Below are 72,089 nucleotides of genomic sequence, written 5' to 3' on the forward strand. Positions count from 1 at the left end.
AAATTTTCCAACTTGCATACTTGTGTAAAATACCAAGATTACATCTTCCAATATGAAGATTAATCAAATTTTACTCACAAGTAATTGAACTTAATGGATTTTAATCAACCAAAACATGAAAAAAAAATCCAAACTTTGTTCAACATGGAATTTAGGGTTAGGGTTCCAATCATTTAAACCTTTAAAGATTAGAACTTTAACATTATTTGGGAACTTAAAATATAAAATCACAACAAGTTTTCACACCTTATTGCAATTTATTTGCAAAATTGTGAAAAACAAGTTTATGTGATAACTTGGTATATCAACTTAAGCACTAATAAACACTCCATTATTATGCTTAAGGATATTTTAAAACCAGTAGATTAGTGATTCAAATGTGCATTTAATCTAACCTTGTAATGCTTGCATTAATCAAGGCTTAAAAAGAATAAAAAATTTTGTTGAAAAACGAAAAACCCCAGAAAAATTGGGTTTTTGGTTCGAATTTGGCTTCTGGACAATCCTGAAAGAGTTGAAACAGTTCCAGAATGTCAATTCCACCCAAAAATCACTATTTTTGAGCCAAAATCTGGGTTCGACAGCCAAATCGAAAATAAAATCGAGTTTTAAAAATTAATTAAAACGAGCATCTAATCTAATTAGATGAACATGAACCAGAAATTAAATACTTTTAAACACCTTAATTAAACAGTAATTGCAAAAATTAAAAGGAGCGTGGCTCCGATACCGCTGTAGGGTTTCGTAGTGACCTGACACTACGCGGAAGGAAACCCACCAAGACCCGCCCCTTAATTAAAGCAATTAAACAAGCATAATAAACTTAATCAAACAAGATTAAGGACAAGAATTATACCTTTGACGCGTGCTTCGCTCCCAAGGAGCTCTTACTTCAAAATCCCGAAAAGACGAGATCTCCGACGGATCGTACCCTCGACCCAACCCGAGCGTCCTAAGTCTTGAAGGTTAGTCAAGACCCGGACAAAATAACTATGAGTTTTACAAATCAAAGGTTTACTCTTTTCTTAGAGTTTCCTTTTTAATTCCACTCAAGGTTGTATCAAATCCCAATACCAAGCTTGGTATTTATTGGGAAATGATCCCTTGATTTCCAATCTCCCATCAATGTGGGAGAGTTGGTAAAATGATAATTATTTAATTCCAAAATTAAATAATTAATCAATTCAATCACAAATTGACACATGGCACAATTATAGAGAAAGCCAAGTGAGGACCAAGGCTTGGGGGGACCAATGCCTTGATCCCCAAGGCCATGTATTGGTCCCCACACACCATGCCCAAAACCAGGTCAAGGTGTGCTAGCTGGCTGCCAGCTATCGTGCTAGCTGGCTGCCAGCTATCGTGCCAGCTGGGGCTGCTAGCTAGCGTTGCCTTGCTGCCCAGCACCCAGCCAGCCAGCCAGTGCACGCTGCTGCTGGGCTGTGCTGGTGCTACGTGCTGGCGCTGGGCGCTGCTATCACCTAGTGCTGGCACTGGCCCCAGCAGCCACGCACATCTCTCGCGCGCCATTGCTAGCACAGCCAGCATGCGTGCTGCTAGCGAGCCACGCATGCTGGCCCTTCCCTCGCATCATCCACGCAACACGCATCATGCACCACGCAACGCTCGCACCAGCCAGTGCCTAGCACTGTTGTGCTTGGTGCGAGGCATGCACACACGCACACGCACATGCATGTGTGGTGCTGCTGCCTAACAACCCAGCCACCCCATTGCACGCACACACGCACCAGCCCACACGCATCAGTGCGGCTGCAGTGCGAGGCTGCGAGGCACGCACGCACACACACGCATGCCCCTGGCTTAGCGATGGTGCTTGTGCGTGGTGCCATGCCTTACGATGGTGCCTAGCAAGGGTTGCGTGCTCCGATAGACTACCATATGCACCTAGGCACCATGCTAGCGCGCTGCTAGCTGCGATGGGCTGCCTGGTGCTTGTGGCACTTGCGATGGCTTGCCATGCGCACCCAGGCACCCAGGCTAGCACGCTGCTAGCTGCGATGGGCTGCCTGGGGCTTGTGGTGCCCTGCGATAGGCTGCCATGCACATGCCTAGGCTGCGATGGTGCACCTAGGCTGCGATGGTGCGCCTAGCCATGGTAGGTGCATGCTAGCTCGAACTAGCCTAGCATCCACATGGCTAGGCAGTGTGACGCTAGGGCTACGTTCGTACTTGTCGCTTTGTGATTTTGCGACGCTCGGTCTCGACGCCCTAGGCTCGATTTTCGACGTCTGTATTCGTAAAATTATGTCGACTCATTAAATCCTTTCGGATTAATTCGTCTTCTCGGATCGGTGATTCGATTGGGTTCGACCCGAAGGGTTCAGTTAAGATCAAGCTGTAATATCAATTGTACCTCGATATTGCTGATCAGAATCGGCCTCCACCTAGGCATTCCGATCACGTGACCTTACTGAAGAATTAGCTCTGTAATAATTCTGAACCCTCTATCGGAAGAATACACTTGTTGGAAGGACACCATTCCTTTCAGGGGGGACTTCTACTTATAGAGGAAAATCCCTCGGAAGGTGAACCGTCATCTCCACAAAAAAAAAAAAAAAAAGTAGAGGCGAATCGTCGCCTTCTCAGATGGTAACACCTGTCACAGGTGAAACGTGGCAAGCCACGTCACACCTGTGAGGGGTAAATGTTTAGGGTAAAATACCCTGGTCCACGTGGCCAATTGCATGCTGACATGTGTCACCCTCAAAGAGGTTATGAAAGAACCAATTCTCTTATGACACGGGGCAGTCCAAGTCATGAAAGGGGAGCTGATCCTCAAACCCTATAAATAAGGAAAGATCCCCATTTGTTGCACATTGAGAAATATCCACACAAATCAGAGCAATGTTAATTGCAGATATTCTCTCTCGGAACCCGAGAGAAACTCTTTACATTCCGCACTTTTAACTCCGTCCGTACACATACTAATTTGATCATCGGAGGCGGAACTCCACCCAACCGGAGTTTTCGTGGTTTTGCAGGTACAGACGGTCAGCATCCATTCTTGGAATTGTAACTCTCCCGAGGGACTCCAAAAACCCCGAAACATAATGTTTCTGGTTTATGGTGGCGAAAATGAGTTGGTTGTTAAGGGCTATACGGATGCTAGTTTCCAAACAGACAGAGATGACTTCAAATCCCAATTTGGATACATTTTCTGTCTGAATGGAGGAGCGGTGAGCTGGAAGAGTTCGAAGTAAAGCACTGTCGCAGACCCTACGACAGAATTTGAGTATTTGGCTGCAGTAGAAGCAGCTAAGGGGGTTGTTTGGATCAAGAAGTTTCTCATTGAGCTAGACATTGTACATAGTGATTAAGAAGGAATTGAGTTGTTTTATGACAACAATGGCGCCATTGCACAATCAAAGGAGCTAAGGTCACATTACAAATCCAAACATGTTGAGAAGAAGTATTACCTCATTCGAGAGATCGTTGGCAAGCGGGATGTCAAGATTTGAAAAGTTCATACGGATGAGAATATCGTTGATTCGCTTACTATACACCTTTTGCAGCCCAAGCATGAGACTCACTCTAGGGCTTCTGGATTAAAGCAAGTTATGTAATTTAAGTTGTATTTTGTTTTGAGAAAACTTATTACATATGTAATACATTAACTTGCAGAATTATGTTTAACCAGAAATTTTCATTTTTCTTATTTAATTGTGGTTTGATAATAATAAAATGTCTAATATAATTATGAATTGACGGGATCATCAAATACGTGATTTGGTGAATGAAACCCCACGGGTGAACTAAATTCATATATTATTTAAGTTCCTAGTTCGAAATCATTAAATTGGACATAAATGATTTCAATGAATGGATTGGCATGTAAAATTGATTGGATAGCGCAGTTTCATGAGCTATAGGGGCATAGAGATGCTTGGTCAATCACATGGATATGCATGAATGATGCGTGATCGATCTATTGACCTACTTTGAAGTTCAAGTATAGAGCTTCCGGATATATTAGTGGATTCCTTTGACATGAGTGGAACACTGATTTCACTCAATGATTGATTTAACTGTGGTACATCAAAACGTTATTCCGTAAAAAGGGACTATAAAAGGTGTTTCCTGGTTACTTCAAAAGTTGAGTGGGAGCTTTGGTTGCCACAAGATTGAATTGAGTCTACCTATTTAATTAGGAATGTGTCATGGCCTCTTGAAGAGGGAAAATTGAGAAAATGCATGGTCGTGCTCAAATGGATTACATAGTAATCATTTGTTTTTGCAATTCTAACTCAGATTTCAAGAAATGATTTGTAGATTAATAAGATCTCGACATGTGATGCAATCATATTATCAAATCGACACATATTGACTTAAGGAATTTGAATATTGTGCATTTGTCTTAGACAAATGGGAGATTAAAGGATTTATGTCTTCGTCAAGTGCAATTACTAGGTATATAATGGATCAAGTTATGGAGATAATTAAGTTCGTTCTTTTGGATCGTCGTTATATCATAACTAGAGGTACTAACGATCTTAGGGCTAGTAAAATAGTCTAAAGCCCAATAGAACGGATCCTATAAGATCACACAAAGGGCCTAGATTGAGCATAAGAGAAAGAGGCCCATGATGGGCCTATTCCCTCTAGGTGGCCGGCCACATAGAAGAGTGTGGAGGGTTTGGGCTTTGCTCCTAGTCTAATTATAATAGGATTATAAATAGACTAGGTGCCTAGGTTTTTCCTAAGACAGTTTTACTGTTAATCGAAAACCCGAGTTAGCAAACATGAGACCGAACCCCTCAAAACTCTCTCTCACGACTCTCTCTCTCTCTCTCTCTCTCTCTCTCTCTCTCTCTCTCCTTGCGTCGGTTGGTGCACGGGGGTGGTGGTGGACCGTGGTGGTTTCGGTTGTCCACAAAGGTGGTGATCGTTGTGTTTCCCTTTCACTCGACCAATCTAGTATTGGTGGACGGCTCATTCAAATCCTGTGGACTAAATAGAGGAGCAACGCTTGGGGCTCTATTCTCTCCCTAATTGTCAATCAATTTGCTACGTGAAAATCACGCTTCAAATGTATAATTATTTGATTCTTATGTTTTATGCATGTGATCGTGTTTTAGGTGCGTGTGAATATAATTCATGAAATTCCGCTTAGTATACCTAAATCCCTGTATATACAACATTATAAAGGACCTTTACCCATCTAATGATGATTACCAAAAGGAGGTTTTTCCATCACCAATTTCAATTCTTATTCCCAAAGCTAAAAGTTCTCAACCTTTGAGAATATCTTTCCGAATTTATGAGTGAGAAAAGCTTTCAAATTACAGTTGAAAAAAAAAGGCTGGTCTATGCAAGTACTTCTCATTAAACATTAATGCTACACCCAAAATAAAAATGTACCCTTTAATATGTACCCTGCAAACAAGATTGAAATTACCTTGTAATTGATCAAATCGAATTGATAACATATCCAGTTATCCGCTTCTATAAAAGGATCTTCGAGCATATATTAAATACATCTAAAAATTTATAAACAAAATTTCTTTACACCTGTGCATATATCGGACTGCAAATAGATAAATCAGATATGTATTACAGCAGCCCCAAAAATTTAACACTTTCCTAAGAAGGGCTTCCTTGTATTTCAGCACTAAAACTAACGCTAACTCATCTTTGGGAGGAGGATGAACTATGAATGATGCTGAGCAGGATCAGATAACAGTCCATACGTCATTGGGCGACACAGGTGCAAAGAGAAAAAAATCAAAATGTGACTGAGATACATGTTTATATACAAGGAAACAAAAGGCCCGTCCTCAGTATTTTCAACTTGAAATTCAATTGCACATCAAGGAGTCCCTCAATCCTTTGCACAAAAGCCAGATTATCTGGACCAAAAAATTCTGCCTAACCTGAACAATAGAGAAGAAATTTATTATTATAAAATATACAACAGCAAAATGAAAACATGTTAACTATTTGAGCTACGCCAACACTTACAGCCGTTGCCAATTAGCTATACTACAATGCTCATCTTGGTCGCCAATAGCCAGGAGCTGAAACAAGAGTCCTTTAATCACCCAACATAGGAAACAAAGAAATAGCAAAATCAAAGCAGGACCAAACACTAAAGTAAAAAATGAAGACAAGGCACAAACCTCTTGCAGCCACTGGAATGCTACCATCACAAGGCGGTCCACCAGACATGTGATTTCCATGGTGCATTGGACGAGGAGGAAATCCCCACCCATGGTTAGGTGGTCTCATCGGTTCACATGGACCTGAAAATGTTGGACACAAGTTAACAATCTGAAAATGCATAAAACCCAAATACATTATATTATAGTGCCTTCAAAACACCAATGAATCGTGGAATATTGAATTTCAAGGTATCATATAACTTGGCTGTCTTACTGGGATATGGAGGTCTTGAATATCCCCAGCTGTCTGTCAACTCATGTCTCGGCTGCCTAACATCGTGGTCTCCATAAAATTGGCCACCATCTACACTCTGAGCAAAGCGAGACCGGTCATAGTAGGGTGGGGGTGCAACCTCCCTTTGTGGCCGGACTTGTTGATCTGGCAGAAGGTAAGAAAATTGATTGGATGAGGATGGATATGGTGGCCTGACATTATAAGCTTTTCCGTACAAATTCCCATCCATCGGTTGAAGATTATTCCCTGGTGCTACATGATTATGCATTACAGGACAGGAATTGTAAGAGCAGCTAGTTGATGTAGGCATCTGCATTGGATGGTGCATTCCGGAAACTGGAGGTCGTGCTGACATTGCTTCTTGCATATTCTGCAACCAAAGAGATACAAGCATAAATTAAAAATCAATAATCAATAACCAATAACACTAATACATCCATAGAGAAACTTGAAATAAGAGAATAAAATAGATCACTCCTGAGGGTAGGTCGCTGAAGGATCCTAAATCTCAGAACCTCATAACCCCAAGCACAAATCAACAAAATACTGTATTGTAAGGGTCTGGGTAACATGCACTCTCATCCCCACTCCCAACAAAATACACACAATAAACAAACAATGAAATATAACTTTTAAGGAAAAAAAAACCTCATACAAGAATAACGAAAAAAAAAAATTTCAAAGATAATTTTAAGTGGTGAGGGGCTGTACACAACCAACCCACCATCAGGTAATAAAAGGAGCACAAAAGGGAGGGGGGTAAAATAAAACATCTTAAATTGAATATATAGTTTCAAACATACATTTCTACCAACATGAAGCTGTGAATCAACATCCATGTGAGGCACATTAGAGACATTAGGAGCCAGTGGAGGAGGTGGTGGTGGCGGGGGTGGCGGCAGAGGTGGGAGTGGGGGTGGGGATGAAGGTAAAGGAGGTGCTCGAGGAGGAACATCATGAGGTAATGGAGGGACAAACGAGGTAAATTGCTCTTTACAATTGTGTGCATCAAGAGAAATATCAGTAGCAGTAGAAGTAGAAGTAGCAGCAGAAGCAGTTGGATCCATTTTGATATCACTTGAGGGTGCCACATCCTCCATTTCAAGCTCGCCATCAACATCCTCCAAAATATGTCTGTGCTTCACGGTTGCAGCCGCAGGAGTCTTTTCCTGCGGCTCTTGATCTTTAAAATCATGCTCAGGAGTAACAGCCTCAAAACTTCCTCCATCAGAATCACTCCCATCATCTTCTTCCTTAAGCATACGGGGCATGCAAAATCCAGGAAGCTGAAAACTTGAATTGCTGAAAAAATTGGGAAAAAAACCATTGAAATATCGTTACCATTTCCAACACATTGCAGATAAAATATAAATTAAACACCACACTATAGTGGACATAAACACTACAATTTTATCACTAGCGACGTTAACCAAAGTTCTCAAGGGACCAATGCTGCTAGAGTTCAAGATTTGTCCAGACAACTAGTCCAATGGTGTAATATTCTGTTAGAGATCATGCCATATATTATCACTAGCGACGTTAACCAAAGTATTCCCCTTTTTAACCTTATACAAAATTAAACTTGAATCATATCAAACAACCTAAAATTTTTCAAAACCCAAAAATTTTCTCCGTTCTCTCTTCAAACCTAGCCACCATAGTAAAACGTAGGGGCTGTCATCGATTTTTATCGATGGTAAGCCCCAAATTCTTCTTTAATTTAACGTTTTTAGCTAATAAAGATCACCAACAGTATGGTGATTATAGTCCGTCCCTCCATGTAGGGTTTAGTCGGTTCCCTAATGGTGGAATGTTTAGTATTGTTTGTTTGTTTGTTTTTCGTGTGTGCAGGGATACAAATTTGGAAGATTCGTCTTGCAAATTTGTGAAATCGCGGGTCTGTTAGTATAGGGGTGCAGATTTAAAAGATTCGTCTTGCAAATTTGCAGATCTTGATGACGACCAATCAAGTTTTATCACTTTTGCAACTATACATCAATGGAGCTCCGTCAATAACGATGCAAAGCCATCTAAAATTATCCAGGAGCAATTCAGAAGCGATGCCATTAGTTTATAGGTGTTTAATTCTTGTATTGAAAATTTAGATCTCTTAAGGGATGATTGTAAATGCCGAATGACTATTATTATTTAATGAAATCACCCCTCCCTATTCCATTAAAACAAAAAAAAAAATCCCTTTTTCTTCCTTTCATCATATATTATCGTATATTTAACAAATTAAGAAAACATTCCCCTAAAAAAAGAAATATATATATATATATATATATATATATATATATATATATATATATATGAGGATCAACATGGATTCTATCATCAATGAACCGAAGTGACCACATTAAAAAGAATCATCATAAAAATAAAAAAATAAAAAATAAAAAAAACTTTAAATTACCCTTCAACCATAATCTGGTTCCATTTGGTGCCTCTACAATACCCAAAGGAATCCGTGCACTTTTAATAGATTGAGGGCATGCTTGGATTGGGGTAGATATTTTACTAGGGTAATAAAAGTCAAACTAAGCAAAATAAAAGAAAATAGGGAAGGAGGAGATAGTGATGGTATGATTGTAAGGAAAATTATGTAGTGATGGTGTGGTATGAGATGAAGAAAGAGAACTAATACCCTTATTTTGGGGGTAATAGTTACACTAGGGGGAGGGTGGGTAACTATTACCCTCATTATGAGGGTAATAATTCCTCCATCTCTCTCTTTTCCTCATGGCACAATTACTTTATTTCATTTGTAAACATCATGCCTCCTATTACACCTCCTCTAATTACTTATGTTTTTTCAAGTTTAACTTTTATTACCCCCTTAATATATTACCCCCAATCCAAGCAAGGCCTGAAAGTTAGTCTAGTATAGCACTCTGACACTTAGTTAGGATATCAATATAGAAGGGAAAGGAAGTAAAGAGACGAAGGGGAGGGGGAGGTTGATGATAAAGCAAAAAGGAATTAACTCTCCTGCGCTTCTTCCCTCTGCAGCTAAAGGATCCAAACTAAATGCAATACCACTATTTACCAAAATTGTCAAAGGACCAACTCAGCTAAATTTCAATATTTGGCCAGATAACTAGCCAATTAAGTAAAATTCCATTAAAAAAAAATCGTGCCATCAGTCCCCTTTCTTCTTTCATCAAGAAAACAAAATCGCAAGTTTAACAAATTAAAGGCAACCTGTTATAAATCAACAATTCAATATGAGGGGAGAGCATATTAGGTAATGCAATATAATTCAGTCAGTAGTGTCTTGAGAGAAATAAGTTAGTTGGAGTAATACTAGATATAGGGCAATATTTTAATACTGAATGAATGTTTTGATTTAGCTTAATTAAGATAAATTGGAAGAGAATCCACCTATAGCATGTGAATTATCATTTACTTGGCTGCAGTTTCCAAATTATAATCAATCAAACTCCTCCTCCTTGCTTTATTCTTGCATTTAATATTTAGTTAGTAGCACAACAAACCATCTTGGGATCAGCTTATTCAATATTAGGAACCACCACCATCATTGTTTCTATCAACTGGTTTCATTTTGTGCTATAATCCAGATGAAGCCATATATCTAAGAGAAAACTACCTCCCTTACTCACAGAAAGGGTTAATTGAACAAAACTAGATCCTGTGAGCATCTTTCACATTGTAATCCAATGCAGGATCTGCTTAGAAAAGGCATTTAGCAGTTTGGGCCTTTCAGCATAAAGACAAAAGCTATTAATATGTTTTTAGTTGTAATATACTTTTGAAAGCAGCAGTTTGCATTAGACCCTATAAAATATACGTCTACTAAGATTTATAATCATATTCGTTATAATAATCAAAATCATTAGATATCATAACACAACAATCCTAAAAAAGCTTTACAAGGACAATGGAGGCTCTCTCTCTCTCTCTCTCTCTCTCTCTCTTCTCTCTTCCCTCCCTATTGTCCACATTACTTTCTTTAGTTTCAACCGTATTCATTATCTTCCACACTCTATCCATTACAGCTCTTTTCCCTAAGTTAGAATAAAGTTAAACTTCATATGTTTCTCAATACATGCAGCATATTGACTTCCACAAAAGTCAATGCACAAATATTACCATTAATAAAATGCATCCATAAAAGTTTTAAATTTTAATAGTATACATTGAAGCTAATAAAACGACATTTAAGATAATTGCATTATTTTTTCATATACTAGGAAAATTGTTGTTAAGCCAATATATGACTAATGCAAAGAGTCAAAATATGGCACATTTTGAGAAATAAAGTTAGTAGAGGTTATAGCCTTGTAAGCTATTAATAGTCGACGGAAAGAGGAAATAATCAGCAATAAAATTTTGTTAAATCTCATCTCCTCTTCTCCAATATGGAAGAACTCACATTAGACATGAAGAGAGAAAACACTACACTCAAAGACACTCCCTTAATATAAATGGTGAAATGAGAGATGTAGAGGTAACTTGATGCATAGGCGCAACCGCACAAGGCACTTTCATTATGTTGACTCACCTAATCCTTTTGGTAAATTATTATTATTTATTTTTTTCTCAACCTGTGTGTTGTGGTATAAAGTTTCAGTGAAAGAGCACAAAAGTCAAGGAAAAATTCTATGAAAAAAAAATAAATAAAAGCCCAATACTTCTGTAACTTAAGAAAAAGGCCCACACTAAGCAATTCAAATAGTTGAAAAGAGGGGGGTCTACTAACTAGAAAAAAAATAGAAAAGATGAGATGTTGAAATGATACTCACATAAATGCTAAGAGAAAGCAATGATAACAGAAAGAAGCAGCAAGAAATGATGAAGAGACAGGAAAAAAGGGGGGGGGGGAGAAAGAAGGGAGATAGAAGAATTTATAGATAGATCAAGAGAGAGTTGACCTTGAAAAGATTTTTTGGTGACAACCACGGAAGGCTGCAAGTATAGTCCACAATCTTTGCATATCAATCAAGCACCAATTGTGAACTTTCACCCAAACTTTTAAATTTACAGCTTTGACAAGATTGGGGCATTTAAATTCATGGATCAATTTGAAGAAATTTCATCCAATTAATGAGGAATTTAGTCAAATTTGAATTGTAGAACCTTGTTAGGTTTTAATTGACAGAAAATATAAACTCATCAAGTTTCAAAATGTTATTATCTTTCGCATTACTACAAAATGTGGCCAATAAATGGGTCCCACAACTCCAGCCGTAGATAGTTGCACCTAAAGCGTAAATACAAAATGAGGCATTTTCTTAAAGCCCATATGCACCCCCTCGCTAAGTTGTGCCTTGAAAGCACTTTTTGAACCTAATACCACTAAGACGCAACTTTTAAGCAAAACCAATCTAGATGTTCTGGACTTCAAGCTTTGCAAAAATACAATATTTTATGCTATTTCTTGAAGAGTAGTTTTCAAAGGAGGTGAGAAGCAAGAAGGGATTGAGGAAATTAAAATATAAAAAAAAAATTAAAAAAAAAATACACACATAAATACAACTGAAGCAAGCACCTCACACTTGAGGTGATAAAGCCAACATCTCATTGCATTGAAACTAATATATGTAACAATTAGATAAGAAAATTATCCACAACTTCATCAGAGTTCTTAATTTCAACACACAAATCACAAAAAAGGAAGAAGAAGAAGAAGAAAAGAGGGGGGGGGGGGGTGCTTGTGAATTACGTAAAAATATTTGACTCCAACATGCATGCAAGTCATCCAATATTTACAATATATTTCCTCCGTTTCCTAATATTTGCAAACAAACATCTCAGCAGGCATTTTGAGAATGATTTAATTTTGTACATTAACCTTCTCGGGTCTTAAAAGCAACGGGTTTAATTTTGTCCATTAAACTTCTCCAATCTCTTTGTTAAAATGTGTGAAATAGAATTGGGTTGCAAGTTCTATGAGACTAAAGGAGTATAAAGAGGTTGGGTGCAATTCTTTAAATACATAAGAAAATAAACAAATGCTTGCCATATGAGATACTTCAAGTTTGACACTTTTACAAATCCTTTAGCACCGACTGAAAGGTACATTTGTGGCAATTGAGGAACAGAAACTTAAAATTTGGAAGAGTTGATGGAATTTAAGGCTCTCATGTAAAAGTGGCTTAAAACCACAAGGAAGCATTAATCTAGGAGAGGAAGCCTCCCAAGACAACCAACCAACCAACGACCAAATCTGTTTATTTCAACCAAGTACTGCTATTGATACTAATTTTAAGAAAAGAAATATATAAAGTTATGTGAAAATGTGCAATACCTGAAGACTCGCTACTATGCCAAGTCATACAAGGCCTTGAGGATGTAAAAGTCTATGTATGCTTTTGCAAGCATTTAAGCCACCTCTAGCTATTATCTAGGAGATTATTTTATCCCTCTTAATGTTTCAACAGTCTCAGAAGCGATTGTAGCACCTCCATAATTTATACTTTCTCCCTAAACTATTCCTGGAGTTTCAATACTGGTAAAACGCACATCTGGAACATTTATGTGCAACATAGCCTGTAAACAGCAATCAAGTGGTGACCCAATTTTGTACTACCTAAAATTATAGTCCCACTGAATATTGGGATTCTTCAAGTCCTTTAGGTATAACTTAGATCATAATAAATTCCAATATAGATACATTCCTTTTATGGGTGTTACAAGTATTGTTGAAACATCCATAAAAGGAATATATTGCATCTTTTCAAAAACTGTAAATGGAAGTTGTACAAGCTCATCGAACAATGCAAACACAATTTAAACAGGTTTTTGGCAACTCATACTTATCTAGAGAAAAATGGACTGCGAAATGGAGAACTTATTCGACTAAGAAAATGTACAAGCCACACTAGGTTTATCATATGTAGAGATGTGGAAAGAGACTAGAATGTTACCTCCCATACTCGTCTACCAGCATGCCTTCCATGTCTCGTAAAGGATCATCAAATGATCTCTCTGTCCTTGACATGCGACGAGAATAACCGCCAGTAGAAGAGGAACAATTAAGTGAGTCAAGTTCCCGTATATGTTGACAGATAATGGATTCTGGGAGGATCCTTCTTTCTAGCCAAAGCCGTAATACCTGAAACAGAGGATAGATATTAACATAATCCAAATTGACAAAAACTTATGATAGTATTACAATTACAGATAACCAGATCTGAACTCAATGTAAATTGGGTAAAAAAATTATTGTTGTTACACTTGCCTTCAAGCATTGCCTACGATTTTCTCTCCCAGCTTGACCAGGCGGAGCAGCAGCTGATAACATGCGTGCAAGGTTTTCCTTGACAGCAGATATATATGTACCACCAACTTCACCTGGACATAAAAATTTTAATTCACAAAGCAAAAAAAAGCCCACAACAAGGCATTCAAGCAATCATGCTACATTTAATCATGGCAACATCAAAAGTATTTGCATGACAGTTGCAATGATAAATACATACCTTTCAAACCTCGAGAGCATTGGGCAATAGAATCCACAAGGAAGAATAGATCTACTCGCCGGTACAAGCTGGACTCCTTCTCCAAATAGAGAGCAAGAAGATCTACCACCTAAACCCAAACTCTTAGTCAACACTATAATATACAATTATTTTGTTCTCAAAAATAGTGCCGTAAATTTATAGATATTAACCAAATATTAGAAAGACTCCAACTCTTTATACATGTATAAATTAACTGACTGAATCTTTGAGACGGCATAGCTACCACTAAACCCTTCATGACATTGTTACAGCACAGCCAACATTTTTGATGCTCGGCTATTGAGCTAAATGTGGGACCAGATATCAACAGAAACAGAATGTAAAAGTACTGAGTTTATTATACATTATATCAAATGAAAGCAACCTTCTATCATATACCTGTGCCTCTGTAGCTTGGACTTTCGGTTTGAAAATTACAGTATATTTTCTAGACAATTATATACATGTAAAACCCAGAAATAAAAAAGAAAAGAAAGACCAAGAAAACTTCAACCACATTAAGTTGGCCCACTGGTGAAAACAGCGAGTGATAATCATATAGAACCAAATTACCATATGCAGCTAACAAGTTCACAATAATCATTAAATAAAATATTCGGAGAGTTGATCATACCTCAACAGCACTACCAAATTTTACACAATCAACTGCTATTCGAGTTGCCCGGCCTATGCTTTCTTTAGTTCTAGTCAATGACCCAAGTGTCAATTCAAGTGAAGCAAGAGCGGCTTTTACTTCTGCTAGATTGGTTCTTTCCCCTGACTTAACCTGAAGACACATATCAGCATCTAAAACTTTACTTTCAGCAGCATCTGCGGCTAGCTTGCCAAGAGGTAACTTGGCATCAATGGCTTCACCCTCCCTACGCAGAGAATGATAACTGTTATCTGAGGCAGCTATAAGGTTGTTTGAATGAGAAACATGCTTCTGCTTTTCTACTTCAGCAGGAAGGGCAATTGTAGTTTTACTATCATCATCTAAATCATTTGACAGAACACCAGATACTGCATCATGACATATTTGTTGCGAAGCATTAAATGGTGGTGATGAAGAGGCATCCATTCTTACATCTGCTGTACTTTCACCTTTGTTCACAGTTTCACATCTGAGATCACAAGCCAAAATAGCATACAATTAATGAGATAAACCAGCCCCAAAGATGAAAAACTTCAAGAAAGTGAAATGAGCACAAAATGAAGAAAAAGTGACCAGCAAACCAACTTACAAACTAACAGCTTCAGTCAATTTGGTCATTACAACCTTCAAATTTTCATTTGTTGCAAAATTTCCAGCCTTTCCATTACAGAGACCTACAGTAGTACCATTACTGCATCCAACATTTGTAACTTTATCTTCCCCTAATTCAGAGTTTATGTCCTTTCCAGATTGCATCTTATCCGCAGGCTTGTAACATTCTGTCCCACTTTCAACCATTTCTTCTTCCCCTGCCTTGCTTAACACCTCCAAGTGAGGCTGAGTTAGTACAGTAGTCAGTGATTCTGACAGCCCTGACTCAGGAACACTGCTTAAAAAGGGTTGTGAAGCCTGATCTGGGAGGATATTGTCAGGCACAATAGTGATCTCTGTCCCCCTGAGATCTTTATTTTCTACACAAACAGTCACTTCCTCAGAATTATCTTTGGATTCAGCCTTTTCAGTGTCCAAAATCCTGTCAGGTGAATCCAACATAGACACATCTTGAAATGACTTAGTTATTACTTCATAATTGGTTGGTTCAGAAATGTTAGAGAGTCCAGCACAATCATCATGGAAAGCATTATTACAGTTCAAGGAATCATGATGTGATTCCAGATCATTGTCTCCTTCGTTACTCAAATGCATATCAGAGTTGGTCTCAGCCAGAGGGAAATGAGACACTTCGGTTTCTACTTTTGTTGACAAAGATACCAATACTGGTGTTTGACTCTCTTCAGCAGCATTAGCTGACATGGCTTCTAAGGCCCGATGAAGGCGCTTAGATGGAGGTAAAGCAGCTTCGCCATCAAAAACACAGCCAAATGGGTGATTTATCTTAGTCTTCAAAGGCTGAGGCTTATCTTCAGGAATGTGGATACAATTATTCACCGGTGAAAATGCTACCGACTCATTTACAACACAGGAGTCAATTTCCTTTTGAGTCTGTGGCTTATCCTCTGCAACCTCTACAACATTATCCACAGGTGATGACACAATTAGTTCATTCACAGTTAACAGATCCTTAGGCGGACTGATATTATCAACGCTCATGGAAGTACTTGTAGGCGGATGGATATCTTCACAGTTCAAGGAAGTACTTGTAGGCTGATGGCTATCGTCACAGTTCAAGGAAGTGCTTGCCAACTTACAAGCACTAACTGGAACAAACCCTAAGGATTTTTCTTCACCCTTCACAAGAAAATCAAGCTGCTGATGCTCTTCAGCTGGCATTTTTCCCATTCGAACTCTAGCACGCTTTACTAGTGGTAAGTGTTCATCACTTTCATCCTTGTGATGATTTTCAATCAATTTTCCACACAAGGATGGCAATGCCATAGTATCTTTTAGGACCTGTAACTCATTACTAACTTCATGATCAGATCTTGAAGTAAATTCTATAACATCATTTTGAATTCGTTTTCTTCCTGGGTTCCTTTTTTTTCTCACAACAACAGTCTTTGCATGAAAATCAAGCCTTCTGCTCAATTCAAGACCTCTTTCAAAACCTTCACTGAAAAAATCTAATTGTTCACGTTTATGGTCAGATTCAATTGCACTACCATCATTATTACTAAGGTTCTCAGAGTCAGCCATAGCAATTTCAGATCCATTATCTTCAACGGTTCCATTGGAATTACAAATGGGTGAATCCTCAACACTGGGAACATTCAGATCAGGTGATCTTTTACTCCTCTTGGCTCTTCTCAATGGACCATCTAAAAACCCATTTAAACCAACATCATCCAAAAGATTGCTATCACAACATTTCAACTCACCATTCTGTAAACCACGCGAATGAAATCTCAGTGAACTTCTGGACCTTTGAACAGACACTTTCTTTTTATTAGCAGACCGTTGAGGCTGACTGCTTCTAGACTTTTTTCTCAAAGTATAGGTATTAGGCATGGAAAAGTTGGGTCCAGCAGCGTTATTATCCTGTTCTTCTGATAGCACAGTTTGCTGCGTAGATTCTACTTCTGTAAGCGCTCCAACATCTTCCAAAGCAGTACCTGGTTCATCTTTTGGTCTACAAGAATTAGGTGATTTCACGGTGGAATTATGTGTTGCATCAGGAACTCTTGCATTAGATGCATTAAGATCATCAGTTACAGCATTTTCAGCAGAAGCACCGCCAGAGCTCAGCCGATCATTCTGATTATTTTCCTTCAACTTCTCATAACAATCAACAATCTCCTGCACAGCTCGAACAAAATCAGCACCTCTTCCCTGGCGCTTTCCCAGAAGAAATTCTTTCTTCTCTTCTGTGAATTCTTCCACATCAGCAGGGTTGCAGAAGGCTCTGCATTTAAGGAAACATCACCACAATTACAATCCTACAATGTATTCTATACAAAATCAAACGAAATTAAAAGCAGCTGTTCAAACATGGAACTCATCAAAACAAGGTCAATACAAAGAGCATAGAACTTGCCCTCATGTCAAGACCAGTGTTATGTAACACTCCAGTCCCCCTTCCCTCCCCGTGAATTGCATAGTGAGAACATGCATACTGGTAGTCTGGTATGGTAAAACATTGGACTAATGTAACATAATTAGGTAGTAAATTGCAATCTGCATACCCGTTATGTGTAATAAAGTGGACCACAACTTGTCATGACATACAAAAAGGCTGGAAACAACACTTGGACCAACTAAAAACTTTGGGCACACATATTTGTTCCCCAATAAAATTATCACTTCTACAAGCTTCCATCTCTCATTTTGTGTTTAATATCTTTCTATTTTAAACTAAAGCCATCCAGCAATCCAAAAATGTATGCACAGGTTTGACGCTTACAAAAAAGATACCCAGATCAAAAAAATTGATATTTAGCCTTAAAGTAGAAAGGTTCAGAAAAGTGAAAATTAGTTATCCGCTGATATCAACTATTTTTTCCACAGCTCAACATGTAACATCGTAATACTCAAAACTATAGAGTATATAAAAGATAAACAAATGAAAGACGAATGTAAATGTAGATAGTATGTCAGATTTAGAAACATTTCAAAAAGGAATAACTAGCTTGGAGGATGTATACCGCTTATTGTAAATGAAACAAAGAAAAGACTAAAAAGAAGGCTCTCAAGAATAGCTTGTAATCACCAAATAATGCTACAATTGTACAAGTTTAACTATTAAACAGCATATGAAAGAAGGACAAATATATTCCATAAAGGGTTTTAGTGCCTTTTTAACAATTTCAATGATGAATAAGTTGATCAACATCCTTGATACTCTCATGCAAAGATTTTAAGAAAAAACACGGCTTCAATATTTAAAATAAAAACCACCTTTGTTGTGAATAAAATCAAAACTGAAAAATAATAAAAAAAAATAATGAATATATCGATGCCCACCTCTCTAACCACATACAAGCTTAAATTAAGCTCCTTGCTTTGGGCATCTATAATCCTACCTGACAACCTTAAATTTCTGGAAAAATTCATGCAAGATCAATCAGCTTGAATAAAATATTTCTGTTGTCACTATCATTCCTAGTTGTATGCCATCATGCCATTAATTATATTTTACAATGTCAGCCTTTCCTTCGAGCATCAGAGATACCAGCTTAGTATCCTTTCATTAATCTCACTTTTACTTATCTTCTAAAACAAAGGAGTAATTTCAATCGAAGGCCAGATAACTATTATGCCAACTTAGTTTGCAATTTTTCAAACACACAAATTGGATTATCATCACAAGTAGAAAGAAGATTGCAGAGACAAATCATCATAGGTGCAACCAGAGAGACAATTTGCCAACTACGCAGCAATCGTGTTGGGGGGCTGTTCTACAAGAGGGTAAAAAGAGTACACATAATAATATGCATCACATGAATTCACTTCTTAGCTAAAAATGTGATTTTGTGGTTGTCAAACTTCATAGATTTTGGATGTGTTTAAAACCTTATAAAGTGGATCTTGTTAGGTTTATCTGATCAGTATCTTAAAAAAAATCAATATTTAATAATTTTAACCAAAAAGCATAAACGTAGATATATATGATCAAAGGTGCAAAGGTGTACATTGGATACTGTTAGAAAGACAATATTACAGCATTCATTTGGACAACAGGGCTCTTCAAAGCTAAAAAGTTTTGTTTGGACCATATATGGGTAATTTTATTACTTTAATCATAATTTGATGATACGATACAAGGGAGGTAGCCTGTTTAAAGCCTCTCCATATAAAGAGGTTACATCCTGTGAGCAAGTTTCATATTTATTCTGGCATAATAATTCTAGAAGCGCCTCTCAATGAAGAGAAACACATATGTCTAGCACGAGTGATGGAGAATTAGTACATGATGTGATACAATTATTTAACTCATCATAAATAGTAACAAGTTCAAATATGGGTTAATATATTACGATAGGTTAAAATAGAATAAGTTAGATAGGAGTTAATAAGTTCAAATTTAGGGAAAACAAGTTTTACTAAGGGTTTCTAAGGGCTACTAAGTTCAATTTACAATTAAAAATAAGTTTAGGTAAGTACAAATTAGTTTCAATATGTAAAAATTAAGTAAATAAAACACACCCTAACATGCCTAAAATACCTTATCAAACAAGGCTAACAAAAAATTCTCTTTGGACAATTTAAAGGTAAAGTAACATATATATACTATTATGAAACTCAAGTTAAAATGAATTTTCCACATGTTCAAGAATTGCTCTAATCACTTTTGAGCATCCTAGGCATCAAAATAAAAGCAACTTATAAAGGAGTCCTAGTTCGTATATGAGGAGCTTAGAAAAGAAGGGTGGAAGTCACGTGGTTTCTAAAATCATAGAAGGAAGTGGGCCCTCAACTAAAAGGGAAAAAAAATAAAAATAAAATAAAAAAATAAAATAAACCTCTTGAATCTAGACATCTAGTGCCGAAAACCGTCAAGGATTGCTGCACCCATCAATTCCTCCAATTATTTAACAACCCGTATATAAGGAATTTCAAATATTTAGGATTTTTTATTTGGGGTTAAATTAATAAATTTTCATTCAATTAATATGGGGCTTTTGCTCTAATTATCAATTTAACCACCAGATAAGATTCAATTTGGGAAAAAAAAAAAAAAAAAAAAAAAAATTGGTCTTTATAAAATTTATAGATTCATATCTCATTATTCCACGCTATAAAACATAAAGCGACTTAAGGCATTGCATTATGCGCCTTGGATGAGGCGCACGCTTTCAACAGGTGCTTGCGCCTAAATTGGTTAAAGCCCTTACAGTTTTATTAGCCTTGCACCTAGATGCGCCTTTTTAAAACTAAGATTGGATGTTCATAAGTCACTAAGACATTTTGCAAAACATATGAACTTTCATATCCCATGAAAGATAAGAGCAACCCACAAACTTTGTATTTGCATACAAGGATGTTGATGAAACGACGACAATTCAAATCACATGTTCTACATATGTGCAATTATACCAAATAGTTGGACTTTACACAAATTTGTTAGGATAAGATCTTTGCTCTAAAAATTTTAAACATGATTTGGGCTTCACAAAATCGTTGCACAGCTAATATGAGATCTAATGACACGTAAGCATTGTAACACATACTCACTCTATCCTAAATTACTCTCAACAATTTGATTATTTGCATTGTTCACACCTCATTTTGACCAATTTATTTTGCTAGTATAGGAGAGAAAATGACAGCATGTAAGATGTTGGGTATATTAATGTATACTTCATTAAGCATTTATAATTTTTACTAATACACAATAAAAGATATTAGTGGTCAAAGTTGTGCATTGGCTAGTGTGTCCAATCAAAATATTGCAAGTACATAGAACAAATAAAAAAAATAAAAAAGGATATCTTAGTTAACCTAATTTCAATTAGGCAATATAAATATGTCATGATTTAGTTTGAAGACTTTCATGTGATTTTAGAGTTCAAACAAGACTATCTAAGTCAAAATTGAATTGTTAAAGAAGGCAACTTACACATATAGGTGTATAACCAACAAAAATTCAAACATTTAAGTATGCAAACGATTGCCAAAAGTATAGTTTAACAACACATGCCTTATAAATCTTAGCACACAACATGCACTACCATGGAGAGCAAGTGACTAGTTATGTTTAATCAATCTTTATTTTATTTTATTTCATTATTAATTTTTTCATATGATCCTAAGAATTAAAGGCTCATTAAAAACTTAAAGAAAAAAAATTAAAATATCACTACAATGCAGTCTATGTCTTCCTTTAGGCTAGCTTGGAATCATAAGAACCTTTATATGATGTCCAAATTATTAGCCTCTAGCTTTAAATGTGCTTTCTCTATAAGCATTTGTGATTCTTCTTTCTAGTCCTTGCTTCAAGCTAAGAAAATGAGCCTAACTCTTTCTACTTGCTTTAAGCTATTTCTTATTTCTTATAATATAAATATATAACTCACACATTTCACAAAAACCCTAAACACATCACCTGTAAAGTGTTAGTTGCATGATATTTATGAATCAAAAACCCTTCATTAAATCCCATCATGCATCAACTAACAACCAAACAAACAAGCTCCAATCATGGTGGTGAGTTCCTTAATAGACAAGTGAAAAACCCTTAAAATTCATCAAAAAAAATACATTCAAGATACTAAGCGTCAATAATACAAATATACCAAAACACCAAAGCATTATAGTCTAACAAATTCAAATTAACATTCCAAACATTTAAATATCAAACAAATACTCACATTTGCTTTGTTCCAAAGAAGTAAACAAGAACTTTCTTCCAATCACATGAATAACCCCATTTCTCTGGCTCACTTACCTAGCACCAAAGGGTAAGATCCAAGTGTTAGTGATCAATAAGTCACACTACCAAAATTATACAGCCCAAGGCAACTTAAATAAACAAGAAAAATGAGGCAAACGGGGATCTATTATGAAAATAATGAGTACAGCATGCCAAAGCTCAAAATTTTAACACTATGCAAGCATTGATTCCATAGTTCATCATTAAAAGGAAATCTTTTTTTTGAAGCTTCCAAGCTTTCCTCATGTACCTCTAGGCAATAAACATCTCCCAATGCCCTCACGAGTTATAAATTATGCTTTCTTTCCATATCAAACAAAAATAACCAAGCAATGAGTCCACAACCCTAACAAAGTCACCATTTCTCTTCGATTGATAAAACCACCAAAACATCTCATTTATGGTAATACGATTGTTACATATCACACAACTATAACAAGATAACCCAATTTATGATGAATAGTTACTTCCATCATGACATCACTATTGAAAAGGCATTACGTGTATACAATGGTAATATATAACCTAAAAACCAATGGCCATGACAGGTATATCCAACATAACATCTCTAAAGAAACAGCACTACAAGTATTGGTAGTATATACATGATTATCAATAAATTCAATAGCCATGATCACATAACAAAAAACTAAATTCACACTTTTTCACTTTGATAAATCCGTCCCATCGACCCTAAATTTATTCCCTTTAGAATGACAATGCAGCACATATAACCTAGCGAATAAATGAAGAAAATCTTACACATGTTAAATGATCAGGTTTCAAACTTTCTATATTTTTGAAAAAGTATTAATTACAAACCTAAACTCTTATGCGAAAGAAATATTGATAGCCTAAAAGATAAAATTTGGGATGCAAATATAATTTCCATTACAGAATTTCATGAAGACAAATCCCTAATTCTATATATTGAAAATATATTCTCTTTAATTATGATAAGAAATACTTCCAATGTTCTTTTTTATTCGCAACAATAGAGCTATCACACATCCAAATGTAGTAGATGAAGTGTCATACCCAAGAAATGCTTAGGCCATGAAACGATATTGGTGGATAGCCTATTCACAGCCGAGGTACTAACCAGGATGCTTCTTTCTCAACAAAAGTCTAATTTCAATTGGAATTGTGTAGATGGAGGCATAAGCAATAACAACCATGAACCACCACTCTCTACAAATCCCACCATCAAAGGATCACATCTAAACATTTCAAACAGCAAAAAGACCAAGTGAAACATCAAATTAAACAAAAAAGAAAAAAAAAAAACCCTTGCTTCCACGTACACCTTCGACTATTTTTTAATTGAAATCCTATATGTTTGTTAATGAAGAACAAATCCCCTTTTGATTACTTTTACAAGAAAAAATGACCCTCTATCGATCAACCATATTCATCAGAGTCCCATTCTATTGTGCACCATGATCCAACAAGAAATCGGCATCCTACAAGTTCCATATAAGTGTATGATTCCACGTAAACCAGTTTAAACCACAACCAACATCATTGCACAATAATACACAAGAAATCAGACGGTAAAGCAATTCTGCACCTAAAAACTCGAATATACAATCAAAAAATTAAGGAGCAACAATAACACACATAAACTTAAATCACCCACAAGATCCACCAATTAAACTAATAAGCTAAAATCCCTGAATTTCACAGAAAAAAGCAACAAACCAGAAATTAAACATCAAAAAATTCAAAACAAAACCGCTAATTACCATGATTTATAACCACCCATAAACCCAAATAGAAGATCAAAGCGATAAACATACCGTAGCCGGCCACGCCGGAAAACCTTTGACCTTAGCAAGAACAAGATCGCCAACTTTCCACTGCCGGCGAGCCGCGGCAGCAGCAGCAGCCTTACTAGCGCCCTTCCTTCGACTTGGTGCCATAGAAAAACCAACTCTCCCCGATCAAAAACCCAAAATTTAATCCAAAAATCAAAAATTCAAAACCCCACTCTCAATTAACAGAAAAGAAAAAGAAAAAAAGGGGTATAGAAGCAAGAAAAACTCTCTATGTCATGCCAAATTAAAATTGAAATTAGGGAAGAAAAGAAAAAATCGAAGAAAAATCCGAAACGTGATGCGGCCACTCGCTGCTTTGGCGAAGAAGCGAGTAGCAGAAACACAGTCGCTAGAAACACCAGAAGCCGATGAAGTCGGGAAATTCCGAGGCATTGAAATTTGTAAAAGCCCTAGAAAATTTGGAAAGGAAAAAAGGGGAAATTGAATTGGGAAATTGAAAATCGAATTCGAAAATTCAAAGTGAAATTGAAGAAAAGGGGAAGAGAGAGAAAGAGGAGTGACTGCGGTTGCAGATAACCCTAAACAACACAGAAGAGAAGAGAAGAGGGGAAGAGAGAGAAAGTGAAAAAATTGGAGAAAGGGAATGAGGGGGGAGTTTATTTTCGGGCTCATTTGCTAACGTGCGCCGCTCTGAGATTTTTTTTTTTTTTTTTTTTTTTATGTAGGAGGTGGAGAAGGTAAAGTTACTAGAGTTTGGACTAATAGTAGTGTGCATAGGGGGTGTGTGAGGACTTATTCTCTTCACTTGAAACAAGGAGATATGATCTGATTTTCATGAGCAAAATTAATCTTGACTCTTAAGACCCTACACGACATCATCATCTTGGGTCTTTCTCTTCACCTGAAACAAAGAGATATGGTTTGATTTTCATGAGCAAAATTAGTCTTGAGTCTTAAGACTCTACATGACATCATCATCTTGGGTCTTAAGACAAATTTGATCCCATTTTTCTTAAGAAATCTTAGCTAAGTCTCAAGTTGAGTCTTGAAAATTCAATACTCAATTTAAGACTTGAGTGTGGGCCGTACTTTATTTTTTTATAATTACAAAGAGTAAAAAATAAAATATAATAATATATGGTATGAGAAGTTTTAAGTGAGTTTAGGGCTAAACTACTAGATATGAGTGAGTATTAAAAGAGTCTTAACTAATACAATGACATCATTTTTAATGGGACCTATCAAAAAGTGATGTCATTTTAAGTCTTAAGACTTTAGGGCTAATTTGGTCTGATCTGAATTTTTATTATCTGATCTGGTCTGATCTGATTTAATAATTTGACTAAATTTTGACCGCATTTTAATACTTATCTAAAAAAAATAAAAATTTAAAAATTTAAAAAAAAAACATTATCAAAATAGGTCTTGTTAGATTCGTCTCATTATAAACTTTTTAAATATGTAATTTTCATAATTTTTTGTCTTACACCATTAACTATATTTAGCAATAAGTAAATGATAATTAAAAGTTCTAATCTGGTCTGAGCTGAATGTTTCTGGTCTAGTCTAATCTGATCTTAATTGATTAAGGAATAATTAATAAGTACCTGAAATAAGTTGAAGAGAACATGTCCTAAATTGGGACGCGATTGTATCGGTAGATTTAAGCTTGATCGTATAGGTTAATCTTTATAGGGACTTTTCACTTGTGTTTTTACCGGTGATAAGCCCCAAAAAAAACTTTTAAATTGCTTTCAATAAATGGATCCCATCTTTAAGATGGTGGTTATTGTATTAGGCTTAATTCTTTTTGTTCGTCTACTGAAAATTGAAGATTTAGGGTTTCATAATTTCTGAAAGTATCCAGAAAACCATATGAGTATTTTCACTCAAAGAACTATTCATCAGTGGATCTCAAACCGAATTAGTGCTAACTCACAAATTGTATTACTTCAGATGAAATTTTTATTAAGGCGATCGTTGATCAAATCTGCTATGTAATTAGTTTTAAGGTGATTGGTACTTGTGCTTGTATTCTAAATTTCCTAGGATTTGTTTGTAAGTGCAATTTGGCTATCTTTCATTAATGAAATCATCTTTCTTTAATGAAATCATTTTTCTTCTTGTAAACAAAATAGATTTAGGCCCAATCGTCAATCTGTGATGATAGGGGGGTTTCGGGTTATCGGTAAGGTCTAAGTGAAATCCGAATATGTTCGATTTGAATCGAAAGCTCCATCCAGTTGTATATTTTTATTTTGAAATTACACTCAACTAAAGCCGATAAAATACTGATGACCCTTATCATCACATTTCGTTCACTGTCTTGCGCTCTCACCTACACATGACTCACTGAGTACCATAATTATAGCACGGCCATTGCATCATCGGCCTTCAAAGGTTGCTGCTATTGCAATCTTTCTAGAACTCTCTAGCTCCTTCACTGGTAAAACCCAACCCGTAGTTAATAACTCTTTCCTTTTTATTTTATGCTCTTAAACTTCAATTCTTGTATAGGATTATGTGAGAGAGACTTCTTGGTGCAATGGCCTAGGAGGTCGCCTTGCATCCTTGCGGTGCGAGTTTCGATTCTCATTAGTGACAAATCCCCTCCCGTTACCTTCCGGGCATTTCAAATATTCATATTATATGCTGCTGAACTTTTACGTTTTCTAATTTATTAGGTTTTTGGATTCTAGTTTTATGATTTTTATATTTAATTTCATAATAAGCATTTAAAATAAAAGGCATAAGCTTAATCAAATATGACTATATAATAGATATTTGTGAGTAACTCTCTTTTTTTTTTTTAATTTGTAAATTAGGTCTAACCATCTAAAATCAAACAAGTCCAGATTTTTAAGTCTCCACTTTCCGGTCCCAGAAAATTAGATAATCCTATTTTGGTTCATTTCAGTTTCAATTCAATTCGGTTCTGAATTGGTGCAGTCTTAGTAATGTGGTGTATTTTTTTTTTTTTGTGAAAAATATGTTTGTGGAAGGTCAATAAGGTAAAGTTGGTACTAGAGCTATAAGTTGCTTAAACATTGTGGTGTACTTCCTCTGCTTCTTTTATTTGCAATATTATTAAGAGTTTCACGCTTTCCAATACATAATATAAACTATTAAGAGTTAGGAGTTTCACATTTTGGTAAAAATATAAATATTAGATTTTTAATAAAGTAAAAATTAGACAAATCCAAAATGATCACACAAGTAAAATGGAGTGGAGGAAGTATTATTTTAGGAATTTCTCATTAATAACCCCATATTTTTGCTAATTATTTTTAATCAACAAAAATAATATAATGTCACAAATAACCCTTCATTTTTTTTATTCTACACTAGAACATCAATGGTGATTTTGTTGATACTAGGGCGGCTAACGCACGCGATGCGGGTGTCATAGGTAGCCATGTCCGTGGAGCTCTTTCAGATTTGTCTTATGTCACAAATTTAGTTGTTTGGCAGCATTAATAAAGGAAACTATGTACACAAATATTTTTAAGGGTATAAATGTCCGCACACTATACATAAGAGTTGAAAAACAAGCAATTAACATTAATATAAGAGGGCACATAAGTAAAAAAAAAATTAAAAAAAAAAATCAGAGGATATAATTGGTTAAACACTATTCATAACAATTATCTTAAACTTTTTACAGGTAAGGATTGGAGTTAAAAATCTACCATGGCTACCTTTTAAGGTTAAGATTTAAAGTGAGTCCAAAAGTAATTACTGAAATCCATCTAAAACCATCATCTCCTTCCCTGCCCCCCTTTAACTCGACCTCTGAGTCCAATTCAGTTCATCATAATCAACCTTTTCTTCTCTTTGTACAAACTTTGTCATCTCTCACTCTTTCTCTACACCATGTGGATGTGCCTCACTCCATCGTGTTATCGTGTAGGTCCACCACCATACATTCATCGACTCCACACCACAATACACTACTAGCTCCCCTAATGGTTCCTTGATCATTTTCAATTTTATCAACCACTCACTAATTAAAATAGGATTTCAATTCAATGTCGTCATTTAATTCCAAACCAGAACATAGACTCCTGAAATTATTTTTACCTGATTCCTCCCTATGTTTTGGTCTCATAGAAGGTCGATTCTCTACTTTAATTAAAGAGTTGGCGTTATGACAACTTATTAACAAAAATTGTAGGTGTATTTCTTCATAAATGACAATCTTAAAAGAAAGTTCTAATCGATAGAGGAAGCTTAATGATGAAGTGTAATACCTTGTATTTTTAAGCCTATTTAATTAATTTATAATCATATTTATTACATTTAAATATTTTCTAAGTTGGGTTTAATTAATTTTCTTTATGGAAAAGTATTTTTGTTTATAAGATTAATTTTGACATTTATTTATTCAAATCTCAAAAATTTATTATACACCTTATTTTAAGGTGTTTTCCCTAAGATATTTTGAGTTATTTATTTATAAATATTTTCTAAACTCTTGTAATTTCAAAGTGATTTTTGATAAGCAAATTATATTTTGCTAAACTTTATTTATAAAATTATTATTTTAAAACTTTAAAATAATATAATTTCTATGAGTCTAAACTATTTTCAAAACCATGACCATAGTTATTGGGCCATTGAATTATTATCATTTTCCTCTAGCCCATAAGAATGTTTTGGAGTCCATTTTTCACTTAACAAAGTATAACCCTAATTAGATTTTTTTAGCCACAAAATTAAAGGAAAAAAAAAAAGAAAATAGAAACCCAACCAATCTTCCCCAATCAACAACATCAACGTATGATGTTCATACACCATAACCATGGAAGCTTCTTCCAATTTACCTCTCCAAATGTTACCTCCCCTATACTATAAATCTGATGTTAAAAATATTTTCTTACACTTGGAATTCATCCCCTCCATCTCCATTATCAAGTTCTTTTCAACCATTAGATGCACCACCCAAATCAACCAATCACCATTGAAGCTTAATATGATTTCTTCACCATTTTCACCTATAAATAGAGCAAGAAACCAAACTAACACTAGTAGAAAAAAAACAATTGGGCTGCCCCAAATGGGAAGCAAATACTAAATTCGAAAAAAAATTTGAAACAAGCAAATGGGGAGCGGTTTTGGGTGAACCGCTTTAAAAATTGTAATGGGAAGTGGTTAGAACATTGAACTGCTCTTCATTGTTAAAAAAAAAAACCCCTAACAACCCCTCATGATTCTCACGCCTCTTTTATCTCCTTCTCTCTCCTCTCTCTATTCTCAATTTCACGCCTCTTTTCTCTTCTTCTCTCTCCTCTCTCAATTTCTCACCTATCTCTTCTCTCACAAGCCTCTCTTTTTTTTCTCTATCCTCTTATCACCGACCACAACAACACCCACAACCACCGAGAGCAACACCCACAACAACCATCGAGAGCAACACCCACAACAACACAACGAGCACCCCCCCACCGAGCAACACCAACACCGATAACACCAACAACAGCGCAACACCAACACTGATAGCGCAACAACACCGACAACGCAACATCGACAGCAACAACGCAACACCAACAACAACTCTGACGAAGAGATACCCACTGAGCACCACCAGCGTTTTTCAGATCTAATTTTAATTAAGGTAAGAATTTAGATATATATATATATATATATATATTTTCAAATGTCAGATTTTAATTACTTGTATTTTCTTTTTATTTTTTTTAAGTTTGTGCATGTTGGTGTTGTGCGCAGGTTGGTTTAATTGGTGGATGCATTTTTTTTTGAATTGGTGGTTGGTGGTGCGTGTGGGTGGGGGCTGGTGGTGGATTGGTGGAACGAGAGCAGTTCGAGTTTTTTTTTATTGATTTTATTATTAATGTATTTATTTTATTGATGAAAATGTAATATTACAATAATTAATTAATGAAAATATTTATATTTATACATATGTTAAATGTCTGCGGTATCAATTTATGTGAAAAAAACCAATTTTTTTTTTTAATTTTTATAGGCATAATGGAAAGCGGTTCGGAGCCAAAATCGCTTCCCATTACCTTTAAATGGGAAGCGGTTTGCCATTTAAAGGGGCAATGGGATGCCCCCTAAGCCCAAGAGGTTCAAACTGCTTCCCATTAGCAGTTTTGAAGCGCTTCCCAATTGCTTTTTTCTACTAGTGTAATTTCATCTCAATTTAATTGCAAGTATCACCCACATATTTCAGCAAACCAAACCAATTTTCTATCCCCTTTCTATCTCCTCTGCGCAGTGGCGTATCCAGGAATTTGGAACAATGGGTTCGAAATTGTAAAAAAAAATAAAAAAAAATAAAAACAGATAACTCAAATTCGGATCACAACATGTATTTTGAAAATTAACAATCAAACACATAAGTTCAAATTTGGATTACAAGTATACAACAGACATTTAGATAATTTAATCCAATAATAATCAAGTTCATTGTGTATACTAAAATAAATAAAACTCTAAAATAAATAAAACTTTTAATGGTGAAAACTCCACAATCTACATTAAGCAAGAAACAATGCAAAATCCATAAGTCCAACACAAACTCACAAAGGCACAAATATCTAAATAGTAATAAAATAAAAAACGCTGACAAATTTTAGGATATGTTAGTTATTCAAATAAATACTTTTATTTACAATTAAATATATATGAATCAAGAAAAAAAGTTCAGTTAAATTCTTTACACTCAATTCATAACTCTCATCCATCGTTATTATAAATATTTAACGAATCTTTATTTTAAACAAGTCTTACAAATAGATTTACTAAAAGTGTGCATCGCAAGAATTAATCTAGTACAAGTATACTTGATTATAATTAACAAAAACATAACTATACAAGATTACAAGTCAATTACTCAACAAATCATGAATTCAAATATTCAATTACTTCAACAATTCAACAAAACAACAAAGGAAAGAGTAAAACCCCAAAAAAATAGAAAAAAATAGCAGGGAGAGTCGAACCCTTGACCAGTAAAATAGAGTGAGGCGGGGACCGCGTCTTATGAAGCAATAAGGCTGACAACCACTGAGCTAGCTTGCATCATATTGCTTTCTCTTTCGCGCATTATTCTTTTAACCTATTTTAATTTTCATTTTTTTTTGAAAAAAAAACTTATCAACTTTTTACGAAAAATTGGTGGGTCCAATGAACCTCTTTGAACCCACGCACCCTATATTCGCCACTGCCTTCGCGCCTCCTTAGCCGCGCACCATCACCACCAGGACGTGCGCCCCAGCCGCCGCTACCCCTTGCCGGCGCATGCTACCCAGCCGCGATCGAACCACCGCTATGCACCCACCTCTTTCCTCCTCTGTTCTTTCGTTCCCCTCCAAACCAAGACCAATGTTTGGTCTTTGGTATTTGTAAAAACTAAATATCAATGTACTTGAATCCCACCAATATAAATCCATTCTAATGATCTTTTGACCCATTAAGAGTAAGTGGGCCCAATTTTCATGCTTATGTTATTTATATTATTGGTTTACATTATGTACTTTCATATTTATAATAAGTTGTTGTTATTATTATTATTATCATCTAACAAGGATAAAGAATTATTAAAGATTAGTTTATAAAAACAAGTATTAATTTTATAACGGGTTAAATGCACAAGCAGTTAGGGTTGGTATTTTATATTGATTGTTCAAAAAGTATTGATTAGGATTATTGGTTTGTTGAAGGAGGAGTGTCAATTTGTTGTTAGAGATTTCGTGGTTGTATGTAAAGATCAAGGTACGTATTCGTGGCTAGATCTTTAACTATGTGATTTTATATACAAATGTATTTTATGTTTTGAATAATGAACTATGTTTGAATGTTGGACAAATGATTTATGAATGCTTATAAAATTATTTGTGTAAGCATGTTTCAATAAAAACTATTGTTTGATTTTAAATACTTAAATGCTTAATAAGCTTGTTTGTAAACTCACTTTGTTTACCAAATTGTTTAATAAAAAAGAAAATGTTATCATTTTAATCATCCCATACATAGGAATTGGAAGATTGATTTATCAAAGATATTTATCGGATTTTTATGACTCCCACTACGCGGAGATAAATGATAAGGCTATGAACTATGTAGATCTAGTCCTCTCCCCAAGTATAGCACTATGTAAGGAGTCACTAGCTTTGGGGGTGTGCACACTTAGGTTGGGAAATTGGTTTACGAAAATGTTGATTTTCCATTTCTATTGCAATCTACTTTTGGAAAGTCGTTGGTTTTGGAATGTTGAAAATTTTGGAATGTTTCTAAAATATGGAATTTCTATTTATGAAAGGTTTGAATAATGATCGATGAAAGCAGGTTTAATTAAATAAATTGATTTTACATATCTAGCATTGCTATGTACTTGGCGTTTTTGCTAACACGTATTTCTCTTTTATTTTGGCTTGGCCCTACTTATCACTTATGATAAGTAGATAGGTGGTGATGATGAGTCGATGTGATCTAAATGTTGCATTGGGAACGGCGGGCAATAATCACTTAGTCTAGGTTTCATGGTTGACGATTTGTATGATGAGTTCTCGTGTGGTTCAGTTTTGAAAACTATAATTACGATTATTATTTAATAAGAGTTAAGTATGTATTTTACGTTGCAAGTCTTTGTATTTTGAAAAGCCTTACATAATCAAGTGGGGATAATATCCTTAATTTACTCTCTAAAGTTGTTTAATTGATTTTACTATTGGAGAGTAATTTGGGGGTGTTACATGAAGATGATGAAAATTCTTGCTAATTTTGAATATTCCATTCCAATTAAATTTGCAATTTATTACAAATACTTAAATGGCAATATCATAATCTCTCTCACACATACAGACACACATATATTTTGAAACCTCACATATTTATATTTCTTTCTTCTACAATCCTAAAGAAGCTAAGTTATATTTATTATATTCAACTAGTTTAAACCCGTGCGATGCACGACTGTTTTATATATGTATTTTTTTTGAGAGAATTGTTTTATATATGTATTGTAATATTTGGTTTTTTATTTGTATTTTTGCCTAGTAGATAATATTTTTAAGAGTACTATTTAACAAAAAAAAAAAGTATTTTAAAAGTAAATCATAGTTAAAAGTCTATCAAATTTAAGCGGATGTTATCTATAATAGTTACAATTTATAAATTTTGTCCTAAATTTTAAGAATTTAAGTTCGAAGATCTTCGTATGTCTTATTATGAAAATTTGCATCTTCTAGCCATTAACTCGAACTTGCAAATTTTATTTTTCAATATTAATATTCTTTGATTTTCTTTTATCATCAATGTTCTATAATATGCATTTTATATACATAGTATGTAAGTTTTCCTTAACTTTCTTTTTCTTCTGTCATATGTGCAATCCTATGGATCGGACTTATAAGGGCAGATTAGTTTTAAGCCTCTAACTATACTATTCTTCTGCCATATATGCAGTATCAACCATGCAAAAAAATTCATGTATTCCCAGTACAATATGTCAATATACATTAGAGGGCTACAAATTAATTTTTTCCAAGTTATTAAATTTGCATTATACGCCAAATAAAAGAAATAGACTCACCTAAACATAATTTGTAGCCCAGTTTAATCTTTACTTTCACTGTTGATCCACAATCACCTTTATGCAAATTAAAATTTACAGTTTTGTTAAATTTGGAAAACAAATTGATCATACAAAAATGAAACTTAAAATATGACTGCATATAGTGGAATGAAAAATAGAAAGGAACTTACTATTTTCAATATGATGGGTTTATGAACAATTAACTTTCCTTTATAAAAAATGCTAATCTTTCATAAACAAAAAACACCAATTTGGGTTTAGCATTCCTATATTACATTTTAAAACGAACTGAAGTGACACCTTTGTAAGTTTGAGAAAGCTTATTTTCACACAATATTTTTTAAATAACGGTTAAACTTAAATCTACAGTTAGTTTATTTATTTATTTTTTTTTAAAATATCTATAGTTAATTAATACGGAGTACACTTATTGAATTCTTTTTTTTAAAACCAAAAGTAAATAAATTTAAGTTACGAAGTACACTTAATGAATCATTTTTCAAAAAGGAAAAGAAATAATTTTTTTTTTTGTTTTAATAAAAACACATGTACTCCCTCCATGTTTATTTAAATAAATGAAACATCTTCTTTTTCCGGCTGTGTTTAAACAAATAAAAAGTTTCCTGTTTTTTTTAATAACTTTTCTCTATTTTTTAAAAATAATATATAATATTCTACTAACTAATGGTCCCCACAAAACCTCTTACTTTCTTATTTCTCCTCAAACTTATATCTCACTATCTATTATTTTAATAAATTCATCTAACCTTCCAAAAACTCCATAAAATTCAAAAAATTTCATTTATTTTTTATAAGATTTTTAATTTTTTGTTTTTACTTTATTGAGAAGACAAATCTGGACACTGATCATGAGTTACATATGTGCTTGAATATTTCTTCGGGAAAAAAAAATATATGTGTTTGGTTAGTATATATTTTTCTAAAAAATATTCTAAATATTTTGAAACCTCCAAAGATTTGTCAGCTTGATTTCTTCTTTTTTTGTTTTTTTTTTTATTTTTTTTATTTTTTTTTTATTTTTAATCCAAAGAATTTATAAAGGCGTGATATTGGTATTTTTTTGGATGTTTTTTTTAATTAGAAAATAGAAAATTAACGTATTTGTAAAGGCATGAGATTATTTTATTTTTTTGTTAAATATTTTTTTTAATCAGAAAAAACAAAAAGATGACAAGTTTCCTTCTAACTAACTGTTTTAAAATAGTAATATATATTTTAGATCTAAAATTTAAGGGTTTTTTCTTTCAAATTTATTATTTATGAGGTGATAGGTTCCATCTGTTTTAGTTTAGTTTTAGGGAAATTAAAGTCTTTTGTTATAGTTCATATTTAGGTTATGGATTAATTTTGTTTGTTATTATATATAGATGAAATCGGGTTTTCAATGGCAAAAAAATTTAAATAGTCTAAACCTTTTATACTATTTTTTCTTAATTTACTAGTATTACCACGCGATTGACAACTTGGTTTATAAAAGCACATAATAGTAGTAGTAGTAGTAGTAGTAGTAGTAGTGAATACACTACTAGAAAATTTGCCTTTAAAGACGCTTTCGTAGCAACACCCAGTAATAATAGTGCTGATACATTGTAAGAGATTTGTAAATTGAAATGCTATTAAAAAGTGTTGCTTTATAGCGTTGCTACAGGAAAATAATTGGTTTCTAAAAAGACAAAAATACAAAAGGCATAAAGGGAAGCGCGCTAATACAGTGAAAATTTAATGAAATATTTCAAAGTTCCTGGCCTTTACTTGCAAAAGTTGAATCCCTAAATTTTTTTCTCTATTTGTCTCTCTAACTTCTCTCTAATTTCCCAAAGCACTTTAGCCAATTACTCGTTTTTCGCAAGATCAACTACTCAATTGTTACAAATATTATTTCTTGATTGCTAAAAGGTAAGAATTCTAATCGTTTTCTAGATTTCTTTCGACTACTTTTGATTGCAATCTGAATTTTGCTTCCCAACTTTATGAACTTAAACCTGATTTCACTTTATAATTTGATTTGATTTCAGTTTATACTTTTATTTTGATTCCAATTTATAATTTTATTATCATTGAAATTTGTACTAATCAGATCAAATTCCCAATTTACGGAGTATAGTATATTCAGAAATCTAGTTTAATTTTGTAATTGAACATCCCAACTGAATTAATTTCTCAGTATAATCATCTTTCTTAAATTACTGATTTTGTAACTGTACCTTGCTTTTATTTAACTTATAATTTGCAATCTCAATTTTGCTTTGTATATTTTCCATAGGTTGTTGATATTCGATGCGATAAAGTCACGATATTCGGTGCAGAAATAGAAAAAACACAATACCCGGCTTCAAGTGAGTAATTCGTAGCATCCTTGTTCTATATTGCTTCTGCATGTATCTAATTCTTTTTATTTCTTTCTTTATTTTTATATTATTTGTTTTTTGGTTGCCGTACTCTAGTTGCTTGTAAAGCTGGGCACGACCCGCCATTCGACGCAGCCCGGCACGGCCCGACCCCAGGCACGGCCTGGCACGCCAACCGAATTTCGTGCCACGGGTCGTGCCACGGACACGGTCCTGGTTTTCCAGGCACGACCCGGCACGAGCATGGCCGTGTCCTGGTGTGCTGGCCCGCCGTGCTTGCACATTGGCCCGGCACGTAGCACGGTGTGAAGTACGGCACGCAGGCACAGCCCGCCAGGCACGAGGCACGGCCCGCGTACCTACTGTTAATAACGGTAATATTACCGTTTTACAACAGCCATTAACGGCTATATTTTAGCCAAATTGCTCCCCAAAATTTCTATAAATACCCACCTCCATTCACTTCCCAAATCACAATCTCTTCTTCTAATCTCTTATATTCTCTAATAATCCTTAATCTCTTATTCTCTTATATTCTCTAATAATTCTCTTAAATTCTCTAATTATTTTCTTAATATCGGAAAAAATTAAAAAGTTCGTAATCGTAATTAGTGGAGCGTTGAAGCACGGTTGTAAGATCTAAACTAATCTTTAATTTATTATTGTTTTTATTGTTATTATTAGAATAATCTTGTTTAAATATTATTGTTGTTAATTGTTATTGTTATTGTTATAATTGTTGTTATTAATTATTATTATTGTTACAATTATTGTTATTATTTATTATTGTTGTTATTGTTATTGTTACAATTGTTGTTATTAATTATTATTATTGTTATTTTTATTGTTAAAATTGTTGTTATTAATTATTATTATTGTTAATCAGTTTTTATTAAAAATCTAATTGTTAATTATGGCATCGAACAACCCATCATCTGGGGGGGGGGAAGGGCCGACTTGGCCGTAGTAGTAGTTCTAGGGAACCACCTAATACAACGAGCCCCCATATTCCGAGTCCAACCAATGACCCTGGTTACTTCCCCCCGGGCTATGAGCCATTTAGGCACGATGGTAGTTCCTGTTTTCAACCCTATAATATGTCGGGATTTCCACCACCACCACCAAACCAATTTCCACCACCACCACCAAACCAATTTTCACCATCAAACTAATTTCAAAATCCACAACAATTTCCACAATTGGTCAATTCCCACCTAATTATTTTGGTGATCAACAAAACTATATTCTAGCCAAAGTAGCCAAGAAAGTACCCAAATTCCCTCCGGTTCTACCCCTTCTACAACTACTAACCAAAACACACATCATGAATGGTTAACCGAAAGTGAGATGCTACTTTTGAAAAACCGAAAGAGTGATGTATGGCATCATTTCCTCCTAAATAAACCCCAAACACATGCAAAATGTAAAACATGTAATAGTGTATTCTCGGCACTATCCAAATCCGGGACGGGACACTTAAGTAGACACATGAAAGCTTGTGCACAACCAGCTAGTGATCCAACCCAGCTAAAAATTTTCCAGTACCATCCATACGGCTTTACCTACAACTATGAGAGGTATAGGGATGGACTAGGGAAAATGATAGTACACGCCGAACAACCTTTTCTTTTCTCGGAAAGTGACCCATTTAACACTTACATTAACAAATCACTACAACCCCAACATAAAAGAATCTCTAGGAAAACCGTTCGTTCCGCCGCCATGAAAAACTTCCTAGAGTACAAATTGCGGTTACAAGTCGAATTGAGGGACCTTAACTGTAGAGTGTCTTTGACAACCGATTCTTAGGATAGTGGTTATAAATATCACTATTTATGTGTGACTTGCCATTGGGTAGATGATCAATGGTTGTTACAAAAAAGAATAATACATTTCAAAATGCTGGACTACCCACACACAGGCATTAACATTGCTCACCATTTAATGCAAGCAATAGACGAATACAACCTTCGAGATAAAATGATGTCTATGACTTTTGACAATGCAACCTCTATGACATACACAACTAATCTTGTCAAACAAAACTTAACCGATGTAATATTAGACGGTGATGCTCTTCATACTAGATGTGTTTGCCATATACTTAACTTATGTGTACAGGATGGAGTTCGGGCAATTGGCCCATAGTACAACAAAATCAGAGATGCTATTATGTCTATTAATAGCTCAAACATGAGGTACCAAGATTGGAAGAGTTTTCTAAGACAACAAAAGATAAGGGCAATAAAAATCAAAACCGATTGCCCAACTAGGTGGAATTCCACCTATTACATGTTAACCAAGACAATTGAGTTCAAGAATCCGTTAACACTATTTTACAACCAAAAATTTCCATAAACTGCTTTATATGATGATGATTGGTATAACTGTGAAAGATATATGCAATTTTTACAGTTATTATATAACATGACATATTATTTTTCTTCTGTTTACAATCCTTGTGCTCAAAACTTTCTTTCTAATGCATGTTTACTCGCCCAACTTTTCGCTGATCATCGCAGCCAAAGTGATTATGATCAGTATCTTCCAGCAATGGAAGCAAAGTGGCGTAAATATTATAGTGAAATTCCTTTGATTTGTATTTTTGCTTTCATATTAGATCCTAGGCAAAAGTATGAAAACACATTTATGTTAGTTGACATTTACTTTCAATGCATGCTTCTTGACGATGATGTAGAAAACTATAAGAATAATGTGAAGGATCAGTTTTTTGCTTTATATAGAGTCTATGAAGCTAAATATGGCACCGTTCCTCGCTCAGGGCCTTCCCAACCATCCAAAAACGTAAGTAAGAAGGCCAAACATTTATTTTCACAAGCTAATAACTTGATTTCAAGGTTTTTAGGTGATTCATCAATCAGGAGAACGCAAAGCGATGTCTCGGAGTTGCAGATGTACCTAAGTTACGACTTCACCAAAGGCATGGATGACGATGAGATACACAGCCTCGACCTCCTTGCATGGTGGAAACAACAAATCGGGAAGCATCCAACTTTGGCGGCAATGGCACAAGACATTATTGGTATCCAAGTCTCATCTGTTGCCTCCGAACGAGCTTTCAGCGCATCCAGAAGGGTTCTGGACGATAGAAGAACAAGTCTAAAACCCGAAACACTAGAAATGTGCGTGTGTTTCTAAGATTGGTTGGATGCGGAAAATCGCTCACAAGACCGTTCTTACTAAGACAACGACAACGATGAACGAACCTCCGCTTTCGACCGTTCGGGTTCGGCTAGTTCCCAATCTATCCAACTAGCCGATGAAGCCGAAGCCGACGACGGAGACGAAGACGAGCAACAAGAAGAATAGACAATTTTTGTATATTGTACGATTTTAATCATTATCGTTTATCAATATTATCATTATCCAATTTTCATTGTTATCATTGTACAATTTTCTCAACTTAAGTAATAATAATATGAAGTATGCATTATTCACATCCAAAGTCCAATTTGCCTTTTTTCCCCGTTTGTTATAATTTGTATATTAATATAATAAAAAGAAAATTATACCAATTAATAATACAATTTTTTTTTTAAGTAATAGTATAAACTAAATATATAAATATAAATATTGAATATAAAAAATAATAAAACATAAATGTTCAACTTAATTTATTTTATAGCTTATAATTTTATAACTTATAAGTTATAAGTTATAAGTTATAATTATAATTTTATAACTTATAAGTTATAAACTTATATATTTATAACTTATAAAAGTTATAAGTTATAAGTTATAATTATAATTTTATAAATTATAGGTTATTAAATTATAACTTATAAGTTATAATTATAATTTTATAAATTATAATTTATTAACCGTTAACAAAAAATAAATAAATAAAAAAAAAAATATTTACACAAGGCCAGCTCGCCAGGCCAGCACGAAGGCCGGCACGACACGAGCCCGCCAGGCACGAGGGCCGTGCCAGGCCGTGGGCTGGCCTTTGAAATTGGCCGGCACGGCACGACACGAAAACCTAGGCACGCCCGGCACGGCACGCCGGTGACCGTGACCCGCCAGGCACGGCCTGCGGCGGCCCTGCACGGCACGATGCCCAGGTTTAGTTGCTTGTGTATATCTTTGTTAGTCTAGTTGAATTATCAAATTGTCCACTACTTTATTTACTAACCATAACTGCATTTATCAATTGTCTGCCACTTTAAATTGTGTATCATAATTTAATAGCATTGGCTACTAAGTACTCCATTTTTCGTGTATCAATGTGCTTGTTTTTTTTTCTTTTTTTCTTATTTTTTTTTCCACGAGAATTAAGTGGAATAGAAAGCGTGTAATATTCCTAATCGTTGGTGTTTTTATTGGAATTGGTATGACTCAGTAAATTGGGAAACTGTATGTGTAAAACAACATAAATTAAACATTTTGAGACACGAGCATAGACGGAGTATGTTTCGGTAATATAGATAGCGTGCTTTTGTTGTATAATGTGAATATCATATAGTTCGGTTTAATTGGTTAATTAAGATATTAGCTGTGAAACATGTACTATGAATTAAATGCTTACTACATGTTGTCTTATTGTTTTAGTCTACATTTTAGTGCACCCTTGTCGTCAGCTCTTATAATTACTCGATTTTAAAAGTATAAGTTGATTTGTTACATGATAATTGTATATATTCCTTGTAATGGGTTACTTGATTTCAGTTCGTCTGATTTAGAATTACTAGCAGGGCAATCTTTTTGTAATTTATACTAAGAAAGTTACTATAAATTACAAACAAATTAGTATGATTAATTGAGGGTATTAAAACTTGTCTTCTTATTGATAGGATTATAAGAGATAGAAAAAGATTAAATTTATACTAAAAAGGAAATTTTCTAATATGTCTTGGTAATGTGATGATCACTTAAAGATAGGATTTACATCTCCACCTAAGGGGAAAAAAAAGAATTGATTCCCTTTCTTTGTCCTCAAAGTCATAATTGAATTTTGATCAGTACAAATAATTAATCTTTGTTTCAAGAAATAAATGTAAATGTATTCTATATTGTGGCTATTTTTGAGCTCTTGGGTTTACATAGATATCTACTTGAATTGTTATTATATACCTTACTAACTTACTATAATGATTGAATTTTACTTGAGTGATACCAATGTTCTGCATTTATGTAATTTGATATTTTTTTTTTCATAATTTAGTATGAATTTGCGAACAATCAAGGAAAGTTTGAGTTGGCCAATAAAAGCAACACAATATCGATTAGGGGTTGATGGTTTTATGAGTTATGCTACCAGGAATTTAACCTCTTATGAAAAACTTAGATGTCCTTGTGTGAAGTGTGTTAATAACAAACTTTTGAGTTCGGATGATGTAAATTACCGCTTACTTCATTTTGGAATGATGCGTAACTACTCAAGCTGGATTTTTCATGGGGAAATTGTGGATCAAATACCAATTCCAAGACATGCTGAACCTATAGTCGAAGATGTAACATTTGAGCATACAGATATGCATCAATTAGTGCATGATGCATATGGTTATAGACGAGATGGTCCAAATCTAAATAGGACAACATGGATGTAGGTACTAAGGGTCCCAACAAAGAAGCTCAAAGCTTAACAGTTTGCTTAGTGATGCTGATCAAGAGTTATGGCCAGGGTGTGAATTGACTAAATTGTCCTTTTTAGTACTTTTATTTCACATAAAAAGCTCTAATAAATGGACTAATAAGTCATGTAATGAATTGTTGGAATTTTTGCAACTTGCAATTCCAAGTAGTGTTAATTTACCAAAGACAGTTGCGGAGGCTAAGAAGGTCATTGAGAAATTAGGCCTTGGATATGTCAGAAATCATGCTTGCCCAAATCATTGTCAGTTGTATTGGAAAGATAAAGCCAACGATGATATTTGTTCAGTTTGTGGTGCCTCGAGGTGGAAAGCGTGAAGGAGAAAACAACTTCAACGGGTAGGAAGAAGAAAAAAGGAGTTCCTACAAAAGTTTTGAGATATTCCATTGAAACCTAGGCTAAAGAGGCTATATATGTCTAAGCACACTGCATCCTTGATGAGGTGGCATGATGAAGAACGTTCTAAGGAAGAAGATGTGTCAGGACATCCAGAAGATTCTGAAGCTTGGAAAGACTTTGATACCAGATACCCTGAATTTGGTTTAGACAGTCAAAATGTTAGACTAGGACTTGCTACTGATGGTTTTAATCCTTTTGGGATGTTGAGTTCTACATATAGTTGCTGGCTTGTTGTACTGGTACCTTTTAATTTGCCACCATGGATGTGTTTAAAAAAAACCATCTATTATCCTTTCAACCTTAATTCCTGGACCAACCAGCCCTGGAAACAAATTGATGTTTATATGCAGCCCCTCATTGAAGAATTGCTGAAGCTTTGGGAAATTGGATGTGAGACTTATGATGCTTCTAAGGATGAAACTTTTAATATGCGGGTTGGGCTTTTATGGACCATTAGTGACTTCCCTGGTTATGGAATTCTATCTGGTTGGAGTGTACATGGGGAAAAAGCATGTCCTTGCTGTAACATTGAAACAAAATCCAAATGGCTAAAGAATGGCCATAAGTATTGTTTTATGGATCATCGTTGTTTCCTATATCCAAGTCACCCGTTTCGTTTAAACAAGGAAGCTTTTAATAGGAAGGAAGAATTTAGAATGACACCTATGGATCAAACTGGGACAGATGAGTTGAACCAAATAGAGGGAGTTTTAGACTTTAATGACTCAAATACTTGGAAGGAAAAAACACCTTGTGGTCATTACCTTATTGGGAGTCTCACCTAATTCGACATAACTTAGATGTAATGCACATAGATAAAAATGTGTGTGATAATGTGATAGGTACATTGTTGAATTTGGAAGGAAAGAATAAAGATAATCTGAAAGCCCGGCTAGATTTGAAAGAATGGGGAATAAAGGAGGAACTTTACCCAGAGAAGAGAGGTTCAACAAATAAATGGTATCTGCCACCTGCTCCTTATACAATGTTAAGAAATGAAAAGCAAATCTTCTACAAAACACTTCATGGCATCAAAGTTCCTAACGGTTATGCTGGTAATATTTCAAGATGTGTGAATATTGAGAAAGCCAACCTGGTTGGGCTTAAAAGCCACGATTGCCACATTTTAACGCAACAACTTCTTCCTGTTGCATTACGAGGGCTTCTCCCTAAGGATGTGGTGGCAGTTTTATCTGATTTATGTGGCTACTTTAGAGACATTTGCAGTAAGAACATACGTGTTAGTGACCTTAATCAACACGAGGCTCAAATACCAATTATCATGTGTCACTTAGAAATGATATTTCCTCCTAGTTTCTTCACAGTAATGGCACATTTGGTTATTCATCTAGCAACCCAAACGAAGCTTGCAGGGCCTGTCATGTTTAGATGGATGTATTTCATTGAAATGTATCTTGGATTATTAAAGTCACATGTGCGTAATAAAGCTCATCCTTAGGATTCTATTGCAGAAGCAATCACTGCTGTTGAATTTGCAAATTTTTGTTATGTTTACCTTCAAGGGTTCAACTCAAAATTAAGACACATTCATTCTTGGAATGGTTGATGATGTTGAATATGTTGAATCCTTCAATAATAACGAAGGTTTGCCATTATTTTCACAAGTTGGGAAGCCTCTTGGGAAGCCTAGTACACGCACCATCAACCAAATGAACAAGATACAAGCACATCGATATGTGCTATTTAATTCCCCAGAAGTGACTAAATTTTTAAGGTTAGTATCCAAATCTCTTGTGAATTTTTCTTAACTAGCTAGTTAATAGGTTTTTAATAAGAACTTTTTAACATTTTATTTCTTTATAGGGAACATGCTTCAGACTCAAGAGACGTAGTCGTCCTAAGCGTTTATCTTTGAATGATATTGAACGTATACAACATGAAACATTTCATGAGTGGTTTAGGCAACACGTAAGCATCACAATTATTTATTTGGTTTTTTAATTTACTTCTTACTTTAGTGAATAATGCAAATGCATTGTTAATATATAGGTGGATAAATTGGAGCAAACAAATGACATAAATTCTTTGAAAGAGGAAGTTCGAATGCTAGCACGCGGTCCAGTAGATGTTATTACAAAATATCAAGGATTCAATGTCAATGGTTTTACTTTTATTGCCAAACGTTTTGACAAGTGTACTCAAAATAGTGGCGTTGTTGTAATAGCAAAGACATCAAGTTATGCAAGTTCTAGTGATAGAAATCCAATTTTGGGTGATGTTGCATATTATGGAAGGCTGATAGATATCATTGAGTTGAAATACTTGGGTGGGTATCAGTGGTTTTTGTTTAAATGTGAATGGTGTGATGCTACAAGTGGAAGAGGGGTAAAGAAAGATGAGTCCAATTATACACTTGTTAATCTTTCTCGTTTGACAAACACGGGTGAAAGATTAGAAGATGAGCCATATATCTTTGCATCACAAGCAAAGCAAGTCTACTATATAGAAGACCATTCAGCTCCAGACTGGTTTGTTGCTATGAGGATGAAGCCTAAGGGTGTTTGCGACCTAGATGACGATGAAATGATGGAAGATTGAGAAAATCAACCATATCATATCACATTTCTCAATAACATTCTTGTTAATTTTGAAGAAAACCATAGTTAGGTTAGAAGTAATGTAGAAGGAATCGAGGTTGATCAAGATGAGCCTTAAATTAGGCATTGATTTGATGAATATTATTTTTTAATTACATTCTCTAATGCATTGTTTATTATTTTTGGCAGCAACATATTATTTTTGCTGGTGATATACTGCTATTAATGTACCTTAGTTTTTTGTGATTGTCACAAATTTTTTGTATATAGTTTGTTTACTTGTTTATATTTTTAGTAGCAGCTCATGTTTTTTTACTTGATTTTATTTCCATAATGCCCCTTTTATTTGATAGATCATGTTTAAGGGAAAGAGTTAGAAGCTTTGAATGGCTACTAATTCAAATGGGGGTGAACCAAGTGCTAGAAGTTGGAGGCAATTAAATAACTCAATTACTACGGATGAGACTCAACATTAAAGTAGTTATAGTAGCCAAAATCAAGGAAACATTGACGTCTCTACTGATGAGGCTGAACAAGAAAATGGACGAATGTATGACTACATCATCTAAGGTATTAATCCCTTAATAGCCCTTCTTTATAATAGGATGTAAAGTGGATTCAAGTAAATTATTAAAATATACATGGCTCTCTTGTTGCACATTACTCATGTATTTAAATATTTTTCTCTTTTTGTTGTTTAATAATGTTATTATGCATACGAGCATCATCCTACACCTAATTAAGCATAGATGTATACTTTGATGGAACAAAAAGACGTGGAAAACTGTTCTAGTTGATATTTGGAATTTACCTAATGGCCATCGTCTCAACAATGAGATGCAACCCATTGGAGAAGAAGGAGGGGTATTAGGTGCTTTTGGTGGGACAATTGCAAGAAATATAAAACTTTGCTCACTGAGTTATACGCATGGGATCATCTGAAAAAAGGTTGTAATAAAAAGAATTAGGAAATGATATTAAAAGAAGTTGAGGTATGCTATTTATTGAGTTTCTAATATTTTTTTTTGTTTGTCAAGGATTTAATCTTACTAAACATTTATAGGCAATTTGCTTGTTTTAATTACTCATGTATTTTCCAGGCTAGATTCATTTATCTGAAAGCTACAGAGAAATGGATACTGTAATTGATCGGACATAAATGGAGGGATTATAAATGTTATTTGAAAGGAATATATTATGATGAGGATACCAATATTACCACTCTGCATAATAAATGCCCACTGATGTTGAAGGAGATAAGTGGATTAGCCTTGTTAATTTCTGGAGATCAGATGAAGGAAAGGTGCGTTCTTACTATTCTCTTCACTTATTATCTCCTCTCATTATATTTTAATTTTTTTTGTTAAGCTTTTGATTTATTATTGGATGCTAACTTATATTACGTATAAACAAATAAACTTTGTAATGTGCATATTGTTATGCTGTTGTAGAAGAGAAGCAAAATTGGCAAAGAATCACATGCGAAGGCTAAAGTCAAGCCAATTTCTACAACTGGTACAAAAAGCCATGCTCGTGTTCGTGAAGAATTGGTATGCAAAATGGCATTTACACGTTTTAATGGTAGTTAAATACAATAGATAACATTTATGTCTGCATCCTCCTTATTCATTATATAGTCTGGCTTGAAAAGAAAGGATTGACATTGTTCAAAATCTATCAGCAACTTTTTTATTTATTTTTTATTTTTTTTAATTTTTTTATTTGCTATATTTTAACTTTTAATTGTGTATTTTTGAAGAAAAAAAACCCTGAACAAGAGTCCAACACGAACTCAAGTATATTTACAGTGCCACCAACATGAGAAAGAAGTTGATGTAACGGTGTGTTTCTTGGCTACTTATAACTGTATTGTACTCAACATTTCTAATTTTCTTCTATTTGAATTTTCTTATTCCAGTTATAACTTTTTTTTAATATCTTTTTTAGAATAAAATTAAGAACCTTATTAAGGAACAAGGGGACCAAGAGCTAAGATCAATGGTTTTAGGCAAAGATCAATATGGATGATGACCCCGTTTCAAAGGTTTTAGGCAAAGATCAATATGGTCGTGTTCGTAGTTTAGGGTTAGGTGTTAAGCCATCAGATGTTGCGGAACCTTCTGGTCCATCATATCATAAAGGCTTGAACATGTCTACAAAAGATGAAGCAGTAGTTTTCGCAAACTGGAAGGTTAACACAAAGGCTAAGAAAGCGCATCAAAAGCCAGGGGATGACTATATGAAAATTGAAGAGGAAGCTACAATATCGTAATGGTTATGACTTCGACGATTCCAGCTCTGATGAATTAACTGATTCTGAAACTGAAATTGAAACTGAAACTGATGGTTCTGATGATCACGAAGAAGAAAATCATGATGTTCCTCTTGCTAATAAGGTATTTATTTCTTTTCTACAAACATTCAATACTATATAAATGCTTGCCACTACATAACTGAATATTGTTATAAAAATTGATACTTAGATTTTAACTTACATATTCTAATTGAGATGTTTTATTTAATGTAGCTTGGAGGTACTCCATGTATCTCCAGCTTTTTTTTAACGATTTCGTCTTTTTTTGGTGTACTTCTATACTAATATCTTTTTTTATTTGTGTGTGAACAATGTGTACTACGTGGAAAAGTGCATTTGCTGTGTTTATGTGGTTTTGTGTAATTAGTGGTTGAAAACATATTACCTTTTCATTAAACATGTGGACAGAGTTGCATTAGTTTGGTCATCAAACTTGTTCATCAAACTGTTGAGTGTAAGATTGGAGTTTGTACAAGGCTAATTAACTTGATTTGTTTGGTGTGTGTGTGAGTGTAGGTTGTACTCAAAGAATTATTGCTAGTGTAGTGCTTATGTGCTATAGTGTAGGTTATGCTTGAAAACATATTATCATGCAAGCATTGTAAGTTGGATATTTAAGCGTTGAATGTCATTCAATGTATTTTTTTTTATTTTTTTGATTTACCTGGTACAATAGCAATCTATGCTCCTTTTAGCCAAATTACTAAGATTGCTTAATTTCTAGATTTACATGATTTGTTGTGGCCATAAAACTATTTTACTAAATTGAAATAATGTCTAGGCTTACATGACTTTCTTTATTTGTTGTTTGATGTAGGGCCATAATCCTACTTCTTGAAATGATAACTCTCCCTTGGAATTCTCTAATTAGTTCTCGGATCTTTCGTAATGGTAAGTTATTTTGTAATTTTATATATCAAATTTCTACAGGACTATATATCAGTTTTATATTTTATCTTGCAAATAGAGTTGTATCTAGAAAATTATACAAGTAGTTTTTTCTGAACTTGTTTTGTTTTTATGTTTTAGATTGATTGTCACAGCATTAAAACGAGAAAAGAGATGAAGGTTGGTTGGAACTATACTATGAAGAATGATGATTGGCGCTGTTTTGTTTTTGTAGACAATGAAGATATCTTATATTTTGATGGATTTGAATCTCGAAATTTAACAGTTGATGCTCCAAATACTTAGCAAGTAGCTTGAATTCTCTTTTTGGATATGTAATTTGGTGGTACCTGTGCAACTTCTAGAAACTATTATACATTTCATCTATTTATAAAAAATAATAGTATCATTATTGCTTTAAGTTTGTATGTGCAGCCAATTCTTTAATTCCTTGTAAAAAAAATCTTTAATTCAGTAATCATGAAATTGTAAAGCAATGTACAGATTTAGTTGAGCAAAATACAAATTTGGTGCTTTAAAATCACTATACTACTCTTATGACGCTATATTACGACGCTGTAAGTGTGCTCCCATAGGTACTCTCAAAATGAGAATTATACTATAACTACAACGACGCTTAAAAAGTGTCGTTACCCCTATAGCAACGCTATTATAGTGTCTCGAAAGATATCTAAAAAGCGCTCCATATTAACAACGCTTTTTTGTGTTGTACCGACGTTGATAAAAAGCATCGTGAAAGGGGTTAGCGACATAAGAAAACACAACGCTTTTCCTTGCGTCGGTATAAGTCTTAGCGGCGCTTTTTAGCATGCAAAAGGCTATATTGGTGTGTCGCTATATGCAATTTACGTACTAGTGATAATAATAATAGTAATAGTAATAATAATAATAATTTCTCTCGTTTAGGGTGATTAGGGCAGGGTTACACTACTAGAAATAGGCCGATTTCCGACGGACTGTTTCCGACGGACACTTAATTCCGTCGGAAACGTCAGAAGTTCCGATGGATTTATATTCCGTCGGAACTTTCCGACGAAATTAAAATCCGTTAAAATATAAGGGTTTCCGACGGAATATTCCGTTGAAAAATTACTTTTCCGGCGGAATTATAATGTTCCGATGGAATATTCCGTCGGAATATTACTATTTCCGACGGAATTAAAACCCGTTGGAAGATACCGACGGAATATTCCGTCGGAAATAAAGTAATTATTAAAAAAAAAACCCTAAAAAAATACCCTCCCTCTTGCTCTTCTAATGCGCCTCTCTTTCTCTCTCCTCCCTCATTTCTCTTTCTCTCTACTCCCTCATTTCTTTGTGCGCCTCCTTCTCCCTCATTTCTCTTTCTCTCTCCTCTCTTTCCTCTTCTCTTTCCCCTTCTCTTTCCATCAATGAACAACCTTGTCTTTAATTCGATCCCCCTCCTTTCATGTTAGTTCGAAAATCACAAAAATTCAATGTGTTTGATCTCGTTTTTTGGGCGAAATTAATAAAATAAGGGTTTCGATCTCGGCACATTCATCATCAATAACAACAACAACGGCGCATTCATCAACAACTACGGCGGTAATTGTAATTTTGATCTCGTTTTTTTGGGCGAAATTCAATGTAGATCTAGTTTAAAATTAAGTTAGACTGTAGATTAACTTAGTTGTTTATGTAATTGTAATTTTGATTATAAATTTGATTAGATAATTGTATTTTCTTTAATTTTTAATGTATAATTGTCTGTTTTTTTTTATTTTTTTCATGAAATTCTAATTAAATATGTAAATCTACTGGTTGTGATTTGTTTGTGTTGAATTTTTCAATTTTTTTGGCTTAATTTCGTAATTTGTTTCGATTTTTTTACGAATTTAGTGAGTGTTTTCATGTTTTATTTTTATTTTTTGGGTGAACGGTGGTGGGGCTGAAGTGGTGGGGGGCTGGTGGGAGTGGCGTTGGTTAAGGGGAGGGTGGGTGGTCTGTGTGGGTCAGTGTGTGGGGGGATGGGTGGTGGTCCTGGTTTGTGGGGTGGGTGGTGTAGGGTGGGTGAGGTAGGTTGTCTTCGTGGGGTGTCTGGGTGGGGTTAGGTTTCTGGGTGTGGGAAAATGGGTGGTGGGTGGTGTGGGGTGGTGTGGGTTGGGGGCGGGGTGGATCTGGGTGGGGAAAGTGGGTGGTGTGGGCTGGTGGTAGGGGGGGCTGATGGTGGTGGGTATGGGGGTCGGGGTGGGCTGGTGGTGGGTTTCGCTTTTTATTTTTTTATTTTTTTATATTAAATTTTTCCGACGGAATTTCCGTCGGAATTTTCCGGCGGATTTAAATTCCGTCGGAAATTTCCGACAGACTTTCCGGTACCGGAAAAACTTCTTCCAACGAAAAAATTCCGTCGGAATAGTGTTTTTCGACGGAATTTCCGATGAAAATGGCCGTTTTTTCGACGAAGTGATCTCCGACAACGCGTTCCGACGAAATTCCGTCGGAAACAGCCTTTTCCGACGGAATTATAGGGTGTACCGACGGAATTTTTCCGTCGTAAATAAGGTGTTTTCTAGTAGTGTTAGGTAGGGTTCCACTTCAATTTTCTGGCAGCTTTTCCAGCGGCAACAGGTTCTCAAAGGTTGTGCATTCAGGTCTAGTGTTTTAGGTGCTTTTTTTGGGCGAAATTCTGGTGGAATCGGGCTTCTCTAGTGCAGTCTTGAAGGGCGTTTTTCAGGGGTTTTACGGCGGTTTTCAGGATTTTTTTTTCGATTGTTTTCCGGTAATTGTTTTTCTGGGCAGATTGGCTTCGTTTTTTGTCTGGTTTTTGAGTTGTTTTCAAGCATTTTCTAGTCGAGATTCGGGCTATTTCTAAGTGAGTTTCAGGTGGTTTTCTGCTCAAGTTTCAGGTTTTTTAATGGTTGATTTTCAGGCAATTTTTTGCTCGTGTTTCAGGCTGCTTTCTGGTTGATTCATGCATTTTCTGTCTGCGTTCTGATCTGGTCAATTTTTCCAGCATGTTTCCGGTTTGGTGGTGTCAGTTTCTGTTTTAGTGGGTTGTTGTTATTGCGGTTTTGGTTGTGCAGCTGTTTGTTTGTTTGGTTGCTGCAGGTGTTCAATGTTGCAGTGTCTTGTATCTAGGTTTTCTGGATTGTTCGTGGCAAGCTGTGTAGTGCTGTGTTGCAGTTCTCCCATGGCAAGTTATGGTGGGTGTTATGCCTCCTATTGTTCGCTTTCATAGTCCGTTTGTGGGTCTTAATGGGTGTCATGAAGGTGGGGGTAATGGGCTCACTAAAACTTCTTTAATCACTAATCTCTATGACCGTCATTGTTATGCAGATGCGCGGGATATGACCCAAAACTCTTTTTTTTTATTTGGCTATTTTCTTATAGTCGGAGTTAACCTTTCGTCGCATAGGCATTTGGCATTGTGGGGAGTGTTTCAAGACACACACTCTTCGTTTGAAATGTCAACATGGTCCTGGTTCTGATAATATTGTGGCCCCACCTGATTCTGGGGGTGGTGTTGTTCGGTTTATTCTTTATGGTTTTCCTAAACCGCAGGGTCCTTCAGAGGTATTTGATTTTGTTTCTAGTGTGCCTCGTGAGCCTCTTTTTGCTTTCGATGTTGCTCTCCTTGATAGTTTGCTATCTAAGCGGTTTCGTTCGGTGAAATCTATTCCTCTTAGTTCCCAATATCAGTGAAATCTATATCTCTTAGTTCCCACTTTCTCCTTATCTCCACGTCAGGTTGCCTTATAGAAATCCAAGCAGGGGGATCACACTTCTGCTTGGTTGCGAGCGGTCCCAATATCCGAGTTTGGGTCAGACTATGAACCATAAGACTTACCATTGTGTTCTTTGCTACCGGTTTGGTGTTCCTTTGTTCTCCGATTCGACACCGTATTCTACTTGCTCAAGGGTTTTTGATGGAGATATTTTTGTGGATCATGCAGTGTCTTGTCCTGAGATGGTGGGCATTAAATATCGGCATAATGTTGTTCGTGATACCCTTGTTGATATTTCTTTTCGGTCTGGGATTTCTACAAGAAAGGAGGTTAACATTGGGTTAACTGGAGGGAACGATGGGACTCTTTGACTTGCAGATGTGTTACTTTATTCCTGTGACACAGGCCTTGATGTGTGTGTTGACTTGAGGGGATCTTCTCCTTTAACACAATCTGGGTTGTCTGACTTCGTTTCTGGTCGTGTTATGTTGGCTGCAGCTTAGCGGAAGCGAGACAAGTGTGGGGCGCATTGTAGGGCTATTGGTTATGGTGTTCTTTCTTTCTCCTTTTCTTCATTGGGGGAATTAGAGAAGGATGTTGTTGCGTTGATCAAGCGGGTTCAGACGTTCTCTAGGACTCAAGATATTGGTGCTCGTGCAGTTGCTCACATGTCAAGCAGGATCGGATTCGCTATAGCTAGAGGGGTTGGGGTCCAGATTGTATCTCGACTCCCCACTAATTTCTTATAATTCGGTTGACTTTGTAGGTTTTTTTTTTATTTTTAATAATAATAATAATAATAATAATAATAATAATTTTATTTGAACGTCCAAACGAACTTTGAGTAAGCTTTAATGGAAGTAAGAGATATTCGTTGCAAAAAAGAAGGAAAATGAAAGTAAAAAATAAATGTGCATAATTTTTGAATTGAATGTGCATAACTTTTGTACTAAATGTGTATAATTTTAGGCGCAGTTTAAATGTGAATCGTTGGATTTATTTGTACGATCAAGATTCCTTCTCATCTTTCTCATTTTAAGATCCTTTTCATTGGATCACGATCCTATCATAACCGTGCAAATTATTGACCGTGCAAAAGTTGTCACAAGCTAAAAAAATTTTAAAAGCTGGCCAAATGGAAACTAAAACGTACGCCTGATACATATTATAGACTGGTAGTTGTCATTTTTTTGCAGACTTTGGGAAGAAAACAAGAACCTAGTCTTATCAAATTTCCCCAAATCAAACTGTTGAAATGCAGTGGCATTAATCATGATTATTTTATCTCCTTCCCTTCAATCCTTCCCTCTAGCAGAAGAATTTCGATTATCTTCACCATTTTTAGATCATCAATTTTCATTCTAAAGCTCCCCGTTTTGCGGAAAATTGATGAATATCATTCCACAACTCATCCTAACATTTGTTATCCCTCATTGGTAAACGTGGCTATCACCCTCAACGTTGATTACCCATTGCGCCTTCCGTCTTACAAACTCATGTTTATAATAGAGGGTGAAGGAGACAAAGAAGTAAGAGGAGTAAACAATATGCATCCTCCACATATCTATAACCTCCACATGCAGACTTTTAATGTAAGTAGAGGATGAGAGAGACAAAAAAGTAAGAGGAGTGAATAACATGAATATTTTAAATTAAAATTATGCACATTTTGTTCAAAATTTATGCACATCGAATTTGAGTTGAAAAATATTTGCACAATCAGTTCAAAAATATACACATTAAGTATAATATATATGCACATACAATTCTTCTCATCCTTCTCATTTTAATAAGGAGCTTCTCATTTAACCCTTCCCACTTGTCTTTGAGGGAAGTTTTGAGTTTTTGGTTGACAAAATTTTTTGAAAATATAAGCTCTCCTCACCGCATTTCTTTGATTTGGGGGATAATCCATTACGTTCATTCTATTTTTTTTCGGATCATGAGGAAGAAAAACATCATATATCGATTCTTCCTCCTCTGGTGGTACATTACTAGTACTTGTACCACCATTTTTTACAACGTTTTCTTGAGTTCGGGGGAGCTAAATAAAGTGGGTTCATTTCGTTAACATATCTTTTAAACATAAATTGTCGAAGATAGGGTTGTTTTCCCTTTGCCTTAGACTTGTTTGAATTAGGTGAATTGTTTGACATGTCATAATTAAATCAATAAGAATGAAAACAATGAATCAATAATAATTCAATTACCATCATGTCATACAATCAAAATTACCAAACAATTTAACACAAATAACAAGTTATAAAGTGAACAATTTCACAACCCTAACCTAACATTGGAATTCAAACAATTAACCATTAAAAAATCAAGATTTAAACAACAACAATCTACAATTAAAAAAAAAAAGCAATTAAACAATTAAAAAAAAAAGATTTAGGGTTTAGATGGTTAATTTAAAATTAAAAGTTACTTAAGCTGAATTTGGAAAAAAATAAAAAATTTGGTTTTTGAGGTGTCTGGTGTGGTGCCGCCATCGACCGTCGGGCTGCATGGTCGCCGACGACTGGTAGTCGTGCAGCGGGGCAAATGGACTATCAGTCAGTTGGCGGAATTTTTGCTGAAATAGTTTGAAGAAAGGCTTAGTATTTTTTTTAACTTTTCTTGTTTGTCTTTTAGTAACTTTTATTCTTTATACTATTTGTTTTATGTGATGTCACTATCTTACTATTTCTATTATCTATCTTTATTTTTGATGTGGATCAGAGACAATGTGTTGTGCGCGTTTTGTAAGTTTTATATCTTTTATTTTAATAAAAAACTTAAATTGGGGGGAACTGTCCCCCCATGTCCCTTATTCGCTCTGCCTCTGGTGATCTTATGGGCTATCAAAATCTATAATACATGCCAACCAACAAAAATCATATTTTAAAGTTGATTTATTTCAATAACATTCTATTTCATAATCAAGAGCAAAAATTAAAATTAAAGATTATACTCCCTCCGTCCGATATTTACATGCCTGCATTCCATTTTGGGTGTCCCAAAATGTTGTGCCTATTTCTTAAATATCACATAATTCTATCATAATTCATACAATTTTTTACCTTTTCCATACAAAATACACATACATCCAAAAAATCATTACTTACTTTTTATCTATCCCATACAACATTATCTACTTTTTATTATTCTCATATAATATAATTCTACTTTTTATCTTTCCCATACAATATTTCTCCACTCCCTTCATTTTCCATAATTCTTGTGTTTTTTGAGAAATAGGCATGTAAATATGGGATGAAGGGAGTATATCGCTACTAATAAACAAGCCACAAAATTTTAAAAATATATAAATAAACACACTAATAATTGGTAACAAAAATCCATAAAATATAGAAATTATTTCTATAGCTATAATATTGAACAATATTAAAAATATTACTAAAGTAAAATAATGTCTTACCTATAACAACTATATCTCCAAAATCTTCGATTAAAGTATTTCTTTGTGGTAATCATATGTCTTCGATGCACAAGGGTCCTACATAAATTAGAAGATACTATATAGAAATTAAAATATTTAAATGAAAATATAAATTTATAGGATAAAACAATTGTTGACACTGAAACTTTGTTAATATTTAGGTGTTAAATATATGTAAATTAGGACATAATATAAAAAAAATATAAGATATTGTCTTCAAGATCTCGTAAAATATTTGATAGCTATCTTGTTTACTACCTACGACACTCTATATAAAGTGGGTCGTTTCTAGGGTTTAATTAGGCTCAGATGGAATAAGTTACAAAGACCCCGTTTCCTCCCTACTATCAAACATTGTAGGTACATAGCATGGAATAAGCCGGCAAGGCTCGTACTATAAACAAATAGAACCCTAACCCTTTAGAGAGAGAAATCAAGAGATCTACGAGAGCTGTAATCCACAAACTATCAATAAAATCATTGTTTTCGTATATTTTCTACCCTCTTTATTTGCATATTGCAGGTTTGAATTTTTATGGTTTACAAATTGGCACACTCGGTGGGACAATTTTCGCTCTTCATCTCCGCTTTCCAAGTTTCAAAATCCGTGGAATCAATAGAGGCATCACAAATTTGCTTTCAAATTTGACAAGAAAAATTTCGAGACCAAGTTGCATCCGATGTCAAATCTCCACAACAACAAGTCTTGAGGGCACCGAAATTTTGTTAATATTTAGGTGTTAAATATATTTAAATTAGGAGATAATATAAAAAAAATATAAGATATTGTCTTCAAGATCTCGTAGAATATTTGATAGAAATCTTGTTTACCACACTAAGCTACGACACTCTATATAAAGAGGGTCGTTTTCTAGGGTTTAATTAGGCTCAGATGGAATAAGCCACAAAGACCCCGTCTCCTCCCTACTATCAAACATTGTAGGTACATAGTATGGAACAAGCCGACAAGGCCCCTAAACATATCAAAACCTAACCCTTCGGAGAGAGGAATCAAGAGAACTACGAGAGTTGCAATCCACAAACTATCAATAAAATCATTGTTTTCGCATATGTTCTACCCTCTTTATCTGTATATTGCAAGTTTGAATTTTTATGGTTTAAAACAATGTAGACTATTCATAATGTTATAATAAAAAATACTTTGAATATGTAGTTATTACAATTAATAATATCAATCATTACAAGTGTAAACTTATAACTATCATACTACTATTCAAAAAAAAAAAAAAAATCTATCTTACTATTTCCGAATTTAGTACCTATATTATACTTATTATATATGTAAAGTTAACTGCATATTTAAATTACAAAAGAAAGCTAAACATATTTAAACAAGTTTTATGATTAATTTGGCAATCATCAATAGCATATATATAGGTATAACTATTATTATATTACTCATTTTGCTACACTATTGTCCCAATAAAATAATAATTTTGACCAGTTAAGTTATAATCTAATAACTTTTTCTTTATCACAATTTTCACATATTTAAATTTACAAAATCAATTGTTTGTGTCTTTCGTATAAAAAAAGGCGTATTTTTTTTTGTTTAAACTACGGTGGCTAACGCGTGCGATGCGCACTATAGCTAGTCATTTTCTGGGAGGTTCTTCATTTGTTGGCCACATAATGGGGGAAAATATGTAAACAAATATTTTTAGGGGTATAGATGTCCGCACACTATTCTTAAAAGTCTAAAAATAAAAATGCAATTAAAGTTAATAAGGGAAAATAAATAAATAAATATTTTAGAGGGTATAATTGTCCAAACACTATTAATAAGAGTTAAATCATTAAATTACAGAGGGAAAAACTTAGAAACAATTAACAGTTAAATCAAAATGTTTTGTGGATAAAGACGGAGTAAAGTGCTCTACACATATTTCACATATTCTAGCACCAAAGATCTACTCATATACACAATATAAAGTTTTAAAATATGAACATAACAATGTATATCATAAAAAGAAGAAATGCCAAGACATGTAGAATACTTTGATAACTATGTATATCAAAAAAGAAGAAATGGCAAGAGATGTACATTACTTTGATAACTATCAAGAGAAACACTTTAGTTTTAAGATTTACAGTTATATACTTGCCATTTCACACACTCCTTTATTATATTGATGTGCATTTTCTAAAATTTACATGTATCACTATTTTAGTTCCTTGTAAACAATATGGACTAAAAAAAAATATCAAGTAAAAAAAAATATAGTCATATCACATATTTTAAAGTAATATTAAAAAATAAATAAAAACATCTAAGCTGATTGATAGTTGGGCCCTTTTAAAGATAACTAATCTTAGTCACAGTTAATGATGACAATTTTTTGTATTAAAAGAAAATTATTGTTTTAGTAAACATAAAAACAATTACAAATTAAACAATTGTACAATATTAGCTTTTATAGTACTTTATTTATTTATTTGTTTATTTTTATTTTATAATAACAAACTTATATTTTCACCCTATCAAGGGTGGAAAAGTCCCTTGTGCTAGGGTTTGTTGTCCCATGCTAGGGTTTGTGGTTTTTCATGTTTTTTTTCTTGATTTTCGTTCCCAATTTTGTTTTTTTGTGTGTGAATTTTGTTCGTGTGTAGAGATGGATGACGAATTGTTTAAGGAGTGGGAGAAATTTAAACTGACCGATGAAGAAAATACTATTGTTGGAGGATCGAATGAGATTGTCGAAGGGGTGGGTTCGAATAAACAATTGAATCTAGCTTAAGTTGGCAAGCTCTAGACTGTTAAAACTTTCAGTGTTGAAGCTATGAAGCGCACTCTGACCTCTATCTGGAGTTTACAAAATAACTTAGTAATCAATTATGTGGATACAAATCTCTTTGTTTTCCTATTCTTTAAGGAGGAGGATAGAAAGAGAATAATTGAAGGCAGCCCGTGGTTCTTTGATGGGAAGCGTCTCTTGTTGAAGGAGATTAAAGGTGGGGAGCAACCATTAGAGGTATCGTTTGAGTCCTAACCTATGTGGATTAGTTTGCTGGATGTTCCGTTTAACATAAGGAATTCCTCGGTGATGCATGATATTGGTGAATCGTTGGGAGGTTTCTTGGAGTTTGATGACTCAAATTCTCTAGGATGAGGGGAGTACATGCGCATCAAATTTCTTGTTGATGTCAGGAAGCCGCTGCGGAGAGGTTTGTTTATTTCGGTGGGCTGTTCGAAACCGAAATGGATTGACATTAAGTATGAAAGGTTGGCAGATTTCTGCTTCTTTTGTGATAGATTGAACCACATCGATAAAGATTGTACTGTAAAAGGAGGAAGATAGGGAAGAGGGGAGTGAGATAGTGTATCAATATGGAGCGTGGCTGAGAGCATCTCCGATGAAACCGCAACAAAAATCTTTTGCATTGAGGGAGAAGGAAAGATTATGGTGTGAGAAACTTGGGGCTGCTCGCGTTGGCTATGGCTCAAAGGATTCTTTGTTAAAACCGATGAAGATGGGTCCTATTGGGGTTGCCAGGAAGTTACATTTTTTGAATGAGAAGGTGAATGATGAGGTGGTTCAACCAAAAGCGAGAAAAGCAACGCTAGCTCTAGTTTTTGATGAACAACGTAGGAGGAGTGTGCTTAGACCAAAGAGTGTAACTGAGGTGGAGGATATAGTGACTATTGTTCCAGATACGGGGGCCGAGATGGAAGTAAATGAGATGGAAAAAGATGCGAATGAGGGGGTGGAGGTAAGTAGAGTGGAGGGGTTAGGAAAGAGTGATGACATGGGCTGGCCACAATATGTTGTTGGCCGGCAGGGGTTCTGGGGTAGGAATTTTTGATTTGTTCTTAAGGGGGGAGGGAGTTGATGCATGTGACAAACAAAATAGGGGGGCTGGTGATAATAGGAAAAAACAGAAGACTTGGAGGAGAGTGGAAAGAATGGAGGAAGGGTATAGTGGGTTGTTAGGAGATACGGGGTTTGGTAGTATAGGCGAGGTTGGTTCAAATAATAAAAAAGGGAGTAATGTGAGTGAGATAATGGAGTATCCAATGGAAAAAAAGAAAAAGATGGACAATGTTGCTATTTCTGGGGACAGGCATATCCAATGACCACTCCTTCGAAGAGCAATGAAAATATTGAGCTGGAACATTTAAGGAATTGGCAACCCTTGGGTGGAGAGGACTCTCTGAGATTTGTGTTGGAGAGAGAGGCCGGATGTGGTATTTTTAATGGAGACTATGATCGATGAGAGTAGACTTGAGAAAATTAAAAGAAGATGTGGTTTTGATAGTTGGATTTGTATAAGTAGTAGTGGAAGGTCTGGAGGGGGGATTGGGTTTAGGTGGCGTGGTGTGTCTATTAATATTTCTTACTCACCTCATCATTTTGCAGTGGATGTTTGTAAGCCGAATGGTGTTTCATGGTGGAGAGCTATTGGTGTGTATGGATGGCCAGAGACAGAGAACAAACATAAGACATGGGACATGATAAGAACTCTTAAAAATTAGTGTAATTTGCTTGTGATTATGTTTGGGGATTTTAATGAGATTAATAGCATGAGAGAAAAGGAGGGGGGTGTGGCTAGAAGAGAGTCCTTAATGGATGCTTTTCGGGGTGTTATCGATGATTGTGGGTTGAGGGACTTGGGATATAAGGGGAGTATTTTCACTTGGCAAAGGGGTAGGTCGGTGGATACATTTGTTAGAGAACGACTTGATAGGTTTCTTGGTGATGATTCTTAGCGCGAATCATTCCCGAATTTAGCTGTACAACACGTGGTTAGAGAGAATCGGATAATTCCCCTATTTTGCTTGATGACCTGAATTATTATGAAAGGGGGAGGAAAGGAAAAAAATTTCGGTTTGAAAGCATGTGGCTAGCCAGAGAGTTGACTGTGCTAATGTTGTGTCGAATGCCTGGAGAATAGTGAGGGTTTTGCTCCGCATATGAGAATTGCCCAATGTGCTGATGACTTGAAAAAAAGGGCTTCGAAAGCTTTTGGGGACACAAAGAAAAAATTGAAGAGCCTGGAGAGTGAATTGCATACAGCTCAGGGAGGTCATGTAGATGCGGTTATGCTGGAAAGTTGTGATAGAATATCAGGTGAAATTAGTGAGCTCTAAAGGCTTGAGGATTCTTACTGGTATGCTAGAGTTAGAGCAATGAAATGCGCGAAGATGATAAAAACACAACATATTTTCACAGTAAAGCAAGCTAACGCCGCAAGAAAAATCGAATTAATGGTTTGACTGATTCGGAGGGTAATTGGGTGGCAGATGAGAAACGTATTAAGGGGATGGTGGCGGATTATTTTTCACAGCTCTTCTCTTCGAGGAGTCCTGCGGGGTTTGATGAGGCTTTAGAAGGTGTTGATAATGTAGTTACCGAGGAGATGAATGCAGCCCTTGTGATGGAGCCGAGTGCGGAGGAGATCAAAGGTGCTTTATTTCAAATGCACTCGAACAAAGCGCCGGGTACGAACGGTATGCATGCTCTATTTTTTCAGAAATTCTGGCATATTGTTGGTACTGATGTTATTACTCTCGTAAAAAATTGGTGGCGTGGTTTTGTTGATATTGCTGAGATTAATCGGACTTGTATTGTGCTTATCCCGAAATGCAATGATCCAAAATTTTTGACTGAGTATAGGCCTATAAGCTGTTGCAATGTGATTTACAAGATAATATCAAAAACTCTGGCTAATATGTTGAAACCAATTCTGAATGATATTTTTTTTGTAAATCAGAGTGCTTTTGTTCCTGGTCGTTTGATAACTGATAATGATCTAATTGCTTTTGAGATCTTCCATTGTATGAAGAGGAGAGGGGAAGGAAGGCATGATTTGGTAGCTTTGAAGCTCGATATGAGCAAAGCGTATGATAGGGTCGAATGGTGTTTTTTGGAGAGAAGTATGGGAAAAATGGGTTTTTGTGCAGAGTGGATTAATAGGATTATGAATTGCATTTCTAGTATCTCTTTCTCTTTCAAGGTGAATGGTTGATCAGTGGCCATTTGGCCCACTTTTCTACTTCGTTTCTTCCCCGATTGAGCCCTTTGTTTGCCCTTTTTCCTCTATTTTAGCTTAGTTTTGTTATTATTGAGCATATTTGTTACTTGGAGTGGTTTTGAGTCATTTTTGGCTCATTTCCTAAGGTTTTATTCCCTCTCCTTTAACCCATTTCAATTTGCTCCTATTAGAACCTTTCCTATGATTTGTGTTTTCCATCTTACAGGTCCTCCCGTGGCTAAGAAAGCAAGGATTGGATGCAAGGATTAGGCATGCTTTGGAGTCAAAGGGATTGGAGCATTAGAGCCCAAAATATGAAGGAAAGAAGAGTTCAGAGCGGGCGCTCTAGATATGGAGCGGGCGCTCTGTATTCCTTGCTGCAGAAAAACCAAGTACCCAACCCTCAGAGCGGGCGCTCTAATGTTGAAGCGGGCGCTCTAGCTCCCAGAATAATCAGAGCATTTTCTGCGAGACTTCAGAGCGGGCGCTCTGGCCTTAAAGCGGGCGCTCCGTGTTCCCCTGACCGATTTGAACTCTGCTACACGCGTAGGCCGACGGCTCTAATTATTTTACTCTGCACGTGATGCCTAAAATTTTGGGCCTTGATTTGGGTTAGGTTTTAGAGGAGGGTATAAATACCTCTCTTCCTTGTAATTGGGAGGAGAGAGGTATGTAGAGAGAGAAATATTAGAAAATCAGATTTCAGCTTATTGTTTTTTTTCTTTCTTTTGCACTTTAGATTAGTTAGGGTTTAGTTCCTCATTAGATCTAAAACACTACTCTTTGTTACTCTCTTTCATTTTCAATCCAAGATTAAATCTTTTGGTATTATTTCTATCCCTACTCTTTATTTATTGCTTTATTTATCTATTTTAATTAGTTTTAGCTTATCTTTAGTTGTTATTTCAAGTCAATAGAATAGTTTAATATCTTAGTTGCCTCCTTGTTTAAACTTGCAATTTCTGGTTTTGATCCTTTATTTTCTTGCTATTAGTATAATATTATCCTTATTTGCTTAGATTTCATGCTATTTAGAATAGATTACAAGTAGACTTAACATATTCTCTTCAAAGTTAACTTCTTTAGTAAAGTTTAATCATCCTATTTTCTGGTTTTAGCCATGTTTCTCTCATTAAACTTAGTTTTTGCTTTTGTTAATGTTCTTGTGTGCTTTGGTATGACCCTTCCTTCTCTAGGCTAGGTTTCTAGCTAGGGGAGGGGGAAATGATGAACTAATGATGAAATGAATGATATGTGGTGCAAGATTGGGTAGATTGAGAAGTTTTGCAATTGATTCCAACCTAGGTTTTAGTTGTTAGGAATTAGAGATTGATCACCTCTAAGACCCTATTTTGTGTTGCATGCTAGTTGCGCGAGAGTGAGCTTGTATGTGATGATGACTAGGTTAGGGATGACCTCGACCACCGAGGCGGGGTTGGGTAGGCGGTGTTTAGGTGAGCCCGAGAGGGAATCCTAGATGTTGGACCATAGGCCCCAATTGTTTGGTTGACCGATTGAACCATTCTTGTTGCCTCTAATTGTTGAAATCATTGTTAGTTAGGAATTCTCCCCTATCCCCTAGTGTTTGCTACTCCTTGATTTTCGAAGTTTTATACCTCTGCTTGTTGCTTGTTAATTTAGTTCTTAGTTTATTTGTTTCCCTAGTAGCTATAGATAAATCCATCAAAAATTTATTCCTCCCTTTTCAATTGACTTATAAGTGATCTAAGAAAGAGACGTTTGACCTTCCCTGAGGATTCGACCCCTCTTCCACTATGCTACCTTTGGTTAGTTTAGGACGTGGGTTTTCTTTTTATTCTTGACTCGACCTTTAGGAACTAACGACACCTAGGGGGCCGATCAAGTTTTGGCGCCGTTGCCGGGGAATGGCAACATTGTTTATTGCTTAGTTATCTTGTTTTTCAATTGTTTTCTACTTCTATCCTTCTATTTTTCATTTATTTCTCCGTTGTTGTCATTCGCTAATTGTCTGCTTAGCTGTGTTGAATGCTTAGAAGATCACAGGGACCACCTACTCACGACCTCGATCTCGACATTGACCGCACTCTAAGGCGAGTGAGGAGACTATTTGTTGAACAAACGGGTGAGGAGGAGGAGTTCTTTGATTCTTCTAGTGATATTTCTTCAGACATGGGGGATGCCAATGGCGCTCTTTTTGGTGACTTTGGTAATCCGGGTAGTCATGAATTGCAATGTGGGATTCTACTTCCTACAACGGGAACAAATTTCACTATCCACCCGCACTACACTCAAATGGTGCGTGGAGATCAATTTTCTGGAGCAGCTCATGAAGATCCGATAGAGCATTTGGACAAATTTCTCGAGACATGTGCTTTAATCCAAACCAACCAAGTCACTCAAGAATACATCCGGATGCACCTTTTTCGGTATTCGCTCACAAGCAAGGCTTATAGGTGGCTCAAAAACCTAAAGCCCGGCTCGTTGGCCACATGGAGAGACACGGCCAAAGCTTTCTTGAACAAGTTCATTCCCGAAGACAAATCAACCGAATTGAGGCAGAAAATTTCATCATTTAGGCAAGAAAGGTATGAATCTTTGGGGGAAGCTTGGGACCGGTTTAAAGAGTATGTGAGAGCTTGCCCACACCATGAGTTTGACAAGCAACTTCTCATCAAGTTCTTCTATGATGGTCTTGACGACATACCCAAGCAAAATTTGAATTCCGGATGTGGTGGACATATTAGCAAGGTGCCTCAAGCTCAATTGGAGGACACCATAGAGGAAGTTGTGAGGTACTATTCTACGAGTGGTGGAAGAAGAAGAGGTGAAGAGAGAGCTTCGGGCAAATTCGAGCTTGATCAAGGTTCACTCAAGGCTCTTATGGAACAAGTCATTGACAAGAAGCTGGGAAATAGCCAAGGGTCTTCATCTTCCTCCACCAATCAAGTACACTCTTTCTCTTGTGAGAATTGTGGGGGTACCAACCATGATATATCATATTGTGGTGGTCGAGACCCCGAACATGTAGCGGCAATGGGGTACATGAACAATCAACGTGATAATTGGAGAGCCCCCAATGCCAATTATGGTAATAGATTTCAAGATGCAAGTGGCCCAAGCCACAACACGGGTCAAATGGCTCCCTTTCCAAATCCAAATGCTAGCAATCACCCTAGAGCACCATTCAAGCAAGGACCACCCAACCAATTTCAAAATTTCCAACCCAACCCTTCCATGCAAAATGATCCTAATCAACAAATGCTCATGGAAACTCTCAATAGAATCCAATCAAGCCTATCCGCCATGGATCAAAGAATAACCAATAGTGAGCGAAAAGCGGATCAAAGGCATCAAGAGGTCACCGCACATCAAAAGATGATGGATAATCAAGTGGCTCAACTCGCCGAGAGGGTGACCAATCTAGCCAATGAGAAGCTCCCGGGCCAACCTACTACCAACCCGGCTACCACCCATCATATCAAAGCTATCTCTCTTAGGTCCGGAAAGTCTTATGAGGGGCCTAGGAGTGATCAATCGGAGCACAACAAGGAGGGTGAAGAGCAAGTGGTTGAAGAGGTCAATGGAGATAGCCAAGGTCAAATAATTGACAATAGTGTTGAAGGAAGCATTGAGAAGAAGAAGGGTGAAGGTAGTGAAAAGAGCAAGGAAGTTGGGAAAGACAAGCAACCATCAACATCTTATCAACCATCAAGGTTTGAACCACCACCGCCTTATCCCGAGAGGATTGTTGAGAGGAGATTGAATGACAAGTACAACAAGTTTATGGCTATGCTCAAGTCACTTCACATCAACATTCCATTCCTTGAAGCCATGACTCAAATGCCACCCTATGCAAAATTCCTCAAGGAACTCCTCTCCAACAAAAAGAAGCTATGTGATTTTCAACCAAAACATTAAAGACCTTTTAAACCTATCAAACCAAGGAACCAACTCATATATGTTCATACATTGTAGCTACTAATTCAGCCAAACACAAAACAAAGTTTTAACACTTGCCTTGGATAACACTAAGAGAAAGAAAAAGAAAAAGAAAACATTGAAGAGCAACAAGAGAAGTAGGACTTCGTTTGGAATAAATTCCATGAGTGGGGGCGGTAGAAGGTACGTGAATTGAATGCACGTCCTCCTAGGCATAAAGCCGGGCGCCTCTCACGAGGTGTGAACCTCGCCCCGTTGCTACTCTTCAACAAAAATAGAAAGGAAGGGATAGAAGGATAGAAGAGGAACTCAAGAATGAAAGCATCAATTCACACAATTCTCAGTACACAATTCCAAGTATGCAAACATCCATGAATCAATCAACTTAATCCTAACTCCGCTCCTAGGAACTAAGCAAGATAAAATAAATAGAAGAGAGTTTGGAAAGATCTCACCGGAGCCATGCCAATCCAAAACATAAAAAGAATGATGGGTTCCAAGTCAACCAACCTTGGCTCCTTCCAAAAGTAGTATACAACCTGCCAAAAAGTGAGAAATACCAGAACTCCAAAGCAAAAAGATTAGAAAACAAAATAAAGAAGAAAAAGGAAAAGTGATCATGTATAATACAAACCAACAGATACAAGCCAACAGATTATTAAGCACAAGCAAGCATAGGAAAGGCTGCTCATCCCCAAAATGATCTTTTCATTTGCCCCTAGATATGAAAATGCTAAGGCACCCCCCCAACTAAAACCAGGCACCGTCTCGGTGCGATAAAACATGTAATAGTCAAGGGTGGGGGGGGGGTCAAAAGAAATGATCATCTATTCCTCAGAGTCTTCCTCTTCCTCTCCCTCTACAACTCCAGGGGGCGCCCAATCATAATCAACATCGCATGGCGGCCCATATGGCTCCCACCCACCGTAATAACCGGGGGGAAAGCCGTCGCCCTGATAAGGATAGGCGGGATCACCGAGGTAATCACACCCACCTGGGCGCTGGTAGTTGTAGGGGGGGAAGGAGTGGGGAGGGTCATGCAGGGTACCGGGGCCTTGCCAATAGGGGTATTGGCCGCCGGTACGAGGAATGGGGTTCCCATTGTCATCTACCTGAGGGGGGTCCCAATTCGGGACAGGCCCGTGCTGCGGAGGGTAGTAGGGGTAGTTGACACATGGGCTAAAATGTCCCTGGTCCACATGGTAATCATAAATATGATTTTGATAAATATCAAAAGTGGGACCAGGAGACTGAGCAGGGGCCTCCTCTCTTTCCCTAGGCCGGGCTTGAGCAAGGTTCCTAACCTCCAGAGTGAGGCTAGCGAAAGCTTGCTCAATATTAAATGCAGAAGAGGAAGAGGGCTCACCTCCCCCCGAGAACTGGGGGGGCTGCTGAAGATGCTGCTGTGCCTGAGAAATAAATTGTTGAAATTGCTCTTGTTGCTGCTGCTGAAACTGTTGCTGCTGTTGCTCTTGATGTTGCTGGAATTGTTGTTGTTGCCGCCTCGCTTGCCTGATTTCATTTCTATGATCAATCTCGGGCTGGGAGAGGTCATTCTCGTGAATTTGCTCCATAGGGACTTGCCATGGTAACTCAGTTCCCGGGGGCGGATTCATCATGAACGGACATGACATGTAGCACCAAGGGACGTCTCGGATCCGCCAAATGAAGGCCTTACCCGTGACTCCCGTGGAATCCTAAATGAATTGCATTCTTTTCATCTTCTCTATGTTCAATTCGGCTGCCATGTTCAAGCTCTCCATCTGCTGCAGCTGGGTCTTGTATCTGTACTTGAAGGCGATATACGTGACCATCCCTCCCATAAAGATAGGACCAGTCAAGAGGGGGGAGTCCCTTATTGCCTTACATCTCTTGGCAAACAGATACCCTAGATTGATCTTGTGCTCCGGGGTGGCAGGTGGGTAAAGAAGCGCACCCTCGGTAGCTCTCCAAAGAAGATATAACTCTTGATCGCTCATTTTACCTAGATCTTTTCTGGAGAAGAAAATATATGCAAGCATCCGGTGAAAGTACCGTAAGGCGGCATGGTGGATCTCTGAGGCCTTGGAGGAGTTTGATTGGAATTCTCTAGCCCCACTCGTGATTCGGGCCCAAAATTCTTGCGGATTGTACCCCTCTATATAACCTTGACCGTCAAGTCCGGAGGTATCCAAGATTCGAGCATTTGGGTCCCAACCAAATAGTTCATTGAAAGCACGGAGGGTAATGTGGCGGCCTTTGTTGAACAACCGGAATTTTACTTTGAATGCATCAATGCCTTCCATACCCTCTTCTTGATTTAACTCGAAGCTAGCAAGAAACTCCAATGTTAGGGGGCGGTAAGTTAGAGGCGGTTGGGTGGGGTAGTAGTAGGAAGTATCTGCGGTGATGTAATCATTTGGCAATCTACAATCCAAGAACGCATCAAACCCCAGATTCACTGCAAGCTCCCTAACCTTCTCGTCTATTCCAATCATATAACAGTCGTGTTGGGAATAGAAGAGAGTTGGATTAATTGCCCTCCTATCCAATGCGGCCAATTTGGTCCTTTGGGCCGCATGTGGCAGGGTAATGTTGAATTGAGTGGGTTGAGCATGCCCACCACTACTACCGGCACCACTACTTTCTCCTACATTACCACTCCTTGGTTCGGCTCTTTGCCTCTTTGAACCACCAGCCATTTCTTACAACAACAATATAGAAATTTTCCAAAGCAACACACCACAACAACCCAACAATTTCCAACAATTCTACACAATGACCACAAAAACAAAACTCTCCAAAACTTTGCACAACCACCAATTCTAAAACCAAAACTTTCTACAAACCAAAACCTAGCAAAAATCCACAATAATTTTCCCTTGCCAAAGCACCACAACAAACAACACACTACAATTCACAACAAATTTTCACCACATAAAACACAAAACCCATTCATTCACCATCAATTCTCCAATTAAGCCAACCTTAATAAGCAAATATCCAAAGAAATAGGGAAAATTAACTTAGTAAGAGTAGGATTATACCAACAATTGGAGACAAATTAGCCTAGAGTTGAAATTGAAGAAGAACCCGACTTGGCCTGACGCGAACCCGGTAGAACCCGCTTCAATTCTTGATGAAATCCGGACTAGGTGCTGAATTCTTGATGGAGATGTATGATTTTTGGAGATAGGGGATGAATAATTTGTGAATTTTAGAGGAATTCGTAGTTGGAAGGTGGAGATTTGGAGGAGATGAAGGTTTGGTTATGGAGGAAGAAGTTGAGGGAGTTTGAGGTGAGAGAAGGGATAGGGATAGGGAGTTTGAGGTGAGAATTTGGGTGCTCAAAATTAAAAGGGGATAAAACGCAAAGTCTGAAATGAGGGTCGGAGCGGGCGCTCTAAGGGTAGAGCGGCCGCTCTAACATTTCGCTGAAAAATCAGGTTTCTGGGTTGAAAATCAAAGCGCCCGCTCTAAGACCAGGGTGCCCGCTCTAAAGCTGCGCAATTTTCCCACACTTAGTCAATTTTTCACCCAAAACTCAGAGCTCCCGCTCTCTGACCAGAGCGCCCGCTCTAGCTTCTCGGATTTTAGCACCAAAAATGTAGAATTTCTGAGGGACCTTCAAAGCGCCCGCTCTACACCCAGAGCGCCCGCTCTAAATTCTCGAAATTTTCCTTCCTTAGCCCCCTTAAAATCAGAGCGCCCGCTCTACACCCAGAGCGCCCGCTCTAAATTCTCGGATTTTGGCCTCAAGTATTCTGAATAATTCCCAATGATGCAGAGCGCCCGCCCTCTGTTTAGAGCGCCCGCTCTAGACTGTCGGATTTTTGGCTTTAAAAGCATTATTTCCCAAACCTGCAAACACTCAAATATCACTCAAACCAAAATCGTTAGTACTTCTATAGGATGCGACCTAAGTACCCGACTCAACCATTGATTGGTTGAGCCAAGAGGTCGTGCCCTTCGGTTTATAGCATTTTGGCTAACGATAACCAACATAAACCATCCCCTCTTTGGGGAAAAATCCTCCGGATTTTTGCAAAGTACTTAAAACAAAAAGTAACTAAAGAGATAGTTCAAAGACAAATATTCACAATATACTACAAAGCATGCTAGTTTAACGTCCCTAGCTTGACGTTACGTCACGAGCAATAAAGCTAAGGGGGAGGAACGGTGTGGACCGTCCCAAGCATTAGGCAACCGATCTTTCCAATATCTCCTTCATCATAGTATCTTTTGATCCGTTGCCCATTCACCATGAACCGGCTCCCATCTTCATGATTTTCCAATTCGAACGAGCCATAGGGGGTTACTTTGGTGATTGTAAACGGCCCCACCCATTTGGACTTGAGCTTCCCGGGAAAGAGTCGGAGACGTGAGTTGAAGAGAAGAACCTTGTTACCCACCTCGAAGTCACGATCTCGAATCCTTTTGTCGTGCCACCTCTTGGTTTGTTCTTTGTAGAGTCTAGAGCTCTCATAAGCATCATACCTCAACTCTTCCAACTCGTTGAGCTTGAGTAACCTCTTTTCTCCGGCCAAGTGAAGGTCCATGTTGAGTTCCTTTACAGCCCACCATGCCTTGTACTCCAATTCCACCGGAAGGTGGCATCCCTTACCATAGACAAGTCGATATGGCGTGGTGCCAATCGGTGTCTTGTAAGCGGTCCGTAAGGCCCATAGTACATCATCCAGTCTTAGGGACCAATCTTTTCTAGACTTGTTGACCATCCTCTCGAGCAAACTCTTAATTTCTCTGTTGGACACCTCCACTTGCCCTTGGGTTTGTGGATGGTAAGGGAGTCCAACCTTATGATGTACCCCATATTTCTTCAAAAGTGCTTCGAGTTGTTTCTTGGCGAAATGAGATCCGCCATCACTAATTAGGCACCGTGGCACCCCAAATCTAGGAAAGATGATCTTCTTGAGCAACTTCAACACTACCTTGTGGTCATTTGTGGGTGATGGTATCGCTTCCACCCATTTAGTCACATAATCCACAGCCACAAGGATATACAAATTCCCACATGAGGAGACAAACGGACCCATGAAGTCCACTCCCCATACATCAAATGGCTCAACTTCTAAGATTGATTGTTGCGGCATTTCATTTCTCTTTGTGATTCCTCCCATCCTTTGGCATCGGTCACATCGAAGGATGAACTTGTGAACATCTTTGCGCATAGTTGGCCACCAAAGCTTGCAACCTAGGATCCTTGCCACGGTCTTGTTGACACCTCCATGACCTCCACAAGGTAGTGAATGACAATGTTCCATAATACCTTCCATCTCATGATTTGCCACACATTTCCGGAACAAACCGTCACTACACTTCTTGTACAAGCTTGGATCATCCCAAAAATACCTCTTAACTTCCTTGAAGAACCTCTTCCTTTGTCGAGCATCATAGTCATGAGGTACCACCCCGCTTGCTAAATAATTTGCAATATCAGCGAACCAAGGGATGGTGTTGGTAACGATCGCCATAAGAGAGTCATCTCGAAGCTCATCATCGATGGGATCCTCTTTGTCAAGGTAAGAAGGGTGGTCTAACGGCAACCTTGAGAGGTGGTCAGCCACTAGGTTCTCACTTCCTTTCTTATCCCGTATTTCAATGTCAAATTCTTGTAAGAGAAGGACCTATCGGATTAGACGCGGCTTAGCATCCTTTTTGCTCATTAAATACTTCACCGCGGAGTGATCGGTGTAGACAATGGCCTTGTTGCACACCAAATAGGGTCTAAACTTGTCAAAAGCGAAGACCACCGCCAACATTTCCTTCTCCGTGGTGGTGTAATTCTTTTGTGCCGTATCTAAAGTCCGGCTTGCATAAGAGATCACATTCAATTTCTTTTCTTTCCTTTGCCCAAGGACTGCTCCAACTGCATTATCACTCGCGTCACACATTAGTTCAAACGGGAGTTCCCAATTCGGTGCTTGCACTATAGGCGCATTCACTAAAGCATTTTTCAAGGTTTCAAATGCCTTAGTGCAAGCATCATCGAATTTGAACTCCACCTCTTTTTGAAGTAAACTCGTCAAAGGTCTCGCTATTTGTGCAAAATCTTTGATAAATCGGCGATAGAAGCCGGCGTGCCCCAAGAAGGCACGTACCCCGGTCACCGATGATGGTGGGGGTAGCTTTTCTATCGCCGAGACCTTTGCCGGGTCTACCTCAATACCATTAATGGACACTTTATGCCCGAGGACAATGCCCTCCTCGACCATAAAATGACACTTTTCCCAATTCAACACAAGGTTCGTCTCTTGACACCTCTTTAAAACCTTTTCGAGATTGTGCAAGCATAGGTCAAAAGACGAACCACAAACACTGAAATCATCCATGAAAACTTCTATTGCATTTTCGATCATATCAGAAAAGATTGCTGTCATACATCGTTGGAAAGTCGATGGGGCATTGCACAATCCGAAGGGCATCCTTCGGTAGGCAAATGTCCCAAATGGACAAGTGAAGGTTGTTTTATGTTGGTCATCCGGGTGAATTGGGATTTGAAAGAAACCCGAATAACCATCAAGAAAACAATAGTGTGAATGCTTCACCAACCTTTCCAACATTTGATCGATAAATGGCAAGGGGAAATGATCTTTTCTAGTGGCTTTATTAAGCCTCCTATAGTCAATGCACATTCTCCACCCCGTGACAGTGCGGGTGGAGATATCATTCCCCTTGTCATCTTGTATGATGGTCATGCCTCCCTTTTTGGGAACCACATGAACCGGGCTCACCCATTTGCTATCGGAGATAGCATAAATGATCCCCGCTTCACGTAGTTTGAGGATTTCCTTCTTAACCACTTCCTTCAAAGTCGGATTCAACCGCCTTTGAGGTTCAATGGAAGAGGCATGATCATCCTCAAGATGAATGCGATGCATACACAAGCTAGGGCTAATCCCCTTAATATCATCAATGCTATACCCGATAACACTCCTATATTTTTTTAAAATCTCAATTAATTTTTGCAATGAGGTGTCATCGAGGTTAGCATTGACAATAATAGGATGTAAGCATTCATCATCCAAATAAGCATATTTGAGAGAAGGAGGGAGGGGTTTTAGTTCTACCTTGGGAGGAGGCGTGGAACTCTCCTCCTTAGACTCACTTTGGATCGATGGGAGCTCATCCACGGCTCCTTGAGTCTCGGGATGAGTTTCACCTTCAAGGCTTTCAACCTCCAAGGCACACAAAGATTCTCCTTCACCCACCTCCTCACATGGGAGGTCTTCATCACCCTTGTCTTTAATTACCTCATGAGACTTCACCAATTCATCAAGTTCGGAGTCCACCAAGTCCACCCGCCAAATCTTCTCTACCATAGGTTGCTTCAAAGTCTTTGAGAATTCAAACTTGTACTTCTCATTGGCCACCTCACATGTAATGGTATTATCTTTGCAATTGACGACCGCTCCCATGGTCTTGAGTGCCTCTCTTCCAAGGATAAGAGGAGTATGAGGGTCCTCCTCCATATCCATCACCACAAAATCGCAAGGCACAAACAAATTCCCAATCTTGATAGGAATGTCTTCTAACTCACCGCATGGGAATTTTGTGGACCGGTCGGCTAATTGAATCACCTTTCTTGAAGGTATCATCTCGAACTTGAGCTTCTTTGCAATGGATAGTGGCATGAGGCTCACACTTGCCCCAAGATCGGCTAGTGCACCCGTGGTCTCCA

General features: G+C 36.4%; 2 protein-coding genes across 2 annotated transcripts; one reads left to right on the top strand and one right to left on the bottom strand.

The window, feature by feature from the left end:
• Nucleotides 1–5,401: 5,401 nt before the first annotated feature.
• On the bottom strand, nucleotides 5,402–24,364 carry LOC110694959 (protein HUA2-LIKE 3-like). The gene is made up of 12 exons (XM_021872144.1): nucleotides 23,662–24,364; nucleotides 21,801–21,877; nucleotides 15,125–17,395; nucleotides 14,515–15,004; nucleotides 13,860–13,968; nucleotides 13,619–13,731; nucleotides 13,305–13,492; nucleotides 7,218–7,716; nucleotides 6,394–6,784; nucleotides 6,138–6,260; nucleotides 5,980–6,035; nucleotides 5,402–5,891 (listed from the first exon to the last, which is right to left on the bottom strand). Exons 1-11 carry the CDS (start codon nucleotides 23,782–23,784, stop codon nucleotides 6,010–6,012), a joined length of 4,410 nt encoding a protein of 1,469 aa, XP_021727836.1. The 5' UTR covers nucleotides 23,785–24,364; the 3' UTR covers nucleotides 5,402–5,891; nucleotides 5,980–6,009.
• Nucleotides 24,365–41,598: 17,234 nt separating this feature from the next.
• LOC110695015 lies at nucleotides 41,599–44,143 on the top strand. Its single transcript, XM_021872208.1, has 5 exons — nucleotides 41,599–42,340; nucleotides 42,427–42,994; nucleotides 43,108–43,189; nucleotides 43,409–43,513; nucleotides 43,595–44,143. The coding sequence occupies exons 1-5, from the start codon at nucleotides 41,599–41,601 to the stop codon at nucleotides 44,141–44,143; spliced, it is 2,046 nt and encodes a 681-aa protein (XP_021727900.1).
• Nucleotides 44,144–72,089: the final 27,946 nt, after the last annotated feature.

This window comes from Chenopodium quinoa, unplaced genomic scaffold, assembly GCF_001683475.1.
Source record: "Chenopodium quinoa cultivar QQ74 unplaced genomic scaffold, ASM168347v1, whole genome shotgun sequence".
In the NCBI taxonomy this organism is placed as follows: domain Eukaryota; kingdom Viridiplantae; phylum Streptophyta; class Magnoliopsida; order Caryophyllales; family Amaranthaceae; genus Chenopodium; species Chenopodium quinoa.

Coding starts and splice junctions, on each gene's coding strand:
- LOC110694959 (XM_021872144.1), bottom strand. CDS start 23,784: ATGGCACCAAGTCGAAGGAAGGGCGCTAGTAAGGCTGCTGCTGCTGCC. Junction 17,396..21,800: donor TTCTTTGGAACAAAGCAAAT/GTGAGTATTTGT, acceptor CCTTAAATGCAG/AGCCTTCTGCAACCCTGCTG. Junction 13,493..13,618: donor ATCGTAGGCAATGCTTGAAG/GCAAGTGTAACA, acceptor CCTCTGTTTCAG/GTATTACGGCTTTGGCTAGA.
- LOC110695015 (XM_021872208.1), top strand. CDS start 41,599: ATGTCTAAGCACACTGCATCCTTGATGAGGTGGCATGATGAAGAACGT. Junction 42,995..43,107: donor TGGATGTATTTCATTGAAAT/GTATCTTGGATT, acceptor TTTACCTTCAAG/GGTTCAACTCAAAATTAAGA. Junction 43,514..43,594: donor ATGAGTGGTTTAGGCAACAC/GTAAGCATCACA, acceptor GTTAATATATAG/GTGGATAAATTGGAGCAAAC.